Here is a 72,089-nt window from a genome sequence, read left to right as displayed (position 1 = left end):
AACTTAAAAACATCGATTTTTCCGAGTATTTTACTAATTAATTGATTAACTAACTCATAATGAATTTGTAGACCACTTTCAATACAGCGTTTAATACTAAAATAATATATTAATAATAATTAATTAAACAATTAAAAAGATATATATATATAGTTAAATAAATAATTAATTTATATAACTATAGATTAATAAATTAAAATTACGAAACAAAAATATTTACATAAATGTTAATTGTTTGTCAAATTTTGTTTGATTAGTTGAATACATAATTGTAATTACATTTAAAGTTGTCATCAAATTTAAATTAACTGAAATAATATTCAATTTGGGAAATAAATTGCTTAATGTATTAATTGTTTCTGAATCTATTACTGATATTGATTTTTTGTCCATGATCATATTGAACAAGGTCAATTGATCGGAAAATTTTTGTTTATTCAATGGCATTGTTTTCGTATAATTCAAATATTTATCTAGTTTTTCAATTATAATATTCATTTGATTTTTATCAATAATATCAGTGAATATATCTATGTTTGCGATACCGGAAACCATATCAATCCGATCGCCAACAATATCATCCAATGACTGAACAAACGGTACTAATTTGACATTAAAATAGTTGCTTAATATAAAACTTTTAAATACTATAACAAATAGTGTGGAAAATAATATCCACATAACTATTGTCAATATATGAGTCCAATATGTACTGTAATGTTTGTTTAGTATTTTCAAWCATATAAACTGTTTGGGTATTTGACTGACCAATGTTTTAAACATAATCWTAATATTATTACAAACACTATATCGACCATTGCTTACTAAATGCATTATCAGAGCATTGATTACAATCGTTGTCAACGTAAGCGCCCAAAACTATTAGTAAAATTTAATTGTATATTAAGTTATTTTTATCAAATTATTTTTCATAAATTTTGGTTATAAATATGAAAAGTTATATTATATTTTAGAATTAAACAAATATAAAGTTTTATGTTTAATAATTTACCCATTTATCAAACAAACAAATAAATTTGAAATATGAGTTATCAATCTCTACGACATTAGTTGTCATAATTTCAAACATATTTATTTGTTTGACTGGTATTTGATGAAAACGATTAATCAATTGGTAATTATGATATAATTTATAATTTAAATCAATACATGTATGTGTAGTATTAATATAGTTATTGCATGGAAATTCATCCTATTATAACAACACAAAAATAAATTACATATTAATCAATAATTTATTTAATTAATTAAAATTATTTTTTATAAGATATTAGTATAAAAAAATATTATTATAACTATACAAAAATGTTAAATCTAGTAATTTTTTTTGTTTTGTTTGTTAAAATAAATAATTATTAATTAATTGAAATTAAATTAACATGTATAGACAAATTATGTTAATAATTACTTTAAATGATAATTTTTTTAATATAATTTCATAATTCAATTGACAAGATATATATTTGAGTAATGTCTGAAAAAAGCCATAAGTATACTAAAAAAATATATAAATAGTTATATAATATTTATTTTTATATTATTCAAACAAACAAATAAACAAAAAACAAACTTACATTTGGTATTATTATTACAATAATATGATTTATCATAGATTTATTGAATTGTTTTTTACAAATATCAGATTTTTTAAATAATCTTAAAAATCCTTCAATCATATTTATAAAATCTTTTATATCCATTTGTAGTTAATTATTTTTTATACAAAATTTAAGTAATAAAAAATCATAAAAAATTTTAGTAATTACAAAAAAAACAAATATTTTTTTTGCAATAATACTACAATCAGCAAATGTAATATTGAAAATCTGTAATAATATATATTCAATATTAATGATTACAACAAACAAAAAAATCGTTAAAAAATAAAATAATAAAATAATATTACATTATTAAATAAAAATTTTTTACTAAATTATTATTGTTGTTGTTATTATTATCGATTTAATTGAAATAGATTTAATAGACATAATTCAATTGACAATTAAAAATAATTATTTAATTAAATAAAAATACTACATATACAGCAATTTAATGTTTAATAGAAGCAAAATATTTATTACACTAACAATATATTAATGATTAAATTTATAATATAAGTTATTTTATATATATATATATAATGAAATTAGCATTTGAATTATATTATATACAAATGAATAATTATGTTATTATTTAATTAATAATGTTATCATATGTACATAATGTATATGCATATTATAGTTTATGAATTTTATATTTGAAAAAAATTATAGTATTAGGTACTGGTACAAATATTGTATAGTAAAATCTAATATACTTATAATAATTTAATGCTAACAATATATTGATGTTGTAATAATATAGTAATTATATTCATATATGTTAAATTAAATGTAATATAATATAATAGTTTGATGATAACAAAAAAAATGTAATACTATATATTAAATAATATCTTTTTTAAATGGTAATTTAATTGCTTCAACAACAAAAAAATTACCATATAAATGATTAAAAAAAATATATTTAAAAAATTGTTTAAAAAATATTTATAGCATTTTAATTTTGAAATACATAAAAATATCCATCAATTTTAACATTGATTTTGATATTTATAACAACTATTCATTAGAAACAAAAATAGATTGACATATAATAGTATAATAATAATAATAATAATATAATTTAATATTATAGAGATATATAAATTTTTAGATTTATTTTAGCTATTATAATTAGTTTAACTTAATAATTTTTTATTTAAATATACTGTTAACGCATAATTAAGATAAAATTAAAAATTATTATTGATATTGATTAATAGTTTATAAGTTTATAATAAAATATGCAATAATCTTAAATAGATATTTTGTGTTTTTTTAAAACTTTTATAAAACTTTATAAAAATAATACATTAACTTTAATAATATGATAAATAAATACTAAAATACTGATTGCATAACCAATTAATAGTATTAGAAATACTGAATGAAATAAATCATCAATTTTAATGGGATTATCCAATGGATTAATAGTATATTTTTCAAGATCAACATAATTAGCATATTTAAAAAAACCAATTTTTCCAATTATTTTACCCAATAATTGATTGACAAACTCGTAATGAATTTGTAAACCACTTTCAATACAATGTTTGACACTAAAAATAATTATTATGAAAAAAAAACAAATAATCAAATATATAGTTAAATAGTTAAGTAATTCTATAATTTAACTCTAAATAAATAAAATTACTAAAAAAAAATTATGAAAAAAAATATTTACATAAGTATTAATTGTTTGTCAAGTTTTGTTTGATTAGTTGATAACATAATTGTAATTACATTTAAAGTTGTCATCAAATTTAAATTAACTGAAATAATATTCAATTTGGGAAATAAATTGCTTATTAGTTGAGCGCTCTCTGAATCTAATATTGTTATTGCTTTTTTGTCCATGATCACATTGATCATGGTCAATTGATCGGAAAATTTTTGCCTATCAAATCGCAATGTATAATTCATATATTTATCTAGTTTTTCAATTATAATACGATTATTAGTTTTATCAATAATATCAGTGAATATATGTTTGTTTGCGATACCGGAAACCATTTCAATCCGATCGCCAACAATATCATCCAATGATTGAACAAACGGTACTAATTTGACATTAAAATAGTTGCTTAATATAATACTTTTGAATGCCATAACAAATAGCGATGAAAATAATATCCAAATAACTATTTTCAATATATAAATCCAATTAGTACTAAATTTTTTGTTTAGTATTTTCAAATATGTAAACTGTTGTGGGGGTTGACTGACCAATGTTTTAAACATAATCTTAATATTCATACAAACACTATATCGACCATTGCTTACTAAATGCATTAACAGAGCATTGATTATAATAGTTGTCAACGTAAGCGCCCAAAACTAGTATTCAAAATTTAATTGTAACAATATATTAAGTTATTTTTTCAAATTATATAATATTAAATATTTAAAATTCTAATGTTTATAATTTACCCATTTATCAAACAAACAAATAAATTTGAAATATGAGTTATCAATCTCTACAACATTTGTTGTCATAATTTCAAACATATTTATTTGTTTGACTGGTATTTGATGAAAACGATGATTCAATTRGTAATTATGATATATTTTATAATCTAAATCAATACATATATGTGTAGTATTAATATAGTTATTGCATGGAAATTCATCCTATTATAACAACACAAAAATAAATTACATATTAATCAATAATTTATTTAATTAATTAAAATTATTTTTTATAAGATATTAGTATAAAAAAAAATATTATTATAATTATGCAAAAATGTTAAATCTAGTATTTTTTTGTTTTGTTTGTTAAAATAAATAATTATTAATTAATTGAAATTAAATTAACATGTATAGACAAATTATGTTAATAATTACTTTAAATGATAATTTTTTTAATATAATTTCATAATTCAATTGACAAGATATATATTTGAGTAATGTCTGAAAAAAGCCATAAGTATACTAAAAAAATATATAAATAGTTATATAATATTTATTTTTATATTATTCAAACAAACAAATAAACAAAAAACAAACTTACATTTGGTATTATTATTACAATAATATGATTTATCATAGATTTATTGAATTGTTTTTTACAAATATCAGATTTTTTAAATAATCTTAAAAATCCTTCAATCATATTTATAAAATCTTTTATATCCATTTGTAGTTAATTATTTTTTATACAAAATTTAAGTAATAAAAAATCATAAAAAATTTTAGTAATTACAAAAAAAACAAATAATTTTTGTTGCAATAATACTACAATCAGCAAATGTAATATTGAAAATCTGTAATAATATATATTATATATATATATATATATATAACAAACAAAAAAATCGTTAAAAAATAAAATAATAAAATAATATTACATTATTAAATAAAAATTTTTTACTAAATTATTATTGTTGTTATTATTATTATCGATTTAATTGAAATAGATTTAATAGATATAATTCAATTGACAATTAAAAATAATTATTTAATTAAATAAAAATACTACATATACAGCAATTTAATGTTTAATATAAGCAAAATATTTATTACACTAACATATTAATGATTAAATCATTTAAAAAAAATAAAATAATATTACATTATTAAATAAAAAAATTACTAAATTATTGTTATTATTATTATTATTATTATTATAGATTTAATTGAAATAGATTTAATAGGTATAATTCAATTGACAATTAAATTAATTATTTAATTAAATAAAAATACTAAATATACAGCAATCTAATGTGTTATATAAGCAAAATATTTATTACACTAACAATATATTAATGATTAAATCATTTAAAAAATAAAATAATAATACTTATTTTAATATTTCATAATATAGCATAAATAATATATTAGGTACTGGTACTTATTTTTAAAATCTAGTTTACTTTAATTATTTTATATATATATATATATATATATATAATGAAATTAGCATTTGAATTATATTATAAATACAAATGAATAATTATGTTATTATTTAATTATAATGTTATCATATGTATAATGTTTATGCATATTATAGTTTATGACTTAATTATTTTTTGTAACAAAAAAAATTAGTATTAGATACTGGTACAAATATTGTATAGTAAAATCTAATATACTTATAATAATTTAATGCTAACAATATATTGATGTTGTAATAATATAGTAATTATATTCATATATGTTAAATTAAATGTAATATAATATAATAGTTTGATGATAACAAAAAAAATGTAATACTATAATCTTTTTTAAATGGTAATTTAATTGCTTCAACAACAAAAAAAATTACCATATAAATGATTAAAAAAAATATATTTAAAAAATTTTTTTTAAAACAAAAAAAAATATTTATAGCATTTTAATTTTGAAATACATAAAAATATCCTTATATAAAATATATAAAAAAAATTGCTTATTAGTTGAGCTCTCTCTGAATCTAATATTGTTATTGTTTTTTTTGTCCATGATCACATTGATCATGGTCAATTGATCGGAAAATTTTTGTCTATCCAATCGCAATGTATAATTCATATATTTATCTAATTTTTCAATTATAATACGATTTTTAGTTTTATCAATAATATCAGTGAATATATGTTTGTTTGCGATACCGGAAACCATTTCAATCCGATCGCCAACAATATCATCCAATGATTGAACATAAGGTACTAATTAATTATAATTATAATTATAACTAATTAAAATAGTTGGTTAATATAAAACTTTTAAATACCATAACAAATAGTGTGGAAAATAATATCCACATAACTATTGTCAATATATGCGTCCAATAAGTACTGTAATGTTTGTTTGTATTTGAAAATATATAATCTGTTTGGGTATTTGACTGACCAATGTTTTAAACATAATCTTAATATTATTACAAACACTATATCGACCATTGCTTACTAAATGCATTATTATAGCATTGATTATAATAGTTGTCAACGTAAGCGCCCAAAACTAGTATTAAAAATTTAATTGTAACAATATATTAAGTTATTTTTTTAAATTATATAATATTAAATATTTAAAATTCTAATGTTTATAATTTACCCATTTATCAAACAAACAAATAAATTTGAAATACGAGTTATCAATCTCTACAACATTTGTTGTCATAATTTCAAACATATTTATTTGTTTGACTGGTATTTGATGAAAACGATGATTCAATTGGTAATTATGATATATTTTATAATTTAAATCAATACATGTATGTGTAGTATTAATATAGTTATTGCATGGAAATTCATCCTATTATAACAACACAAAAATAAATCACATATTAATCAAATAATAATAATAATTTTTTTAATAAAATATTAGTAAAAAAATATATTATTATACAGTAATTAAGCAAAAATGTAAAAATCTAGTAATTTTTTTAGATTGTTAAAATAAATAAATAAATAATTTATTAATATTATTAATTAACCTGTATAGACAAATTATAATAATATTATATATATATATATATATATTATATATAATTTTTGAATTATGTTATTAAAAAAAATAATTACTTTAAATGATTTTAGTTTAATTTGATAATTCAATTGACACGATATATGTTTGATTAATGTCTGATAAAAACCATAAGTATACTGAAAAAATGATAATAATAATAAAATTGTTATATAATATATTTATTTGATTTTATAATTATGCAAACAAACAAACAAACAAAATAAATAAAACAAAACTTACTGTTGGTATTATTATTACAATAATATGATTTATTGCAGATTTATTGAATTGTTTACAAATGCCTGATTTTTTAAATAACATTTGCAGTGATTTTTGTTAATTGAATAAATAACAAAAATTTAAGTAACAAAAATTATAAAATTTTTAATAATTACAAACAAAATAATTATTATGATTTTTTAATTGCAATAATACTACATTCAGCTAATGTAATATTGAAAATCTGTAATAATATAAAAATATATTCAATATTAATGATTAAAAATAAAAATCATAATATAAAATAATATTACATTATTAAAGAAAATTTTTTTAATAAATTATTGTTATTATTATTATCGATTTAATAGAGATATAATTCAATTGACAATTAAATTAATTATTTAATTAAAATAAAAATACTACATATACAGCAATCTAATGTTTAATATAAGCAAAATGTTTATTACACTAACATATTAATGATTAAATCATTTAAAAAAATAAAATAATATTACATTATTAAATAAAAAATATTTACTAAATTATTGTTATTATTATTATCGATTTAATTGAAATAGATTTAATAGATATAATTCAATTGACAATTAAATTAATTATTTAATTAAAATAAAAAAAACTACATATACAGCAATCTATAATAATACTGAAAACCTGAAATAATGTTTTATATTACATATTAATGATTAAATCATTTAAAAAATAAAATATTAAATTTTTCACTTATTATTGTTATTATAAATGATTAACAAAAAAAATATATTTAATAAATTGTTTTTTTAAAACAACAACAAAAAATACTCATATAATAGCATTTTGATTTTGAAATACCTAAAAAATATCCATCAATTTTAACATTGATTTTTTTTATATTTATAACAACTATTCATTAAATAAAATAAAAAATATTAACATTTAATAATATAATAATAATAATATAAATTAATATTGTATAGATATAAAAATTTTTAGATTTAATTTAAATGATTAGTTTAACTTAATTAAGATAAAATTAAAAATTATTATTGATATTGATTAATAGTTTATAGGTTTATAATAAAATATGCAATAATCTTATAATAGGTATTTTGTGTTTTTTTTAAACTTTTATAAAACATTATAAAAATAGTATATTAACTTTAATAATATGAAAAATCAATACTAAAATACTGATTGCATAACCAATTAATAGTATTACAAATACTGAATGAAATAAGTCATCAATTTTAATGGGATTATCCAATGGATTAATAGTATATTTTTCAAGATTAACATAATTAGCATATTTAGAAAAACCAATATTTCCAAGTATTTTAGTAACTAATTGATTAACAAACTCGTAATGAATTTGTAGACCACTTTCAATACAGTGTTTGACACTAAAAATAATATTAAATAAGAATTAAATAGTAAATTAATTAATATAACTATAGATTAATAAATAAAATTATTTAAAAGTTTTAAAAAGAAAATATTTACATAAGTGTTAATTGTTTGTCAAGTTTTGTTTGATTAGTTGAATACATAATTGTAATTACATTAAAAGTGTTTATCAAATTTAAATTAACTGAAATAATATTTAAATTGGGAAAAAAATTGCTTAATATTTTAGCTGATTCTGAATCTACTATTGATATTGTTTTTTTGTGCATGATCATACTGATCATGGTCAATTGATCGGAAAATTTTTGTTTATTCAATGGCATTGTTTTTGTGTAATTCAAATATTTATCTTGTTTTTCAAGTATAATACGATTTTCATTTTTATCAATAATATCAGTGAATATATCTATGTTTGCGATACCGGAAACCATTTCAATCCGATCGCCAACAATATCATCCATTGATTGAACAAACGGTACTAATTTGACATTAAAATATTGGCTTAATATAAAACTTTTAAACACCATAACAAATAATGTGGAAAATAATATCCACATTACTATTATCATTATATACGTCCAATTAGTACTAAATTGTTTGTTTATTGTTTTCAAATATATAAATTGTTTGGGTATTTGACTGACCAATGTTTTAAACATAATCCTAATATTCATACAAACACTATATTGAGTATTGCTTACTAAATGCATTAGCAATGCATTGATTATAATTGTTGTCAACAAAAGCGCCCAAAACTAYTGGTAACATTTAAATAGTATATTAAGTTATTATGAAAATACTATGATTATAATTACCCATTTATCAAACATATAAATAAATTTGAAATATGAATTATCAATCTCTACAACATTTGTTGTCAATATATTAAACATATCTATTTGTTTGACTGGTATTTGATGAAATCGATGATTCAATTGGTAATTATGATATAATTTATAATTTAAATCAATACATGTATGTGTAGTATTAATATAGTTATTGCATGGTAATTTATCCTTGAACAAATAAAAAAAAATCATATATTAATCAAATAATATTAATTAAGAAAAAAATTGTATATATATATATAAAATAAACAGTCAATATCAAAATACATTTAAAATTAACAGTTAAATCTAGTAATTTAAATTAAATCCAATAATCTAAAACTGTTAAATTAAATAATATATCTTAATTAACTAATTAATTTAAATAACTTGTATAGCAAATTACATAAATACTAAATTTATGTATTATTTTTGAATTATGTTATTTAAAAAAATTAATTACTTTTGAAGTGACTTTTTTTAGTTTAATTTGATAATTCAATTGACACGATATATGTTTGAGTAATGTCTGATAAAAACCATAAGTATACTAAAAAATATATATATATATTATATATAATATTTATTTTATTTTTATAATTAATCAAACAAATAAAATGAAACAAAACTTACAGTTGGTATTATAATTACAATAATATTTGTTATGGTTTTATTGAATTGTTTACAAATACCTGATTTTTTAAATAAACTATAAAAACTTTGAATTATATTTCTAAACTCTTTTAAATCCATTTGTAGTGATTTTTTTTATTAAATAAATAAAATTTAAATTTTTAATAATTTCAAAATATTATTATTAGGATTTTCATTTTTTTGCAATACTACTACATTCAGCAAATATAATATTGAAAATATGTAATAATATATTTTTTTCATATATATAACATTTTAATAACTAAAAATAAAATAGTATTACATAATATTAAATAAAATTTTTTACTTATTATTGTTATTATATTTATATACAATGAAATTAGCATTTGAATTATTTATTATATAAAATGAATAATTATGTTATTATTAATAAATTAATAATATTATCATACATAATGTATATATGCATATTATAGTTTATAAATTATATATTTAGAAAAAAATACTATTAGATACTAGTACATATTGTATAGTAAAATCTATTATTATTAATATCTATTATATATATATATATATATATATATATATATATATTATAAATATATATATTTAATTAAATATAATAATAGTTTGATAACAAAAGTGTAATACTAAATTATCATTTAAATAAAACATTTTGATTTAGAAATAATTAAAAATATAGATTAATTTTTTATATTGATTTAGACAATTATAATAAATTGACATTTAATAAGTTATATTGATGTTGTAATAATATGTTACAATAATATTGTTATTGTATTAATTTTTATATATATTTAATTAAATGTAATATAATAGTTTGATAACAAAAATCTAATACTAAATTATTACATAAAAATTTTTTTTTAAATTTAATTATTTGAATTACCCAATAAATGATTGAAAATAAATTTAATAAAATAGTAATAAATAATTTATATTGTTTTTTATTAATAGTTTATATAATAAAAATATCCATTAATCTTAAAATAGATATTTATTAGTTTTAATTTTAAAAATAATAACTTTAGTAATCTGAAAAATAAATACTAAAATACTTATTAGATAACCAATTAATAGTATTACAAATAGTGAATGAAATAAGTCATCAATTTTAATGGGATTATCCAATGGATTAATAGTATATTTTTTCGAGTTTATCATAATTATCAAACTTATGAAAACCAATGTTTCCAAGTATTTTACTAATCAATTGATTAACAAATTCATAATGAATTTGTAGACCACTTTCAATAGAGTTTTTGACACTAAAATAATATATAATAATAATTAAATAATTATTGAAAAGATATATATATATATAGTTAATTAATTAATATAACTATAGATTAATAAATAAAATTATATAAACAAAAAATATTTACATAAGTGTTAATTGTTTGTCAAGTTTTGTTTGATTAGTTGATAACATAATTGTAATTACATTTAAAGTGGTCATCAAATTTAAATTAACTAAAATAATATTCAATTTGGGTAATGAAATGCTTATTATTTTAGCTTTWTCTGAATCTATTATTGATATTGCTTTTTTGTCCATGATCATATTGATTATATTCAATTGATCGGCAAATTTTTGTTTTAGTATTGTTTTTGTATAATTTATATATTTATCATGTTTTTCAAGTATAATATGATTTTGATTTTTATCAATAATACTACTAAATATAACTTTATTTGCTATATCGGTAACCATTTCAATCCGATCGCCAACAATATCATCCAATGATTGAACAAACGGTACTAATTTGACATTAAAATATTGGCTTAATATAAAACTTTTAAATACCATAACAAATAGTGAGGAAAATAATATCCAAATAACTATTGTCAATATATAAGTCCAATTAGTACTAAATTTTTTGTTTAGTATTTTCAAATATGTAAACTGTTCCGGGGGTTGACTGACCAATGTTTTAAACATAATCTTAATATTATTACAAACACTATATCGACCATTGCTTACTAAATGCATTATTATAGCATTAATTACAATTGTTGTCAACGTAAGCGACCAAAACTATTATTAACATTTAATTTAAAAATATACTTTTTAAAATAATTTATGTAATATTTTGCAATTAAACAAACACTAAATTTCTATATTTATAATTACCCAGTTATCAAACATATCGATAAATTTGAAATATGAGTTATCAATCTCTACAACATTTGTTGTCAATATATTAAACATTTCTATTTGTTTGACTGGTATTTGATGAAAACGATTAATCAATTGGTAATTATGATATGATTTATAATCTAAATCAATACATGTATGTGTAGTATTAATATATTTATTGCATGGTAATTTATCCTATAGCAACAAAAATAAATCACATATTAATCAAATAATATTTATTAAAGTTATTTTTTTTAAAGATATTTTTTTAAAAGATATTAGTATATATATATATATATATATATATAAATATTAATATTATTATAATTATGCAAAAATGAAATAAATATTTTTAATGATTTTTATGAATTATATAAAATAAACATTCAATATCAAAAATACATTAAAAAATTAAATGTTAAATCTAGTAATTTTTTATTTAGTTTTTTATTCTATTTTATTTTTAATTAAAATTAACATGTATATCAAATTATATGAATATATATATATAATTTTTGAATTAATTACTTTAAATCCTAATCCTTTTAATTTAATTTTATAATTCAATTGACACGTTATATGTTTGAGTAATGTTTGAAAAAAGCCATAAGTATACTAAAAATATATATAATAGTTAACATAGTAAACATAGTTATATAATATTTATTTTTATAATATATTTACAAATAAACAAAAAAAAACAACTTACAGTTGGCATTATTATTACAATAATATGATTTATTACAGATTTATTGAATTGTTTACAAATATAGGATTTTTTAAATAATCTAAAAAATCCTTGAATTATATTTTTATACCCTTTTCTATCCATTTGTAGTGATTTTTTTACAAAATTTAAGTATTAAAAAATCATAAAATTTTTTAATAATTACAAAATATATAATTATTAGGATTTTCGTGTTACTTAACCTAAAAAATCTACATTCAGCAAATGTAATATATTTATATATAGATAACATATTAATAATTTTTAAAAAAATATCATAGAATAGTATTAAATTATTAATTAAAAATTTTTCTCATTATTATTATTATACAGTATATATATAATGAAATTAGCATTTGAATTATATTATATAACATATTAATTAAAAAATAAAATAGTATTAAATTATTAATTAAAAAATTTTCTTATTATTGTTATTAATTTATATACTAACAATAATGAGAAAAATTTTTAATTAATAATTTAATACTATTCTATGATATTTTTTTAAAAAAAAATTATTAATATGTTATCTATATATAAATATATTACATTTGCTGAATGTAGATTTATGAAATTAGCATTTGTATTATATCATTATATTATGAATTTTATATTTTTTTTTTAAAAAAAAGTATTAGGTACTGGTACATATTGTATAGTAAAATCTAATATATTATTATAATTTAATGCTAAAAATATATTGATGTTGTAATTGTAATGATAGTAATTATATTCATATATTTTTAATTAAATGTAATATAATAGTATAATTTGATAACAAAATTATAATACTTAATTATGCATTGATATCTTTTTAAATGTTAATTTAATTGTTTCAATAAAAATAATTGCCATATAAATAATTTTAAAAATATAATTAATAAATTGTTTTTTTTAAAACATATTTATATATAATAGCATTTTGATTTTTAAGTACCTAAAAAATATCGATCAATTTTTTACATTGATTTTGACATTTATAACAACTTTTCATTTAGAAAATAAAATAAATTGATAATTAATAATATATTATATTTTAATATTGTAGAGATTTATAAATTTTTTTTGATATATTTTAAAAATTAGTTTAACTTAATAATTTTATTTAAATATATTGTTAATGCATAACTAAAATAAATTTAAAAAAATTTATCTTATTTATGTACAGTATTAACAGTTTATAAGTTTATGCAATAATCTTAAAGTAGATATTTATATATTATTTTTTTTGTAACTTTTATTATGCTTTATAAAAATAATACATTTTTATTATTATTATTATCGATTTAATAGTTATAATTTGATATAAATTCAATTGACAATTAAATTATAATTATTTAATTAAAATAAAAATACTACATATACAGCAATCTAATACTGAAAACCTAAAATAATGTGTTATATAATCAAAATATTTATTACATTAATATATTAATGATCTTTTTAAAAAAATTATATAAAAAATAAAATAGTATTACATTATTATTTATATATATATAATAAAATTAGCATTTAAATTATATTAAATAAACTGAATAATTATGTTATTATTTAATTAATAATGTTATCATACATAATGTACAGAATATTATAGTTTATAAATTTTAATTTTATTTTTGTAACAAAAAAATTAGTATTAGGTACTGGTACAAATATTGTATAGTAAAATCTAGTATACTTGTAATTTAATGCTATAAATATGTTGATGTTGTAATATAGCCATAATATTTTTTTAGTTACCATAATATAGCTATTATATATATCAAATTAAATGTATAAAAATATAATACTAAATTATTAAATGATATCATTTTTATTTGATAATTTCAAAAAATTGTTTCAAATACAAATTATTTAAATTAAAAAAAAAATTATAAGTATTATAATTAGTTTTACTAAACATATTTTATTGAAATATGTATAAATTATAAATAAATACTAAAATACTGATTGCATAACCAATTAATAGTATAACAAATACTGAATGAAATAAGTCATCAATTTTTATGGGATTATCCAATGGATTAATAGTATATTTTTCAAGATTAACATAAAAATTATGTTTATAAAGACCATAGTTTCCAATTATTTTACTAAATAATTGATTAACTAAATCGTAATGATTTTGTAAACCACTTTCAATACAGTGTTTGATACTAAAAATAATTAAAATAACAAAAAACATAATAAGATAGTTAAATAGTAAATTAATTAATACTAACTCTAGATAAATAAATATTAAAAAGTTATAAAAAAAATATATTTACATAAGTGTTAATTGTTTTTCAAGTTTTGTTTGATTACTTGAATACATAATTGTAATTACATTTAAAGTGGTCATCAAATTTAAATTAACTGAAATTAGATTTAAATTGGGAAAATAAATGATTATTATTTTAGCTGACTCTGAATCTATAATTGATATTGCTTTTTTGTCCATGATTACATTGATCATGGTCAATTCATCGGAAAATTTTTGTTCATCCAATTGCAATTTTTTGTGTGTATAATTCACATATTTATCTAGTTTTTTAATTATAATACGATTTTCATTTTTATCAATAATACCATTGAATATATCTATGTTTGCGATACCGGAAACCATTTCAATCCGATCGCCAATAATATCATCCAATGATTGAACAAACGGTACTAATTTGACATTAAAATAGTTGCTTAATATAAAACTTTTGAATACCATAACAAATAGCGATGAAAATAATATCCAAATAACTATTGTCAATATATGCGTCCAATTTGTACTAAATTTTTTGTTTAGTATTTTTAAATATGTAAACTGTTCCGGGGGTTGACTGACCAATGTTTTAAACATAATCTTAATATTATTACAAACACTATATCGACCATTGCTTACTAAATGCATTATCAGAGCATTGATTATAATTGTTGTCAACAAAAGCGCCCAAAACTATTATTAACATTTAAATAGTATATTAAGTTATTATGAATATTTATATTTAATTTTAGTATTAAACAAATTAAAAATACTATGTTTATAATTACCCAGTTATCAAACATATCGATAAATTTGAAATATGACTGATCAATGTCCACAACATTAGTTGTCAATATATTAAACATATCTATTTGTTTGACTGGTATTTGATGAAAACGATGAATCAATTGATAATTATGATATAATTTATAATCTAAATCAATACATGTATGTGTAGTATTAATATAGTCATTGCATGATAAGTCATACTATAACAACACAAAAATAAATCATATATTAATCAAATAATATTTAGTATAAGTTATTTTTTTGTAAGATATTAAAAGATATTAGTTAAAAAAAATATTATTATAATTATGCAATAATTAAAATAAATATTTTTAATAATATTTTATTTTATATAAAATAGACATTCAATATCTAAATACATTTAAAATTAATTCAAAAAAAAAATCTAGTTATTTTTTAGACTGTTAAATAAAAATAATATAGCTAAAATTAATTAATTAAAATTTTAAATAACTTTTATAGCAAATTATATATATATTATTTTTGAGTTATGTTATTTGAAAAAAATTAATTAATTACTTCATATCTTTTTAATTTAATTTCATAATTCAATTGACACGATATATGTTTGAGTAATGTATGATAAAAACCATAAGTATACTAAAATAATATAAATATAAAAATAGTTATATAATATTTATTTTTTTATAATTATTCAAACAAACAAATAAAACAAACTTACTGTTGGTATTATTATTACAATAATATTTGTTACTGTTTTTTGAAATTGTTTACAAATACCTGATTTATTAAATAGTCTATAAAATCCTTCAATTATATTTGTAAACTCATTTAAATCCATTTGTAGTTATTTTTTGTTTATTAAATAAAAAAAAAATTTTAGTAAAAAACATAAAACTTTTTAATAATTAATAATTAAAAAAAAATTTTAGGATTTTATTTTTGTATTTGCTATAATACTACATTCAGCAAATGTAATATTGAATATATATATATATTAGCAAAATATTTTTACATAAACATATTAATAACTAAAAAACAAATCAAATAGTATTACATTATTAAATAAAAAATGTTATTTATTATTGTTATTATATATACAGTATATAATGAAATTAACATTTGAATTATAATATATAAAATGATTAATTATGTTATTATTAATTATAATGTTATCATACATACATGTATAGCATATTATAGTTATAACAAAAAAAAATAATAGTATTAGGTACTGGTACTTATTGTAATAGTAAAATCTAGTATACTTATTATTGATATATATATATATATATATATATATAATGAAATTAGCATTTGAATTATATTATATAAATTGAATAATTATGTTATTATTAAATTATAATGTTATCATATAATAATGTATAACAGATTATAGCTATTATTAAAAAAAAAATATTATTAGATACTGGTACTTATTGTATAGTTTACTTATTATTTAATGCTAATAATATATTGTAATTGTAATATAGTAATTATATTCATATATATATATATATATAATTAAATGTAATATAATATTATAGTTTGATTACAACAACAAAAAATTAATACTAAATTATTAAATGATACCATTTTGATAAATAGTAATTTAATTGTTTTGAAAAAAATTACCATATAAATTATTTTTAAATATATATATATTTAATAAAATATTTTTAAAGCGTTTTTTGATTTTAAATTTAGAAATACCTAAAAATACAATAATTTTGACATATATTAATATAATTTAATATTCTAGTGATTTTTAATTAATTTCTATTGCTATTTTAATTAATAGTTTATACAATAAAATATATTTTAATATTAACTTTTTTATTAATTTTAATTAAAGTTTATTAACTATATATATATATTAAATAGTTTTACTTAATTGAATTTAAATAGTAAGTTTTTTAATTACATATGTTAAAACATAATTAAAATAAATTAACAATTATTATTGATATTGATTGATACTATTATTAGTTTAATTATTAGTTTAATAGTTTATAAGTTTAAAATAAAATATGAATAAATCTATAAGAATATTATTTTATTTTATTTTTTAAATTATATATAATATAAAACAGTAGTACAATATTAAATAAAAAAAATTTACTTATTATTGTTATTATTATAAATAATGAAATTAGCATTTGAATTAAATTATTATTTTTTATTAATTAATAATGTTATCATACATAATGTATATGCATATTATAGTTTATGAATTAATTATTTTTTGTAACAAAAAAAATTAGTATTAGGTACTGGTACATATTTTTATAATAAAATCTAGTATACTTATAATTTAATGCTAAATATATATATAAATATATATATATTGATGTTGTAATAATATGTTAAAATAATATATAGTAATTATATTCATATATTTAATTAAATGTAAAATAATAGTTTGATAACAAACAAAAAAATGTAATACTAAATTGTTGAATGAATTTTTTTTAAATGGTAATTTAATTGTTTGAAAAAAACAAATTTAAAAAATTAACATAAAAATGACATTTATAGCAACATTTCATTAAAATAATTTGTAAATTAATAATATAATATTATTATTTTAATATTGTAATGATTTTTAAATGATTTTAAAATTTTAAAATAATTTCTATTCTTATTTATTAATAGTTTATAAAAAAATTGTAATATTTAGATATATTTTAAAGATTAATTTTAAAGATTAGTTATTAACTATTTTTAAATTAGTTTTATAAAAATAATTTTTATTGAAATATGTATAAATAATAAATAAATACTAAAATACTGATTGCATAACCACTTAATAGTATAACAAATAGTGAATGAAATAAGTCATCAATTTTAATGGGATTATCCAATGGATTAATAGTATATTTTTCAAAATTAAAATAATAATAATCATATTTATATAAACCTATTTTTCCAATTATTTTAGCCAATAGTTGATTAATTAAATCGTAATGATTTTGTAAACCACTTTCAATACAACGATTGACACTAAAGTAATTATTATTGAAAAAGAAAACAAATAATAAGATACATAATAACATATTAAGATACATAAATTAAATTTAAAAAATTAAATTTAATAAGATTTTTAAAACAACAACAAAAAATTATCATAAGATAACATTTTGATTTAGAAATACCTGAAAATATCGATCATTTTTTTACATTGATTTTGACATTAATAGCAACATTTTATTAAAATAATATGTCATTTTATAATATAATATTTTAATTTTAATATTGTAATGATTTATAATTAATATTTATTAATTGTTTATATAAAGAAAATAAATTATGTAATATTTAGATATATTTTAAAGATTAGTTTATTTTTAACTATTTTAATTAGTTATACTAAAAATAATTTTATTGAAATATGTATAAATAATAAATAAATACTAAAATACTGATTGCATAACCACTTAATAGTATTAAAAATACTGAATGAAATAAGTCATCAATTTTAATGGGATTATCCAATGGATTAATAGTATATTTTTCAAAATTAAAATAATAATCATGTTTATAGAGACCTATGTTTCCAATTATTTTAGTCAATAATTGATTAACTAATTCGTAATGATTTTGTAAACCACTTTCAATACAGCGTTTGACACTAAAATAATTATTGAGAAAAAAACAAGTAATAATATATATATATATATATATATACTTAAATAGTTAATAAATTATTTAACATAACTATAGATTAATAAATAAAATTATTTAAACAAAAAAATATATTTACATAAGTGTTAATTGTTTGTCAAGTTTTGTTTGATTAGTTGAATACATAATTGTTATAACATTTAAATTGGTCATCAAATTTAAATTAACTCTAATTATATTTAAATTGGGATAATAAATGTTTATTATATTAGCTGTCTCTGTATCTACTATTGAAATCATTTTTTTGTCCATCATCATATTGTACATGGTCAATTGATCGGAAATAATACTTGTATTCAATTTCAATTGTTTAATATATTTTTCAAATTTTTCTTGTTTTTCTTTTATAATATGATTTTTAGTTTTATCAATAATACCATAAAATATTACGCTGTTTGTTATACCGGAAATCATTTCAATCCGATCGCCAACAATATCATCCATTGATTGAACAAACGGTACTAATTTTATATTAAAATATTGGCTTAATATAAAACTTTTGAATACCATAACAAATAGTGTGGAAAATAATATCCAAATAACTATTATCATTATATACGTCCAATTAGTACTAAATTTTTTGTTTAGTATTTTCAATAATGTAAACTGTTTTGGGGGTTGACTGACCAATGTTTTAAACATAATCTTAATATTCATACAAACACTATATCGACCATTGCTTACTAAATGCATTATTATAGCATTGATTACAATTGTTGTCAACGTAAGCGCCCAAAACTATTGTTAACATTTAATTTTAAAAATATATTTTTAAAATAATTTATAAATATTTTACAATTAAACAAACTAAATTTCTATATTTATAATTTACCCATTTATCAAACATATCGATAAATTTGAAATATGACTGATCAATGTCCACAACATTAGTTGTCAATATATTAAACATATCAGTAGTTACACGCCAGAAAAAGCTTAGACCAATCACAGCGAAGTATACGTTGTCATGGTTTTTTTTAGTATATGGAGTTCAAGGTCAAGCCTCCATACGTAAATAAAATACCACTTCATTTACTACGCTTACTTGTGTTTTGGACTATGCTTTTTCTGGCGTATATTTTATTAAATGTTGAAGTTAGACAATGAGATATGTCTTGCATAATCATAATTAACAAATAATGTTTATAGTTAAACGTTTGCTTATGCGCAAAAAATTTTTACTATAAAAGCCAACTACTTTAAAGTAAAGTTATCATTTCTCTTTAGCTTTCACTGAGGTTGTTTTAAGAGTTTGTTACAATTTTTTGTATAAAGTTAAGATATATAACAACAAAAAGTTTCAAAATATGTTGAAAATAGTGAAAAATGATAATAAACTTACTTTAAGTAATGTGTTGATTTAATTAAATTGAAGACATCGATTATCGTAATCCAAAATATCCAATAGGTGAGTCGATTTATATGTTTATATATTAATAAATTATAGCTTAATAATTAAGAACTTTATAATTAATAACATTATAATTAAAAATTTTATAATTAATAACTTAATATTAATAACTTTATAATTAATAGATTTATAATTAATAACTAATAACTAATAATTAATAACTTGAATATTAATAACTCTATAATTAATAACTTTATAATAAATAACTTTATAATTAATAACTAATAATTAATAGCTTTATAATAAATAACTAATAATTAATTACTGTATAATTAATAACTGGATAATTAATAACTGTATAATTAATAACTGGATAATTAATAACTGGATAATTAATAACTGGATAATTAATAACTTTATAATTAATAACTAATAATTAATTACTGTATAATTAATAAGTGGATAATTAATAACTGTATAATTAATAACTGTATAATTAATAACTGGATAATTAATAACTTGATAATTAATAACTGTATAATTAATAACTTTATAATTAATAACTATATTAAATAACTTTATATTAATAACTAATAATTAATAACTGGATAATTAATAACTAATAATTAATAACTAATATTAATAACTGGAGAATTAATAACTGGATAATTAATAACTGTATAATTAATAACTGGATAATTAATAACTTTATAATTAATAACTATATTAAATAACTATATTAATAACTAATAATTAATAACTGGATAATTAATAACTAATAATTAATAACTAATATTAATAACTGGAGAATTAATAACTGGATAATTAATAACTGTATAATTAATAACTGGATAATTAATAACTATATTAAATAACTATATTAATAACTAATAATTAATAACTGGATAATTAATAACTAATAACTAATAACTAATATTAATAACTGGATAATTAATAACTGGATAATTAATAACTGTATAATTAATAACTGTATAATTAATAACTGTATAATTAATAACTTGATAATTAATAACTGGATAATTAATAACTTTATAATTAATAACTATATTAAATAACTTTATATTAATAACTAATAATTAATAACTGGATAATTAATAACTATATAATTAATAACTTGATAATTAATAACTAATAATTAATAACTTTATAAATAATAACTATAATTAATAACTTTATATATAATATTTACTAATAACTAACTATATAATAAGTATATAATGATTGAAGGACTTAAGCCGGTAGCAGACTCACTACCTAAATAGCTTCTTAACGCTAGCTTTAGTCCTGAAATCAGAATGAAATTAAAATAAAATGAGCAAGCCTTTATATAGCAAATTTTTGTCTAATAAATTTTTCACTTAGCGAAATACCGCTTTTATCTATTATAATAAAAATCATTTACTTTCTTAAAATTCTTAGAATGCAATAAAATTGAAATAAAAACATGTTTTTAAGGAATATATTTATTGAAAACAATAAAGTAAAAAAGTTTTAAAAGCTATAAAAGTTTTTTTTACATTGAGAGTAATAAAAATAAATTTATTTTTGCAAATAGTTTTTGTGAGCAATAAAACCCAGATGTTTATAACACCTGCATTTTATTACCCTGTACATCTGTATTTTATTGTTTTTAACATCTGCATTTTATTGCCTTTTACTAAAAGTGCAGATGTTTTTAAGCAATAAAATACAATATAATACTTTATTTAATTGTTTCAAAATTTTTTAATGTACGCCAGAAAAAGCATAAACTAATTACAGCGAAGTATACTTAGCCATATGTTGTTAACTATATGAAAACATAAACAATTACTATGACTACGTATACTTCGCTGTGATTGGTCTAAGCTTTTTCTGGCGTGTAACTACTCATATCTATTTGATTGACTGGTATTTGATGAAAACGATGAATCAATTGATAATTATTATATATTTTATAATCTAAATCAATACATGTATGTATAGTATTAATATTATTACACGAAAATTTAGGCTACAATTAAAAAAAATCATATTAATAAAATAATAATCAAAATATTTTTTTATTTAAATTATATATTCTAATTTTTTTTCTTAGATTGTAAAAATAAAATAAGATTTATTTTTATTAAAAATTAAAATAACTTTTTTTTTAGCAAACTATATACCAGTTTATGACACTTAAAAATTTAAATATTATAAACTTAAACTTTTTTCATTAATAATATTATCTGTATATATAAATAAATTATTTTTGAATTATGTTATTAAAATAAAAAATTAATTAATTACTTACTTTATATAAGACTTTTTTGAATCTAATGCGATAATTCAATTGACACGATATATGGCTGAATAATGTATAATAAAAACCATAATGTTTATACTAAAAAAAATATATATATATTTAATATATTAATGGATATATATATAATAGTAATTTTTTTTATATATAATTTTCATTTATAATTATACAAACAAACAAACAACAACAACAACAACAAAAAACTTACTTTTGGTATTAGTATTACAATGATATTTGTTACGGATTTATTTAATTGTTCACAAATAACCGGATATTTAAATATATTATAAAATAAATCAGTTATATTATCTATTTCTTTTAAATTCATTTGTAGTGATTTTATTTTATTTTTTTGAAAAAAAATTATAATAAAAATAACGTAAAATTTTTAATAATTACAGACAAAAATAATTATTAGGTTTATTTTGATGTTGCAATAAAACTACATTCAAGTAATTTAATAATGAAATACTTGTAATTAAGTACAATATATATATATATATAATATATATAAGTACAAATATTTTACATTTATATATTGACAATTGAAAAATAATTTTTTAAAAATAAAATACTTTTATATTATTAAATGATATTTTTTATTAGCTATTATTATATTTAATTTCATATAATTCAATTGACATTTAAATTTAAATTATTTAATTATTATTTAAAAAAAACAAATACTACATATACAGCAATCTAATACTGAAAAACTTGAAATAATATGTTTTATAAGCAAAATAGTTATTACACTAACATATTAATGATTAAAATATAAATATATATATATATATATATAATAATAATAATAAATTAGTAATACATTATTAAAAATAGATTTTTTTTGTTTATTATTGTTATTATATATATATATAATGAAATTTGCATTTGAATTATATTATTAGAAAAATAAATAATTATGTTATTATTAATTATAATGTTTATGACTTAATTATTTTTTTGTAACAAAAAAAATTAGTATTACATACTGGTACATATTGTATAAAATAAAATAGCATTACATTATTAAATAGAAATTTTACTTATTTTTGTTATTATATATATAATGAAATTTGCATTTGAATTATATTATTAAAAAAAATAAAATAAATATTGTTGTTATTAATAATGTTATCATACATAATGTATATGAATATTATAGTTTATGTGACTAATTATTGTATGTAACAAAAAAAATAGTATTAGATACTGGTACATATTGTATAGTAAAATCTAGTATACTTAAATTATTTACTACTAAAATTATATTTTGATATTGTAATTGTAATATAGTAATTAAAATTCATATAATTAATAAAATATTTTTAAAAACAACAACAAAATTTATTTATATATATATAAAAGCATTTTGATTTAGTAATACCTTTAAAATACATTGATTTTAACACATTTATAGCAATTTTTCATTAAAAACTAAAATAGATCTAATAATACAAAAACATTTAATAAAATAATAATAATAATAATTTAATATTGTAGATTTTTTTAATTAATTACTATTGCTATTTATTTATAATAGTTTATATAATAATAATATATTTAATAATTAGATATATTTTAAAATTAGTTTAACTGTATGTTAATTAGTTTTGCTTACAAATTTTATTTAAAATTTAAAAAAAACATAATTAAGATAAATTAACAATTAATATTGATATTTATTAATACTATTATTAGTTTATTATTAATTTAATAGTTTCTAAGTTTATAATAAAAATATGCATTAATCTTAAAATGGATATTTAATTATTTATTTTGCTTTTATAAATTTTTTATAAAAATAATGTATTAACTTTAATAATATACACTAACATATTAATAACTAATAAAAAATCATATAAAAAATAAAATAGTAATAAATTGATATTTTTTACTTTTTTTTATTATATTAAAAAATTAACATAAAAATAATTTTTTAAAAATATATTAATAATATATATAAAAAAATATTTTTAAAACTACAACAAATATTCATATAATAACATTTTGATTTAGAAATAATTGAAAGTATCGATCAATTTTATACATTGATTTTGACATTTATAGCAACTTTTCATTAAAAATAATTTGACATTTAATAATATAATATTTTTATTATAATATTGTAGTTATTTTTAAATTATGAAAATAATTTGTATTGCTATTTATTAATAGTTTATATACTAAACTATAATAAATATTTAGATATACTTTAAGATTAGTTAAATCATGTTAAAACATAATTAAAGATAAATTAACAATTGTTATTTAAATTAATTAATAGTTTATATATTTATAATCAAAATATGCATTAATCTTAGAATAGAAATTCATTTATTTATTAACTTTTACAAAAAAAAAACTTTATAAAAATAATACATTAACTTTAATAATATGATAAATAAATACTAAAATACTAATAACATAACCAACTAATAGTATAACAAATACTGAATGAAATAAGTCATCAATTTTAATGGGATTATCCAATGAATTAATAGTATATTTTTCAAAATTAAAATTATAATAATCATATTTATATAAACCTATTTTTCCAATTATTTTAGTCAATAATTGATTAACTAAATCGTAATGATTTTGTAGACGACTTTCAATACAGTGTTTGACACTAAAATAATTATTGAAAAAAAAAACAAATAATAAGATGTATATATATAGTTAAATAGTTAAGTAATTAATATAAATCTAAATAAATAAAATTATTAAAAAAAAAATATTTACATAAGTGTTAATTGTTTGTCAAGTTTTGTTTGTTGAGTTGAATACATAATTGTTATAACATTTAAAGTGGTCATCAAATTTAAATTAACTGATATTACATTAAAATTGGGAAAATAAATGTTAAACATTTTGGTTGTCTCTGAATCTATTATTGTTATTGCTTACTAAATGCATTAGCAGTGCATTAATTATAATTATTGTCAACATAAGCGCCCAAAACTATTGTTAACATTTAAATAGTATATTAAGTTATTAAGAATATTTATATATTATATTTTACAATTAAACAAATAAAAAAAATACTATGTTTATAATTACCCATTTATCAAACATATAAATAAATTTGAAATATGAGTTATCAATCTCTACAACATTAGATGTCAATATATTAAACATATCTATTTGATTGACTGGTATTTGATGAAAACAATGATTCAATTGGTAATTATGATATTGTTTATAATCTAAATCAATACATGTATGTGTAGTATTAATAAAGTTATTGCATGGTAATTTATCCTATATTAACAACACAAAAAATAAATCACATATTAATCAAATAAAATATTAATAAAAGTTATTTTTTATAAAATATATTAGTATATATTATTATAATTATGCAAAAATATTAAATATATAAAAAAATTTTTATAGATTGCTAAAATAAATAATTAATAAGTAATAAAAATTAAATTAACATGTATAGACAAATTATATATATATATATATATATATTATTTTTAAAATTATGTTATTAATTATTTTAAATTTTTTTAGTTTAATTTGATAATTCAATTGACACGATATATGTTTGATTAATGTCTGGTAAAAACCATAAGTATACTAAAAGTATATATAAATAGTTATATAATATCTATTTTTATATTATTCAAACAAACAAATAAACAAAAAACAACTTACAGTTGGTATTATAATTACAATATAATGATTTATTACAGATTTATTATTGAATTGTTTACAAAAATCCGATTTTATAAATAATCTATAAAATACTACAAATATTTTTGTTAAATCTTTTTTATCCATTTGTAGTGATTTTTATTGTTTATTAAATAAAAATTTTTTTTTAATAATTTAAAAAAAATAATTATTAGGATTTTTTTTTGTTTTTTTACAATACAGCAAATTTAATATTGAAAATCTGTAATAATATATAAATAATACTAATTTTACATTGCTATTTTTATTGTTATTATTATTATTATCGATTTAATTGAAACTGATTTTTTAATAGATATAATTCAATTGACAATTTAATTAATTATTTAATTAAAATAAATACTATAATATATATACAGTAATCTAATTATTGAAAATCTAAAATATTGTGTTTTATATTTAAGCAAAATATTTATTACACCTAACATATTAATGATTAAATCATATATAAAATAAAAAGTGTATTTAATATTTCATTATTAAATAATATTTTTTCATATTATTGTTATTATTTATAATATATAATGAAATTAGCATTTGAATTATATTATTAAATAAAATATAATAATTATGTTATTGTTTAATTAATAATATTATCATATATAATGTACAACATAATATAGTTTATGAATCTTATATTTTTTTAAAAAATTAGTTTTAGGTACTGGTACATATTATATAAAGTAAAATCTAAATATACTTATAATTTAATGCTATTTAACACATTGATGTTGTAATAATATTTAGTAATTATATTCATATATTTAATTAAATGTAATATAATAGCAATAGTTTAATAACAAAAATGTAATAATAAATTATTAAATGTTATCTTTTTCAAATGGTAATATCAGAAAAAAAATTATTTCAAAAATTTAATTACCATATAAATGATTAATAAAAAAAATATATAATTAATATATATGTAAAATATATGTAATACTCAAAAAACTTGAAATAATATATAAATATAAATAAGCAAAATATTTTGCATTAAGATATTAAAAGTTTAAAAATAATTTTAAATATTAAAATAATTTTTAGTTTATTAAATGGATTTTTTTGTGCATATTATTGTTATAATTATTATCGATTTAATTTTTTATTATTTAATAGATAAAAAATTCAATTGACATTTAAATTATATATAATAAAATATATATTAATAATTATGTTATTTATTGAGTTTGATGTTATCATACAGAATGTATAGTTTATAATATAATAATTAAATTGATTTTATTTTTATTTATTTTATTAAAAAAATTAATGTTAGTACATTGGTACATTGTATAGTAAAATTAAATATATTAATATTTAATAATATATAGATAGGTTAGTATCTGATATAGCTTTATATATACTGATATTATATAACATCAGTATATATAAATATTAGAGATAATTATAGATTTTAATTTTTTTAAGGTTATATATAGGATGGCATAAATTATTTAGTAATAGTTTATATAATAAAATATTTATTAATAGTTTATATAATAAAATATTTATTATAATTTATATAATAAAAATGAATTAATCGTTAAAATAGGTATTTATTAGTTTTAATTTTTAAAATAATAACTTTAATAATCTGTAAAATAAATGTTAAAATACTTATTAGATAACCAATTAATAGTATTATAAATACTGAATGAAATAAGTCATCAATTTTTATGGGATTATCCAATGGATTAATAGTATATTTTTCGAGATTATCATAATTATCAAACTTTAAAATACCAATTTTTCCAAGTAATTTACTAATTAATTGATTAACTAAATCGTAATGATTTTGTAAACCACTTTCAATACAGCGTTTGACACTAAAGTAATTAAAATAACAAATAATATAATTTATTATATTTTTTAATTAATATTTCTATAGTTAAATAAATAAAGTTAATAAAAAAAATTTACATAAATGTTAATTGTTTGTCAAGTTTTGTTTGATTAGTTGAATACATAATTGTAATTACATTTAAAGTGGTCATCAAATTTAAATTAACTGTAATTATATTTAAATTGGGAAAATAAATGCTTATTAATTTGGCTGTATCTGAATCTAATATTGATATTGTTTTTTTGTCCATGATCATATTGACCATGTTGAATTGATCGGAAAATTTTTGTTTATCCAATTTCAATGTTTCAGTATATTTCACATATTTATCATGTTTTTCAAGTATAATACGATATTGATTTTTATCGATAATACCAGTGAATATAACAGTGTTTGCGATACCGGAAACAAATTCAAGTCTATCGCCAACAATATCATCCAATGATTGAACAAACGGTACTAATTTGACATTAAAATAGTTGCTTAATATAAAACTTTTAAATACCATAACAAATAATGTGGAAAATAATATCCACATAACTATTGTCAATATATGTGTCCAATAAGTACTGTATTGTTTGTTTAGTATTTTCAAATATGTAAACTGTTGTGGGGGTTGACTGACCAATGTTTTAAACATAATCTTAATATTATTACAAACATCATATCGACCATTGCTTACTAAATGCATTAGCAATGCATTGATTATAATAGTTGTCAACATAAGCGCCCAAAACTATTATTTTAACATTTAATTGTATAGTAAATTAGTTTTATGTATTTTTTTATTAAATAAATATGAAAATTTATATTGTATTTTAGTATTAAACAAATAAGAAAATTTCTATGTTTATATACAATTACCCATTTATCAAACAAACAAATAAATTTCAAATATGAGTTATCAATCTCTACAACATTTGTTGTCAATATATTAAACATATCTATTTGTTTGACTGGTATTTGATGAAATCGATGATTCAATTGGTAATTATGATTTAATTTATAATCTAAATCAATACATGTATGTGTAGTATTAATATAATCATTGCATGGTAATTTATCCTATAATAACAAAATATTATTGATTAAAGTTTTTATTTTTAAAAAAAACATATGTGTTATTAGTCAAAAAATAATATTATATTTAAGCAACAACAAAAAATTAAATAAGTATTTTTAATGCTATTTTTATATATAATAAAATAAAAACATTAACTTCAAACTAATTAACTAGTGTTAAATCTAGTGTTAATTTTTGTTATAGATTATTAAAATAAATAATATATCTAAATTAACTAATTAATTATTTTAAATATTTAAAATAACTTGTATATATATATATAGTATATATTATTTTTGAATTATGTTATTTAACAAATAAATTTTAATTACTTCAATAGTGTCTCTTTTTAATTTGATTTCATAATCCATATTACATGATATATATTTGAGTAACATATGATAAAAACCATAAGTATACTAAAATAAATAATTAAATATATATATATATATAAATGGGTATATAATATTAATTTTATAATTATGAAACAATATAATAAAAACTACTTACAATTGGTTTTATTATTACAATAATATTTTCAATTGATTTATTGAATTGTTTACAAATAACCTCTTTTTTAAATAATTTATTTAATCTTTCAAATATATTTGTAATCTCTTTTATATCCATTTGTAGTGATTTTTTTATTATTGAATAAAATTAACTAACAAAAATTTTATTTAAAAATAATTATTAGGATTATGTTTTTTTTTGGTAGTAATACAATACAATCAGTAATGTAATACTGAAAACCTGAAATATTGTATTTATATTTATATATAAGCAAAATATTTTACATTAATATATTGACGATTAAAAAATTATCTTAAAAAATAAATTAAAAATACTATTACATTATTAAATGGAACTATAATGTAGTAATAATTGTTGTTATTATTATTATTATTATTATTATTATTATTATTATTATTATTATTATTATTATTATTATTATTATTATTATTATTATTATTATTATTATTATTATTATTATTATTATTATTATTATTATTATTATCTTTGTATATCACGGTTGTTCCGGTGTGATCACAGTTGTGTCGGCCACTTTTGGTGGCAGAGACACGACTGGTTAGACTCAACTCAAGTCTAGTACTTTTCTGACTGTTCTACAACTCTGAAGTATCACTGCTTTTTGCATTTCATAGATCTTAGTTTTTCTTATTTGAAGTGATTCCATACTTAGGGCCAGATTTTTCGGTATTACGGCCATTGATGACAGTATTATAGGTATTATTTCAACTTTCTTAATGCGCCACATCTTATTGATCTCATAGGCCAAGTCTGTATATTTTCGGCGTTTCTCACTATGCGTGTCCTGTAGTTTGTGTGTTAGTGGGACCGCTATGTCTATTATGTACGCCTTATCTTGATGTTTGTCTACTAGTACTATATCTGGACGGTTGTGGGCCACAGTCTTATCTGTTCTTATTTCTTTATCCCAGTAGAGCTTGGCTCTGTTGCTTTCCATTACACTTTGTGGCTCGTATCTATAGTATGGTAATGGTTCTTTGATTAGTCCGAATCTTATTGCCAATTCCTGATGTATGATTTTGGCTACTTGGTTGTGACGGCTTAGGTACTCGGTGTTTGTGAGTACTTTACACCCATTTAGTATATGTTCTATTGTTTCGGACTCCATATGACACATCCTGCACTTGTCTGTTGGTATATTTAGCTTTTGGATGTATTTCTGATGGTTTCGTGTCGGAATCACTCGATCTTGTATTGCCATCATGAACCCCTCTGTCTCTCCATGAAGACCGGCGTACTTCAACCATTTTGTAGACATTTCTTCGTCTACGTGTGTTTGGTTGAGTTCTGCCCGGTATCTTCCGTGAAGTTCTTTTGAGGCCCATGTGTTAATCCTCTCTTTTTCATTTTGTATTTCTATTTGATGTTCATTATTGCTGAGATTTAGAGGTGTGTAGTTGTAATCGAGTGTTGATGTTATTTTGTGGAGCTCTGAGACATTGCATTTTTGTTGATGGTATTTTCTCAGCAATTCTCGCTGTTGTGCTTCAAGGCTTACAATGTTTAGTAACCCTCTACCCCCATGTTTTCTACTAACACATAGACGTGCTACAGAACTTCTAGGGTGGTGTAGTCCAAACATTGTAAGTTGTCGCCTTATATGTCTTTCAATTGTCTCAAGTTCTGTTTTACTCCATTTTATTATTCCGAACGAGTATGTCAGTACAGGTATAGCCCAAGTGTTTATTGCTTTGAATTTGTTGTTTGAGTTTAGTTGAGATTTTAGTATTTTTATTATTCTTTGGTTTAATGTTTTCTTTATTTCTTCTTTAACTTCTGTCATTTTAGATTTATGCATTTGCTTAATTCCTAAGTACTTATATATATCTCCATTTTCTAGTGCCTTTATATATCCATTTTCAGTTTCGTATTGATTTCTTTCAGAATAGACTCCTCTTTTCAGTTTCATTATAGCACATTTATCTAATCCAAATTCCATATTTATATCATTGGAGAAAGTTTCTGTTGTTTTTAGCATTGCATTTAAATCAGATTCTTTTTCGGCGTATAGTTTTAAGTCGTCCATATATAGTAGATGTGTTAGATTATATTTTGTATCACTTGATTTTAGATTTACGCCTTTTAGCTTTTTAAGTAGTGATGATAGTGGGTTTATGGCTAAGCAGAACCACAGAGGACTGAGTGAATCTCCTTGAAATATTCCTCTATTTATTTTGATTTCTGTACTTATTTTTGTTCCATTATTTGTATTGACACACAATTTAGTTTTCCATTTTTTCATCATATTTTCTAATGTGTTTATCAGTGTGTTGTCAATTTTATATAGTTTTAACACTCTTAATAACCATTTATGTGGGACTGAATCGAATGCTTTCTTATAGTCTATGTATGCCATTTCAAGATTTCTATGTTTTTGACGAGCTCTTATTGTTATAATATTGTCTATTGTTAATTGCTCTTTACAGCCCATTGAGTGTTTTATACAGCCTTTTTGTTCTTCAGCTATTATGTTGTTGTTACTTAAATGATTATATATTTTTGTTGATATTATGGATGTTAGGATTTTATACATTGTTGTTAGGCAAGTGATGGGTCTATATTTGCTGGGATCTGATGTATTTTCTGTTTTTGGGAGTAGATATGTTATTCCGGAAGTGAGGAAGTCATCGGTTTGTCCTGTTTGTATTATTTTATCCATTGCTATTGCCATTGGTTGATGTACTGTTGTAAAGTGTTTGTACCAGAAGTTTTGTATTTTGTCTTGTCCTGGGCTTTTCCAATTGTGGGATTTCTTGAGGGCTTCGGTTAAGTCATCTTTAATTATATTTACTGAAGTCATATGTGGTATTTCTTTATTTTCATCTTCAATATCATTTATCCAATTAGATTCTTTATATTCCTTTGGGTTACTCCAGATTTCTTTCCAGTAGTTTTCTATTTCATCTATTTGTGGTGTATGGTTAATATTGCTTGAATTTATTTTGTTTTGATTTCTATAGAACATTTTTTCGTTATTATAGAACATTGTATTTTGTTTTCGTCTTTCGCTTTGATGTTTATATCTTCTGATTCTTTGTGATAGTGCTTGAACTGTTTGTTTTAATGTGTCGTTGTAATTCCGGATAATAGCTTCAAATTCAGGTTTTCCAGGTTTTGTCTGTAATAATCGGTATATATCTTTTAATGATTGGTTAAGTCTTTTTGATTTGTTTCCATTTAACACTTGCGTTATTCTTCCTATTACTTGTCTTTTCCCTTCTATACGTGTCTCTATTCGCTTTTGCCATTTAGGTATTATATTTTCTTGATTTGGTTTTGTAGTTGACATGTGTTGTATTTTGTAGCCTAAGAGTCTAGATACTGCTACTGCTGCACAGTATGTTATTGTATTAATTGTGCTCAACGACATGTTATCTTCGATGTAATCTTTAAGTATATCATTAATTGTTATTATTGTAGATCTTGTTTTTACGCCACTTTTTATTTTTGGTAACTTAGGTCTGAGTTCTATTTCAAAGTCTTTATATTGTTCTAAAGAAGTTTTTAGTTCATTTTCTGCTGTTATTTTATTTATTTCATCATTTGTATTGATTCTGTTATCTGTTGTTGTAGGTGTCTCTTCCATTTCTGGCACTACTTCTACTGTGGTATTTAATTCAGTTGTTTCATTTAATGATAGTTCATGTGCCACTTGCTGTTTGATTTCTTGTAATTCTATTGGGGATATTTTATTATTCTTTGCTAAGAATCGCCGCTGGTCTGCAATCCTTTGTTCCGTTACATTTAGTTCTGGATATTTCTGTTTGAATGCTAAGTAAATTTGGTTTCTGTAATCAGTCATATTTGTTTCGAGTCGAGTTGATCTGTAGTATTCGCGCATTATCAAGGTATTCATCTCATGTGTCCATTTCATGCGCTTTTGCGATTTTTCAACCAAATTGGTCAGTTGTCGCTGAGAACCAGCTTGAACTGAAACATTTTGGAGGTTAGTCTGATTTTGTTGACTAGTCTGCGGTCGCATTACATCACAGCTTTGCCCGCATAGCACATCACTGCGTGGGATATGATGCATACTTAACGAACTGCAGTCAATGCCTACCTGCTGAACGCGGGATTTATTTGAGAGGGTACCTCCCGAACACCCCCGTTATTCCTTCGACTACGTGTAATCATAATTATATATATATTTGTTTTTGGCCTTTTTACGGGGTCCCAGTCCCTAGAATAAGCTCAACACTAACATGTGTCTATTGCCACCCATTTCTCACCACTAACATGTGTTTGTTGAAATAGGATTTTTATTTTTGAAACAAAAGTGGCCATTGCGTGTGAGGACGAGTAACTACTCGAAGGGTGAAGAGACATCCTTGTGGACGTCTCTTCGGGGTGGGGGCACCTTTTTACAGGCACCCCCGGGTGGGGGCACCCTTGCGGGTACCCCCAGGTGGGTACCGATACCGAAGTACCGATACCCGGGGTCGGGCAGAAACTCGTCCTCACTTAGCACCCCGCTTTCCCCATACTACTTAAGTTGGCCGTCCTAAACAGCGTTGGTTGGGCAGGGACGGGAAGCACAGTTAAAACAATTTTTTTTTCTCAGAAAAATTGCTTTACCACATCGGGGCTCGAACTATAGATCTTACTCTCCATTACACTACATAGCCCTACACACTAACCACTACACCACTGTGCCTCCTTTTTTTATTATTATTATTATTATTATTATTATTATTATTATTATTATTATTATTATTATTATTATTATTATTATTATTATTATTATTATTATTATTATTATTATTATTATTATTATTATTATTATTATTATTATTATTATTATTATTATTATTATTATTATTATTATTATTATTATTATTATTATTATTATTATTATTATTATTATTATTATTATTATTATTATTATTATTATTATTATTATTATTATTATTATTATTATTATTATTATTATTATTATTATTATTATTATTATTATTATTATTATTATTATTATTATTATTATTATTATTATTATTATTATTATTATTATTATTATTATTATTATTATTATTATTATTATTATTATTATTATTATTATTATTATTATTATTATTATTATTATTATTATTATTATTATTATTATTATTATTATTATTATTATTATTATTATTTTTATTTTTATTTTTATTATTTTTATTATTATTATTATTATTATTATTATCGATTTAATATCTATATTTAATTAATATATAATAAATTGATATATTAAAATAATATTTTATATATATAATACTGAAACCTGAAATAATCTGTTATATACAAGAAAAATATTTTAAACTAATAAATTTTTAATGATTTTTTCAAAAAAATCATATTAAAAAATAAAATAAAATATTACAATAGTATACAATAGTATACAATAGTATACAATAGTTTATAATAGTATTACAATATTAAATAGAAATTTTACTTATTATTGTTATTTTATATATATATATATATATTATAAAATTAGCATTTGAGTTAGATATTATATAATATGAATAATTATGTTAGTATTAATTAATAATGTTATCATACATAATGTACAGAATATTATAGTTTATGAATTTAATATTTTTTTAAAAAAAATAGTATTAGGTACTAGTACAAATATTGTATAGTAAAATCTATTAGTACTTATAATTTAATGCTAACAATATATTGATGTTGTAATTGTAATATAGCTATTATATTAATATATGTTTAATTAAATGTAATATAATAGTTTAATAACAACAAAAAAATGTAATACTAAATTATTAGATGAAAACTTTTTTATATAGTAATATCAAAAAAAATATTTCAAAAATAAATTACCATATAAATGATTAACAAAAATTTATATTTAATTAAATATTTTTAAAACAACAAAAAATTTATAATTTAATAGCATTTTGATTTAGAAATACCTTAAAAATATCGATCAATTTTTCTACAATTGATTTTGACATTTATAGCAACTTTTATATTAGCAAAAAAAATTTAATAATTATAATATTTTAATATTGTAGAAATTTTTAAAATAATTTCTATTGCTATTTATTAATAGATTATAACAATTAATAAAATATATAATATTTAGATATAGTTTAATGATTAGTTATTGACGATTAAAAAAATTATCTTAAAAAATAAATTTAAAATACTATTACATTATTAAATGGAATTTTATAGTTATAATTGATATTATTATTATTATTATTATTATCGATTTAATATCTATATTTTATAGATATAATTCAATTGATATATTAAAATAATATATTATATATATAATACTGAAACCTGAAATAATCTGTTATATACAAGAAAAATATTTTACACTAATATATTTTTAATGATTTTTATTCAAAAAAAATTATATTAAGAAATAAAATAAAGTATTACAATAGTATACAATAGTTTACAATTGTATTAAAATATTAAATTGAATTTTTATTTATTATTGTTATTATTATTATTATCGATTTAATTGACATATTTAATAGATATTGTAATTCAATTGTTAATTAAATTAATTATTTAATTAAAATAAAAATACTACATATACAGCAATCTAATACTGAAATAATTTGTTATATAACTTATAAAATATTTATTACATATTATTTAATACATATAAATAAGTAAGGTTAAATAGTATTTAATATTTCATTATTAAATAAAAATTTTTACTTATTATTGTAATTATTTATATATATACAATAATATTTAATGAAATTAGAATTTGAATTATATTATTAAAAAAACATGAATAATTATGTTATTATTAATTAAAATTTTATCATAAATAATGTACAGCATATTATAGTTTATGAATATTATATTTTTAAAAAATGTTAGTATTAGGTACTGGTATATATATATAGTATAGTAAAATCTATTATTATTAATAGCTATTATATTTATATATATTTAATTAAATGTAAAATAATAATAGTTTGATAAAAAAAAACTATAATACTAAATTACTATATGAGATATTTTTGAAAAAAATGGTAATTTAATTTTAAAAATATATTTAATAAAATATTTTAAAACAACAATTAAAAAAATATTCAAAAAAAATAACATTTTGATTTAGAAATACCTGAGAATATCGATCAATATTTTAATTTAATTTTGACATTTATAGCAACTTTTCATTTAAAAAAATAAATTGTCATTTAATAATATATTAATTATATTTTAATATTATAGGAATATTTAAAATAATTTCTAATGCAATAAATTAGCTATAGATATATCTATAGCTTATATATATATATATAAAATATAATATTTAAGTATATTTTGAGAATTGCTTAATTATTTTTAATTTAAAAAAAAATATTATTTAAATATGTTATTAATACACAATTAATATAAATAAACATTTGAAAAATTTGAAAACTAAATACTAAAATACTGATTGCATAACCAGTTAATAGTATAACAAATACTGAATGAAATAAGTCATCAATTTTAATGGGATTATCCAATGGATTAATAGTATATTTTTCGAGATTAACATAATTATCATATTTATGAAAACAAATATTTCCAATTCTTTTACCAATTAATTGATTAACTAAATCGTAATGATTTTGTAAACCACTTTCAATACAATGTTTGACACTAAAAATGATATTAAATAACAAATAATATGATTTAAGAGTTAAATAGTTAATTAATTAATATATTATATAACTATAGATAAATAAATAAATAAAATTATTAAAAATGTTTTTTTAGAAAAAAATATTTACATTAGAGTTAATTGTTTGTCAAGTTTTGTTTGATTAGTTGAATACATAATTGTAATAACATTTAAAGTGGTCATCAAATTTAAATTAACTGATATTAGATTAAAATTGGGAAAATAACTGTTAACTAATTTGGTTGTCTTTGAATCAACTATTGAAATTGTTTTTTTCTCCATGATCATATTGACCATGTTCAATTGATCGTTAAAATTATATTTATTCAATCGCATTGTTTTTGTATAATTCAAAAATTTATTTAGTTTTTCAAATATAATACGATTTATATTTTTATCAATAATATCAGTGAATATATCTTTGTTTTGCAAACTGGAAACCAATTCAATCCGATCGCCAACAATATATTGTAGTACTAATAATTTTATGCTAACAATATATTGATGTTGCAATAATATAGCTATTATATTCATATATGTTGTAATTGTAAAATGTAATATATATATTATAGTTTGATAACAACAAAAAAATTATTATCTATTTTAAATGGTAATATCAACAACAACAAAAATTATTTCAAAAATATAAAAATTACCATATAAATGATTTTAAAAAATATATATATTTAATAATTAAATATTTTTAAAAGCAATTACAAAAAATTATCATTTAATAGCATTATGATTATAGAAATACCTACAAAATATCGATCAATTTTTCTACAATTGATTTTGACATTTATAGCAACTTTTATATTAGCAAAAAAAAATAAATAAATTGACATTTAATAATATAATATTTATATTTTAAAATTATAGAAACATTTAATAATTATAATAATTATAATATTGTAGAAATTTTTCTAAATAATTTCTATTGTTATTTATTAATAGTTTATAACAATTAATAAAAATATGTAATATTTAGATATAGTTTAAAAAGATTAGTTTTTCATTAAAAAAAAATAGATTAACTTTTAATCAATATAATAATTATAATATATTTTAATATTGTAAAGTATAATAATAATAAATATTGATAGATAGATAATAATAAAAAATAATAATTATTGCTATTTATAGTTTATAAATAAAAAAAGATATGTCATATTTAGATTTATTTTTAATATTAGTTTTAATTATTATAATTAGTTTTACTTAATAATGTTATTAATATATATGATGATTTTTTTGATTGATATTGATTAATAGTTTATAAGTTTATAATTTAAATATGAATTAATCATAAAATAGATATTTATTAGTTTTAATTTTAAAAATAATTACTTTAATAATTTGATAAATAAATGTTAAAATACTAATAACATAACCAACTAATAGTATAACAAATACTGATTGAAATAAGTCATCAATTTTAATGGGATTATCCAATGGATTAATAGTATATTTTTCGAGATTAACATAATTTTCATACTTATAAAAACCAATGTTTCCAAGTATTTTACCAATTAATTGATTAACTAAATAGTAATGATTTTGTAAACCACTTTCAATACAGTGTTTGACACTAAAATAATAAATAATAAAAATTAAATAACAAATAATAAGATATATAGTTTAAATATATATATATAATTTAAAAGTTTTAAAAAAATTATTCACATAAATGTTAATTGTTTGTCAAGTTTTGTTTGATTAATTGAATACATAATTGTAATTACATTTAAAGTTGTAATCAAATTTAAATTAACTGAAATTATATTTAATTTCGGGAATAAAATGCTTATTGTTTTAGCTTTTTCTGAATCTACTATTGAAATTGTTTTTTTGTCCATGATCATATTGAACATGGTCAATTGATTGTTAAAATTAAATATATCCAATCGGTTTGTTTTTGTATAATTTATATATTTATCGTTTTTTTCAAGTATAATATGATTTTTACTTTTATCAGTAATACCAGTGAATATATCTTTGTTTACAAAACCGGAAACCATTTCAAGCCTATCGTCAACAATATCATCCAATGATTGAACAAACGGTACTAATTTGACATTAAAATAGTTGCTTAATATAAAACTATTAAATAGCATAACAAATAGTGTCGAAAATAATATCCACATAACTATTGACAATATATACGTCCAATTAGTACTAAATTGTTTGATTAGTACTTTAAAACAAGTAAACTGTTTGGGTGTTTGACTGACCATTGCTTGAAACATAATCATAATATTATTACAAACACTATATCGACCATTGCTTACTAAATACATTATCATAGCATTGATCATAATTGTTGTCAACGTAAGCGCCCAAAACTATTGTTAACATTTAATTTATTTTTTAAATATATTTTTTAATAATTTATAAAGTATTTTAATATTAAACAAACAATAATTTTCTATATTTATAATTTACCCATTTATCAAACAAACAAATAAATTTGAAATATGAGTTATCAATCTCTACAAYATTAGTTGTCATAATTTCAAACATATTTATCTGATTGACTGGTATTTGATGAAAACGATGATTCAATTGGTAATTATGATATAATTTATAATCTAAATCAATACATGTATGTGTAGTATTAATATAGTTATTGCATGATAATCTATCCTATTTACAACAAAAAATATTATTTAAATATTATTCAATTATGTTTTTTTTAAAAATAAAAATAAATAATAAATTACTTTTAAAGTGACTCTTTTTAATTTAATTTGATAACTCAATTGACACGATATATGTTTGAGTAATGTCTGATAAAAACCATAAGTATACTAAAAATATATATATCATATATATTTAGGTATTTTTCAATTTATAATTATATTACTTAATATTATTACTTACCACTGGTATTAATATTACTATAAAATTTGTTACAGTTTTATTAAATTGTTTTCTACAAATAATCGTTGTTTTATAAATTTTATAAAAAGCCTTAATTACAATTGTAATCTCTTTTATATCCATTTGTAGTGATTTTTTGTTATTTATAAAAATTTAATAATTTAATTAACAAAAATCATTCAAATTTTAAAAAATTTTTAATAATTACAAAAATACTGTAATAACTAAATATTACAACTAAATACAGCAATCTAATACTGAAATAATGTGTTATATAAGAAAAAAAATATTTTACACTAACATATTAATGATTAAAAAAAACATATAAAAAATAAAATATTATTACATTATTAAATAAAATTTTTACTTATTTTTTTATTATATATATAATGAAATTTGAATTATTATTATTAATTATAATGTTATTATACATAATGTATAGCATATTTTAGTTTATAAATTTTTTTTAAAAAAATTAGTAATATGTACAGGTACATATTGTATAGTAAAATCTAGTATACTTATAATTTAATGCTAACAATATATTGATGTTGTAATAATATGTTTAAAATAATATAGTTTTCATATATTCATATATATATATATTTAATTAAATGTAATATAATAATAGTTTGATAACAAAAAATGTAATACTAAAAAATTATTAAAATTTAATTAAAAAAAATTACAATATAAATGATTGAAAATATATATTAATTAAAACATATTTTTAAAACAACGAAAAAAATATGCATATTATATAGTATTTTGATTTAGAAATACCTGAAAATATCGATCAATTTTTTTACAATGATTTTGACATTTAAAGCAATATTTCATAAAAAAAATTGACATATAATAATTAAATATTTTAATATTAATATTGTAGAGGTTTTTTAATTTCAATTAATATTTATTAATAGTTTATAACAAAAAATAAGTTATAAAATAAATAAGATATATTTTAAAAATTAGTCTAACTGTATATTAATTAGGTTTATTTAATTATTTTATTGAAAAATATTTTTAATACATAATTAAGATGAATAAACATAATTTTTTATCGATATTTAGTAGTGGTTTATAAGTTTATAATAAAATATGAATTAATCATAAAATAAATATATTTATGCTTTTTTAACTATTATAAAACTTTATAAAAATAATACATTTACTTTAATAATATGAAAAATCAATACTAAAATACTGATTGCATAACCAATTAATAGTATTACAAATACTGAATAAAATAAGTCATCAATTTTAATGGGATTATCCAATGGATTAATAGTATATTTTTCTAGATTAACATAATTATCATATTTAAAAATACCTATTTTTCCAATTATTTTACTAATTAATTGATTAACTAAATCGTAATGATTTTGTAAACCACTTTCAATACAGCGTTCGACACTAAAAAAAATTATAAAAACAATTAATAAATTAGCGGTAATTAATTAATACAATTATAGATTAATAAATAAAATTATTAAAAAAAGTATTTACTTAAGTGTTAATAGTTTGTCAAGTTTTGTTTGATTAGTTGAATACATAATTGTAATTATATTTAAAGTGGTCATCAAATTTAAATTAACTGAAATTATATTTAATTTGGGGAAAAAATGCTTATAGTTTTGGTTGTCTCTGAATCTACTATTGAAATTGTCTTTTTRTCCATGATCATATTGAACATGGTCAATTGATCGTTAAAATCATATTTATCCAATTGCATTGTTTTTGTATAATTCAAATATTTATATTGTTTTTCATTTATAATAAGATTTTTAGTTTTATCAATAATACCATTGAATATATCAATGTTTGCGATACCGGAAACCATTTCAATCCGATCGCCAACAATATCATCCATTGATTGAACAAACGGTACTAATTTGATATTAAAATAGTTGCTTAATATAAAACTATTAAATAGCATAACAAATAGTGTGGAAAATAATATCCACATAACTATTGTCAATATATACGACCAATAAGTACTAAATTGTTTGATTAGTACTTTAAAACTAGTAAACTGTTTGGGTGTTTGACTGACCAATGTTTTAAACATAATCTTAATATTATTACAAACACTATATCGACCATTGCTTACTAAATGCATTATTATAGCATTGATCATAATTGTTGTCAACATAAGCGCCCAAAACTATTGTTAACATTTAAATAGTATATTAAGTTATTATGAATATTTATATATATTTTATTTTGCACTTAAATAAATTAAATTTCTATGTTTATATATAATTACCCATTTATCAAACAAACAAATAAATTTGAAATATGAGTTATCAATCTTTACAACATTAGTTGTCATTATATTAAACATATCTATTTGTTTGACTGGTATTTGATGAAAACGATTAATCAATTGGTAATTATGATATAATTTATAATCTAAATCAATACATGTATGTGTTGTATTAATATAGTCATTGCATGAAAATCTATCCTATTTACAACACACAAATAAAAATCATATTAATTAAAGTTTATTTAATTATGTTATTTAAAAAAATAATAATAATTAATTACTTTAAAAGTGACTCTTTTTACTGTAATTTCATAATTCAATTGACACGATATATGTTTGAGTATTGTCTGATAAAAACCATACAAATACTAAAAAAATTATATATAAATTGTTTTTTTATTTATTCAATAATTATGTACAAAAAAATACTTACAATTGGTATTAATATTACAATAAAATTTGTTATTGTATTATTAAATTGTTTACAAATAACCGATAGTTTAAATATTTTTAAAAATTCACCAATTACAATTTTAAACTCTTTTATATCCATTTGTAATGATTTTTTTAAAAAAATATTTAGTAATATAAATCATAAAATTTTTCAATTTTTAATAATTAATAAAAAATATTACAATTAGCAAATCTGTAATAATATATATATATATTAGCAAAAATATTTTACATTAACATATTCATGATTTAAAATTAATTAAAAAATAAAATACTATTATATTATTTAAATAGAAATTTTTAATTATTAATGTTATTATATATATATATATATATATATATTATATGAAATTAGCATTTGAATTATATTATAAAATATACTAATTATTTTATTATTTAATTAATAATGTCAATCATAGATAATTTACTAAATATTATAGTTTATGCAATTTATTTTATTTTTTAAAAAGTTTAGTATTTAGTATTGGCAATAAAGAAAAATTTCTAAAATTATAGGGAAATTTCTAGAAAGTTTCTATAAAATAAATTTCTATCTAATGGGGTTAATTTTGTATTTTCTAATTATTTGTTAACTTTTTTTTAATTTTTTTAACAAGTTATTACTAAATACTTAATATATTTTATAAGTTATAAGTAATTAAAAGAAAAAAAATATTTATTTAATTTTATTAAACTATAATATATACTGTATATATATACTGTATTTTAGTATGAATTATTTAATTTTTTTAAAAATTACCATATAAATAATTTTAAAATATAAATTAGTTTAACTGTATATTAATTAGTTTTACTTAATAATTTTATTTAAAATTTTAAAAAAATAATTAAGATAAATTAACAATTAATATTTATTAATATACTATTATTAGTTTATTATTAATTTAATAATTTAATTTATATATATGTATACAGTATATCAAATTAAATGTATAAAAATATAATAGTATAATAACAAAAATATTTTGAAATCTTTGTTTCAAATAAAAATTATTTAATTTTTTAAAAAAATTACCAAATAATTAATTAAAAAATATATTTAATAAGATTTTTAAAACAACAACAAAAAATTATCATATAATAACATTTTGATTTAGAAATACCTGAAAATATCAATCAATTATTTACACTGATTTTGACATTAATAGCAACATTTTATTAAAATAATATGTCATTTTATAATATAATATTTTTATTTTAATATTGTAATGAATTTTAAATTAAAATTTTTTATTAATTGTTTATATAAAGAAAATAAATTATGTAATATTTAGATATATTTTAAAGATTTTTAACTATTTTAATTAGTTATACTAAAAATAATTTTATTGAAATATGTATAAATAATAAATAAATACTAAAATACTGATTGCATAACCACTTAATAGTATTAAAAATACTGAATGAAATAAGTCATCAATTTTTATGGGATTATCCAATGGATTAATAGTATATTTTTCAAAATTAAAATAATAATCATGTTTATAGAGACCTATGTTTCCAATTATTTTAGTCAATAATTGATTAACTAATTCGTAATGATTTTGTAAACCACTTTCAATACAGCGTTTGACACTAAAATAATTATTGAGAAAAAAAACAAGTAATAATATATATATATATACTTAAATAGTTAATAAATTATTTAATATAACTATAGATTAATAAATAAAATTATTTAAACAAAAAAAATATATTTACATAAGTGTTAATTGTTTGTCAAGTTTTGTTTGATTAGTTGAATACATAATTGTTATAACATTTAAAGTGGTCATCAAATTTAAATTAACTGTAATTAAATTTAAATTGGGATAATAAACACTTATTATATTAGCTGTCTCTGAATCTATTATTGAAACTATCTTTTTGTCCATGATCATATTGAGCAAGGTCAATTGATCAGAAACATTATTCATATCCAAATTCAATTGTTTTTCAAATTTCAAAAATTTTTCTTGTTTTTCTTTTATAATATGATTTTTAGTTTTATCAATAATACCATAAAATATTACTTTGTTTGCGATACCGGAAACCATTTCAATCCGATCGCCAACAATATCATCCAATGATTGAACAAACGGTACTAATTTGATATTAAAATATTGGCTTAATATAAAACTTTTAAATACCATAACAAATAGTGTGGAAAATAATATCCACATTACTATTATCATTATATACGTCCAATTAGTACTTAATTGTTTGTTTAGTATTTTCAAATATGTAAACTGTTTTGGGGGTTGACTGACCAATGTTTTAAACATAATCATAATATTATTGCAAACACCATATCGACCATTGCTTACTAAATGCATTATTATAGCATTGATTACAATTGTTGTTAACATAAGCACCCAAAACTATAATAATATTAACATTTAATTATTTTTTTTAAATATATATATATATATATTTAATAATTTATATTGTATTTTATAATTAAACAAATCAAAATTCAATGTTTATAATTACCCAGTTATCAAACATATAGATAAATTTGAAATATGACTGATCAATGTCCACAACCATAGTTGTCATTAATTCAAACATATTTATTTGATTGACTGGTATTTGATGAAAACGTTGATTCAATTGGTAATTATGATATATTTTATAATCTAAATCAATACATGTATGTGTAGTACTAATATTATTACACGAAAATTTAGGCTACAATAAAATAAAAAAATCATATTAATAAAATAATAATTAAAATATTTTTTAGAAAAAATAATTTATATGTGCTATAAAAAAACATATACAGTTAGATTTAGCAACAAAAATAAGATAAAATAATTATAATTATAATTTATTTAAATTTTTTTCATAGATTGTGAAAATAAAATAAAATTTTTTATTAAAAAACTAAAATTACTTATATAGCAAACTATATGATCTGTTTATGCCACTAAAAAAAAGTTTAAATTATTTGTAATATTATATAATGATTTTAATTAATGATTTTAACTGTAGTATATATATATAATTATATCTAATATTACATAACTATATACTAAGTTACCTTGCTTAACTGTTAAAGATAACCATGTTATTACTCAAAACTTAAACTTTTAATTAAAATATTAATTTAAATATACTTAATATATAAATATTATCTGTATATATATATATAAATTATTTTTTTCAATTATGTTATTAAATAAAAAAATTAATTAATTAATTAATTACTTTATATAAGACTTCTTTGTATTTAATGCGATAATTCAATTGACACGATRTATGGCTGAATAATGTATCATATAATCCATAATATTTATTCTAAAAAAAATTATATATATATATATAATATATAAAATTAATTTTAATAATTTTCATTTTATAATTATTCAAAAACAACAAAAAACTTACTTTTGGTATTAGTATTACAATGATATTTCTTAGCGATTTATTTAATTGTTTACAATTAGCTGGATATTTATATATTTTATAAAATACACTAATTATATTATTTATCCCTTTTAAATCCATTTGTAGTGATTTTAAAAAAAAAAATTATAATAAAAATAATTATTAGGATTATTTTGATGTTGCAATAAAACTACTATCAGTAATGTAATAATGAAATACTTGTAATTAAGTACAATATTTATATATATATATATATATATATATACAGTATAAGTAAAAAAATTTTACATAAATATATTGACAATTGAAAAATAATTTTTTTTTAAATAAAATACTTTTATATTATTAAATGATATTTTTTTATAAGTTATTAGTATTATTATTATCGATTTATAATAGTTATATATAATTTCATATATAATTCAATTGACATTTAAATTTAAATTATTTATTTATTTAAAAAAAAACAAATACTATATATACAGCAATCTAATACTGAAAAACATGAAATAATATGTTTTATAAGCAAAATAGTTATTACACTAACATATTAATGATTAAAATATAAAATATATATATATATATATATAATAAATTAGTAATACATTATTAAAAATAGATTTTTTTTTGTTTATTATTGTTATTATATATATATATAATGAAATTTGCATTTGAATTATATTATTAAAAAAATAAATAATTATGTTATTATTAATTATAATGTTTATGACTTAATTAGTTTTTTGTAACAAAAAAAATTAGTATTACATACTGGTACATATTGTATAAAATAAAATAGTATTACATTATTAAATAGAAATTTTACTTATTTTTGTTATTATATATATATATATATATAATGAAATTAGCATTTGAATTAGCATTTTATTAAAATAAAATGAATAATTATGTTATTATTAATTATAATGTTAGCATACATAATGTTTATGCATATTATAGTTTATGACTTAATTATTTTTTGTAACAAAAAAAATTAGTATTAGATACTGGTACATATTGTATAGTCAAATCTAGTATATACTTATAATTTAATAACAATAACAATATATTGATATTGTAATAGTAATATAGTAATATAGTAATTATATTCATATTTTAATTAAATGTAATATAATATGATAGTTTGATTACAAAAATGTAATACTAAATAATTAAATGATATATATATATATAAAAATATATTTAATAAAATATTTTTAAAAACAACAACAAAATATATTCATATATAAAATCATTTTGATCTAGAAATACTTGTAAAATACATTAATTTTAACACATTTATAAAAATTTTTCATTAAAAACTAAAATAGATGTAATAATAAAAAAAACATTTAATAATATTATAATAATAATATAACTGTAATAATAATAATAATATATAATTGTTGAGATTTTTTAATTAATTTCTATTGCTATTTATTAATAGTTTATATAATATATATATATTTAATATTTAGATTTATTTTAAGATTTGTTTAACTATATATATATATATTAATTAGTTTTACTTAATAATTTTATTTAAAATTTAAAAAAACATAATTAAGATAAATTAACAACTAAAATTGATATTTATTAATATAATTTACTAGTTTATTATTAATTTAATAGTTTCTAAGTTTATAATAAAATATGCATTAATCTTAAAATAGATATTTATTTAATAAATATACTAAAAATAACAATAAAATAATATTCCTATAATATAACATTTTGAATTAGAAATACCTGAAAATATCGATCAATTTTTTACATTGATTTTGACATTAATAGCTATTTTTCATTAATAAAAAAATAGATTGACATTTAATAATATACTGTAATTATAATAATATATTTTAATAGTATAGAAATTTTTAATTAATTTCTATTGCTATTTTTTAATAGTTTAAATATTTAATAATTAGATATATTTTTTATGATTAGTTTAACTGTATATTAATTAATTTTACTTAATATAATTTTATTTAAATATGTTAAAACATAATTAAGATAACTTAACAATTTTAATATTTAGTAATACTATTATAAGTTTATTATTAATTTAATAGTTTCTAAGTTTATAATAAAATATGCACTAAACTTAAAACAGATATTAAATGTTTTTTTTAACTTTTATAAAGCTTTATAAAAATAATACATTAACTTTAATAATATGAAAAATAACAACTAAAATACTGATTTCATAACCAATTAATAGTATTATAAATACTGAATGAAATAAGTCATCAATTTTTATGGGATTATCCAATGGATTAATAGTATATTTTTCAAGATTAACATAATTATCATATTTATAAAAACCAATGTTTCCAAGTATTTTACCCAATAATTGATTAACTAAATCGTAATGACTTTGTAAACCACTTTCAATACAGAGTTTGACACTAAAATAATAAATAATAAGATATATAGTTTAAATATATGTATAATTTAAAAATTTAAAAAAATTATTTACATAAGTGTTAATTGTTTGTCAAGTTTTTTTTTATTAGTTGAATACATAATTGTAATTACATTTAAAGTGGTCATCAAATTTAAATTAACTGAAATTATATTTAAATTTGGAAAATAAATGCTTAATATTTTGGCTAACTCTGAATCTACTATTGCTATTGCTTTTTTGTCCATGATCATTTTGACCATGGTAAATTGATCAGAAAATTTTTGTTTATCCAATTTCAATGGTTCAATATATTTCACAAAATTTTCTTGTTTTTCAATTATAATACTTTTTTGATTTTTATCAATAATATCAATGAATATATCATTGTGTGCTATATTGGAAATCATTTCAAACCTATCGCCAATAGTATCATCCAATGATTGAACAAACGGTACAAATTTTATATTAAAATAGTTGCTTAATATAAAACTTTTAAATACTATAACAAATAGTGTGGAAAATAATATCCATATAACTATTGTCAATATATGTGTCCAATAAGTACTGTATTGTTTGTTTAGTATTTTCAAATATGTAAACTGTTTTGGGGTTTGACTGACCAATGTTTTAAACATAATCATAATATTATTACAAACACTATATCGACTATTGCTTACTAAATGTATTAGCAGTGCATTGATTATAATAGTTGTCAACGTAAGCGCCCAAAACTATTGTTAACATTTAAATAGTATATTAAGTTATTATGAATATTTATATATATTTTATTTTGCAATTAAACAAATTAATTTTCTATGTTTATATATAATTACCCATTTATCAAACAAACAAATAAATTTGAAATATGAGTTATCAATCTCAACTATTTGATAACATTTAATTGTATATTAAGTTATTTTTTTTAAATTTCATATATTTTATTTTAATAAATATGAAAAAATTATATTGTATTTAATTATTAAACAAATAAATTTCTATGTCTATAATTTACCCATTTATCAAATAAACAAATAAATTTGAAATATGAGTTATCAATCTCTACGACATTGGTTGTCATTATATTAAACATATCTATTTGTTTGACTGGTATTTGATGAAAACGATTAATCAATTGGTAATTATGATATAWTTTATAATCTAAATCAATACATGTATGTGTAGTTTTGATATATTCATTGCATGATACTTTATCCTACAATAACAACAACAACAAAAAAAACATATTAATTAAATAATAGATATATTTTATTTAAATATCTAGAGGTATATTTACTAACAAAAAAATTATATTATAATATTAATATTATTTGATGAATAGTATATGATTTTATATATAATAATTATACAAAAAATAAAATAACTATTTTTAAAGATTATTTTTTTAATATAAAATAAACATTAATATCTAAATATATTAGTAATTTAAATCAAGTAATTTTTTATAGATTGTTAAACTAAAATATAAATAAATTTTATTTATTAAATTCAAAAATTTAAATAATTTATATAGTAAATTATATATATATATATATATTAATTTATTATTTTTGTATTATGTTATTAAAAAATTAATATTAATTACTTTAAAAGTGTCTCTTTTTAATTTAATTTGATAATTCAATTGACACGATATATGTTTGAGTAATGTCTGATAAAAACCATAAGTATACTAAAAATAAATATATATATATATAAATAGATATATATATATATAATATTAATTTATTATTTTATAATTATATTTATAATAAAAAAAATTACTTACATTTGGTATTATTATTACAATAATATTTGTTAGTGTTTTGTTAAATTGTTTACAAATAACCGAATTTTTAAATATTTTATAAAATCCTTTAATTACATTTGTTAACTCTTTTAAATCCATTTGTAGTGATTTTTTTATAATTAAAATTTAAGTAACAAAAATTGTAAAATTTACAAAAAAATAATACATTCAACAATTTAATAGTGAAAATCTGTAATATATATATTAGAAAAATATTTCCACATTAACTTATTAATAATTAAAAAAAATTATATATAAAATAAAATAGTATTATATTATTAAATAGATTTTTTCTACTTAATTGTAATTATTATATATACAATAATATAATAATGAAATTAGCATTTGAATTATATAATTAAAAAAGTTGAATATTATGTTATTATTAATTATAGTTTTTTTTAATACATAATGTATATGCATATTATAGTTTATGAATTTTATATATTTAAAAAAAATTAGTATTAGGTACTGGTACATATTGTATAGTAAAATCTATTAATATTAATAGCTATTATATATATATATATTTAATTAAATGTAATATAATAATAGTTTAATAAAAAAATATAATACTAAATTACTAAATGAAATATTTTTGAAAATTTAATTGTTCTAAAAAACATATTATTTAATTTTTAAAAAAAATTATCATATAAGTGATTTTAAAAATATATTTAATAAAATTTTTAAAACAACAATAAAAAAATATCATATGATAACATTTTAATTTAGAAATACCTAGAAAATATCGATCAATTATTTACATTGATTTTGACATTTATAGGAATATTTCAGTAAAATAATTTGTATTGCATTAAAACATAATTAAAATAAATTAACAATTATTATTTATATTAATTAATAGTTTATTATTTTTTTAAAAAAATATATATGGTATTATTACAAATGGTATTATTATTACAATAATATTTGTTACTGTTTTGTTGAATTGATTACAAATAACAGTGTTTTTATATAGTTTATCAAAAGCTGTTAATACATTTGTAATTTCTTTTAAATCCATTTTTTTAAAAAATATTAAAGTAACAAAAATCATAAAATTTAATAATAATTATTGAAATAATTATTAAAATAATTATTAGGATTTTATTGATTGTAAAAATGCAATATATATATATATAGATATTAAAATATTAATGATTACTATTTCATTATTAAATTACTTTATAGTTATATTATTATCGATTTAATTTTTATATATTAAATAGATATAATTCATTTGACAATTAAATAAATTATTTAATTATAATTAAATACTTGAAAAAAATACTACAAACAGCAATGTAAAGCTGAAAATTAAAAATGAAAACATAATATACATATAATATATTACATTAACATATTAATGATTTAGAAATTATTTTATTTTAAAAAATATTAAAAAATAAATTAGTATTACATTATTAAATGGAAATTAATAGTTAGTATTGTTAATATTATTCTCGATTTAATGACTATATATTTTTTAAAAAAAAACTATAATTCAATTGATATTTAAATTATATATGTATTATAATAAAATTATTTCATAAAGTTTTCATACATAATATATGATAATAATTAAATTTATTTTATTAAAAACAAAATATAAATAGAACTGGTACATCTTTTAGTAAAATCTAGAAAAACTAATTTTTTAGGTATTTTATTAATTTTTATTTTACTATTTATAGTATGAGTATAAATAACAGGGTCAAGCATGTTTTTGGATTTTAGGGGGGGGGTATAGTGTGGTGTAAAATCTGGAAAATAAATATTTTATTAATTATTTTAATAGTAAACTAATTAAAAGTTAATATATAATATAATATGTATTAATCATAACAAAAAAAATGTGTTTATGTTTTATGATTTTATAGAAAAAAGTTTACAATAAAAATAATAGTTTTTTTTATTTTTGACAAATAAATGCTAAAATACTAATAGCATAACCACCTAATAGTATTACAAATACTGAATGAAATAAGTCATCAAATTTAATGGGATTATCCAATGGATTAATAGTATATTTTTCGAGATTAACATAATTATCAAACTTATAAAAACCAATGTTTCCAAGTATTTTACCCAATAATAGATTAACTAAATCGTAATGATTTTGTAAACCACTTTCAAAACAACGTTTAACACTAAAATAATGAGACAAAAAAAACAAATAATAAGATATATAGTAAATTAATTAATATAACTCTAGATATATATATATATACATTAAAAGTTTTTAAAAAAAAAAAATATTTACATAAATGTTAATTGTTTGTCAAGTTTTATTTGATTTGTTGATAACATAATTGTAATTACATTTAAAGTGGTCATCAAATTTAAATTAACTGAAATTACATTTATATTAGGAAAATAAATGCTTATTAGTTTAGCAAACTCTGAATCTACTATTGATATTGCTTTTTTGTCCATGATCATATTGACCATGTTCAATTGATCCGAAAATTTTTGTTTATTCAATCGCAATGTTTCAGTATATTTCACACATTTTTCTTGTTTTTCAATTATTATACGTTTTTGATTTTTATCGATAATATCAATGAATATATCTTTGTTTGCGATACCGGAAATCATATCAAACCGATCGCCAACAATATCATCCAATGATTGAACAAACGGTACTAATTTGATATTAAAATATTGGCTTAATATAAAACTTTTAAATACTATAACAAATAGTGTTGAAAATAATATCCACATAACTATTGTCAATATATGCGTCCAATAAGTACTGTATTGTTTGTTTAGTATTTTCAAATTAGTAAACTGTTTGGGTATTTGACTGACCAATGTTTTAAACATAATCATAATATTATTACAAACATTATATCGACCATTGCTTACTAAATGCATTATTATAGCATTTATCATAATTGTTGTCAACATAAGCGCCCAAAACTATTGTTTAACATTTAAATAGTATATAAAGTTATTATGAATATAAATATTGTATTTTACAATTAAACCAAATAAAATATTTCTATATTTATACAATTACCCATTTATCAAACAAACAAATAAATTTGAAATACGAGTTATCAATCTCTACAACATTTGTTGTCAATATATTAAACATATTTAGTTGTTTGACTGGTATTTGATGAAAACGATGATTCAATTGATAATTATTATTAATTTTATACACTAAATTTATACATGTATTTGTAGTATTAATATAATCATTACATGATAATTTATCCTAAAACAAAAAAAAACATATTTATTTATTAATTTAGTATTTATTTATTTTTATATAGTTATGTGCTATTTAAAAAAGTATACTGATAAAATTAGTAAAAAATATAATTTTTATAATTTTATTAATTTCTAAAATGGCTATTTTTTAAAGTAATGATTTGTTAATTAATTTTATTTAAATTTACTAATTAATTAAATTTAGATAAAATATATGTTATTAACAATTTTAATTTATTTACCATAAAATTRATTTTCTTTATTTTAATTTCATAATTCAATTGACACGATATATGTTTGATTAATGTCTGAAAAAAACCATAAGTATACTAAAAATAAATAAATAAAATAAATGGATATATAATTATYTATTTTTTTTATTAATTTATAATTATTCAACAAAAAAATTACTTACCAATGGTATTATTATTACAATAATATTTGTTATATTTTTATTGTTGAATTGATTGCACATAACATTTGGTTTATATAGTTTATAAAATGTTGTTAAAAYATTTCTAATCTCATTKAAATCCATTTATTTGAAAGATTTTTGTTAGWTTTATTTTAATTAAATATATTAAAAATAACAAATTTTAWTTTTWAATAATATATTTAAATAATTATTGGGATTTTTTACAACAATAAACATCAATGTAATACTGAAAAACCCGGAATAATTTACTAATTTATATATATATAAGCAAAATATTTTTTYATTWAAATATTAATGATTKAAAAATTATCTAAAAATAAAATACTTTWTTATATTATTAAATGGGAATYWAATAGTTATTATTATGTTATTATTATTATTATCGATTTAATTGCTATATTTCAATAGATATAATTAAAWTTGACAATTAAATTAATTATTTAWTTWAAAATTAAAATATTTTTTAAATATATTATATACAGMAATAAAATACTGAAAAYCTGGAATAATATATGTTATATATAAGGAAAATATTTTTGCATTAAAATRTTAACGATTGAATAATTATMTAAAAAAAAATAAAATACTATTAAATTATTATTGTTATTATTATTATCGWTTTAATTTTTTTATATTTAATAGATAAAATACAATTAAAATTTCAATTATTATTAWTAGAAAAAATAATTATATAGTTATTATACATAAWGTAYATTATATTATAGTATATTATATTGATTTAATAATTWTATTTAAAAAAAACATTTTAGTAATACTTGTACTTTAWATTGTATAATATTTTTATAAGTTTTTATAATTATGTTAATCTCTAAAATATTTTACTATTAATCCATTGGATAATCCATTTAAAATTTTTTATGACTTATTTCATTCAGTATTTATTATACTATTAGTTGATTATGTTATTAGTATTTTAGTATTTATTTGTCAAATTATTAAAGTTAATAAATAAATAAATATTTATTTTAAGTTTAATGCATATATTTTATTATAAACAATTAAATAATAATAAACTAATAATAGTAGTAATAATTGTCAATATTAATTGTTAATTTATTTTAATTATGTTTTAACATAATTACAAATAAAATWATTAAGTTAAACTAATTAATATATAGTTATACTAATCTTAAAATATATCTAAATATTTATTATATATTTTATTATATAAACTRTTAATAAATAGAAATTAATTAAAAATCTCTAMAATATTAAATTATATTAAAACATTGAAACATAAATMTCMATTAAAATCCAATAWTTTGCATAACTATGATATTTTTATATATACTAATAGTTTATATAACAAAATTAGATATACTAATCTATTTATTTTATCTTAWTTATRTATTAATAATATAWTTAAATATAATATTTAAACCAATAAAATTAATTAATTTCSTWAAACTAATCTTCAAAATAWATCTAATTAWTACATAATTTTTTTTACTAAACTATTAATAAATTAAAAAATTAAAAAAGTTRTTATAAATRTCAAAATCAATTGTTAAAAAAATTGATAGATATTTTCAKGTATTTCTAAATCAAAATGCTATTATATGATTAAAAATTTTATTAAATATAATTTTTAATCATTTATATGGGAATTTATTTTYTTTRAAAATTTAATAATTTATGTTTTTAAAACATTTTCTAAATTACTATTTTAAAAAATATTTCATTTAATAATTTTWTATTAAATTKTTTGTTTTTGTATATATGTTTTTATAKCTATTTCATACAATATTACATTTAGTAGAAATATATTAATGTRTAATAGATATATATATATATATATATATATATATATTTATTATTACAACATAAATATATTTTTACTTAAATTATATATATATATATATATATTTCAAATAAAAATTAAATTGAATTGAATTTCTATTATAGTATATAACGATAGTTTATATTATATATTAATAAAGTATAGAAAATAATTTTAAATTATTTGTAATAAAATTATTTTATCATTTAAAATAATATTACAAAAAWWTTTTCAAATTAATCTGTAATCTTATGGATAATTATTATTTGATTAATGAATATTTCGTTACATTGGATAACATTGTTAATTGTAATGAATCTAATAAAACATTGACTAATATTATTGCAATTAAACCTAAAGTAAGTGTTTTTTTTTTGTTAAATGATTCAAAAAGTTTAAAAACAAAAAACCTATTTTATGATTAATTAATATTTTATTATAAACTTATATACTATTAATCAATATCATTAAAATGTATTATTTTTTATAAACTTTTATAAAATCAGAAAACATAAATACATTATTATTATTATTATTATTACAGATTAATGTTATTATATTATATAAATTATTAAGTAATTACTAGTAAAATAGTTAAAATWAMCTTAATAATTTATAATAAATAWATTTTCMTTATATATCATATGTAAATTTATCCAGGTTTTTTTTAACTATTAAATTAGTATTTTTTGTGTATTTAATTATAATTAAACAAAAATTTATTTTAATTGTCAAATTAATTATATTTATTAAATATATATAATATAAATATCGATAATAGTATAACTTMATAATATAATTTAATAATATAAWAATAATTTATTTTTTAATTTGTAAAATATTTATCTTATATATATATATATTATTTTTGCAACAACAAAAAAATAATAATAATTATTTTAGTAATACTTTTATGATTTATAATTATTATTTTTAATTGTTACTTAATTTTTTTTAAGTAACAAATATCTACAAATGGATTTAAATGAGATTAAAAAAGTTTTAACAGCTTTTACTAAACTATATAAAAACACTGATATGTGTAATCAATTCAACAAYAAWAATSTAACAAATATTATTGTAATACAAATGSSATTTGTAAGTAATTTTTTTTTTAATTTGATTAAWTAMTCAATATTTAAATAAATKAAAATAACAAATTAATATATATATATATATATATATATATATATATATATATATATATATATATATATATATATATATATTTAGTATATTTATGGTTTTTATCTRATATTACTCAAACATATATCGTGTMAATTGAATTATTATATAAAAATTAAAAGAGCCGCTTTAATGGTAAATAATTTATTTAATTATTTTAATTTTAATATAGCATATTTCAAAAAWAAATATTTAYTAAAATTGATYTTATAAATTAAGTTWAWMATTTTRAATAATTAAATTAATTTAGTKTTACAATTTTACTTATTTTAATAAATATATATATATATATAATTATATWTATAMAAATAAACATTGAGATWATATTGCTWATTTAATAGTAATAACAATTAATTGTTTTGCATAATTAAAAAAATCWGTAAAATTTATATAATTAATAAATCTACTATAATATTTTCTATATAATAATTTTCAAAAAAAAAAAAATTAAATTAATGATAATTATTATATTAATACWATTTTGTTTATATTTTTATTTTAATTATAGGATGAATTTCCATGYATTAARTATCTAAACAGTGGAYATACATGTATTGATTTAGATTATAAAATATATCATAATTACCAATTGATTAATCGTTTTCATCAAATACCAGTCAATCAGATAAATATGTTTGAAATTATGACAACTAATGTTGTRGACATTGATAACTCATATTTCAAATTTATTAGTTTGTTTGATAAATCGGTAAATTATATAAACATAGAATTTTAGTTATTTTTAAATATAAAATACATAAAAAAATTGAAAAAAATAACTTAATATGATTATAATTATATATAACTAACTATATATAWAATTAAATTTTAATAGTTTTGGGCRCTTATGTTGACAACAATTATAATCAATGCACTGCTAATGCATTTAGTAAGCAATGGTCGGTATAGTGTTAATAATAATATTAAGATTATGTTTAAAACATTGGTCAGTCAAATACCCAAACAGTTTACTAATTTGAAAATACTAAACAAACAATACAGTACTTATTGGACGCATATATTGACAATAGTTATGTGGATATTATTTTCAACACTATTTGTTATAGTATTTAAAAGTTTTATATTAAGCCAATATTTTAATATCAAATTAGTACCGTTTGTTCAATCATTGGATGATATTGTTGGCGATCGGTTTGATATGATTTCCGGTATCGCAAACAAAGATATATTCATTGATATTATCGATAAAAATCAAAWGWKTATTATAATTGAAAAATACRATAAATTTGTGAAATATRYTGAAACATTGAAATTTGATAACAAAAAATTTTCCRGTCAATTGACCATGTTCAATATGATCATGGACAAAAARACAATAGCAATAATAGATTCAGAGACARCMAAAATAATAAACACTTATTTTCCWAATTTRAATATAATTTCAGTTAATTTAAATTTGATGACCACTTTAAATGTAATTACAATTATGTWWTCAACTAATCAAACWAWACTTGACAAACAATTAACATTTATGTAAATAKTTTTKTTTAAAAACTTTTTAATAAYTATTTATCCARAGTTATAKTAATTAWTTTACTATTTAACTATATATCTTATTATTTGTTTTTTTTAWTATAAATTATTTTAGTGTCAAACGCTGTATTGAAAATGGTTTACAAAATTATTACGATTTARTTAATCAATTARTTGGKAAAATACTTGGAAATATAGGTCTTTATAAAWMTGATAATTATATTARTCTYGAAAAATATACTATTAATMCATTGGATAATCCCATAAAAATTGATGACTTATTTCATTCAGTATTTGTTATACTATTAATTGGTTATGTAATCAGTATTTTAGTATTTATTTTTCAGATTATGAAAGTTATTATTTTTAAAATTAATAATAATGAATACCTATTTTAACGATTAATGCTTATATTTTTCATTTTATACAATACTATATATATATATATCTCTATACTTATAATTTATATTTATATATACTGATGCTATTATATATATATATATAAAGCAATATCTGATACTAACCTATTTATTTATAATTAAATATTATATATTAGTATACTAGATTTTACTTTACAATATACCAGTAATAAAACCTAATTTTTTATTTTTAAAAATAAATTTCAAAAATAATAATTTGCTATATACTGTATATATATACCATGTATGATACCATTATAATTAATAATAGTAAAATAATAAATTGTATCTAAATATTACATTTTTATAAAGTTTTAGAAAATATAAATATCCATGTTAAGATTAATGTATATTTAATTTTAATATATATATATATATATATAATATAAACTTATATAAAATAATCTTAAATTACATCTATATATTGCATTTTATTATTAAAAAATATTTTATATTAGCACCAATTGTATTAATATTATTTTTTAAGTAATTAAAATTAATTATGTATGTTAACATTATAATTAATAATAATAACATAATTATAAATTTTATTATATATATATATATATAATTTAAATGTTAATTGAATTAATGTCTCTTAAATATTTAATTTAAATCGATAATAATGACAATAACAATAATTTGTAATAAAAATTCAATTTAATAACTTAAGAGAATTTTTATTTTATTTTTTAATTATTTTTGAACTTTTAATATTTTAATGCAAAGTTTTATTATTATATATAAACATTATTTCTTGTTTTTTTTGTTGAGTATTACATTGAGGTTTACTAGAAATTATAACAAAAAATAAAATTTAAAAATTGAATTTGAATTATATTATATTACAATAACAATAATATGTGAAATTTAACAACGTAAATGTATTTTTATTTTATTTTTTAATTATTTCTAAAGTTTTAATATTTTAATGCAAAATATTATGCTTATATATACATAAACATTATTTCAGGTTTTTTTTTGTTGTTGAGTATTACATTATTTTCCTAGTAATTATAATTTGTTTTTTTTGTAATTTAAATATAATAATCAGGGTACAATAACATTAACAATAATATGTGAAATTTACTAAACGTAAAAGTATTTTTATTTTATTTTTTTTAAGATAATTTTTTAAAAACTTTTAATATCTTAATACAAAATATTTATGTTTATTTATATAAACATTATTTCAGGATTTTTTTTGTTGAGTATTAAATTGTTGATACAGTACTAGTGATTACAAAAAAAATTTCAACAATTTCAATAATTTATTGATAAAATAATCAGGGTACTATAAATGGATTATAAAGAGCTTGGAATTGTAATTTTAGCATTTTATAAAAATTATAAAAACAATGTTATTTGTAAACAATTAAACAATAAAACAATAACAAATATTATTGTAATAATAATACCAACTGTAAGTTATTTTTTTTTTTTAAACATAATTATACAATAATTTTTTATGTATTAATAATATAAACGATTAATATTATTTTATTTTATTTTTTTTTAATAGTATATGTATGGTTTTTATCAAATATTACTCAAACATATATCGTGTCAATTGAATTATTTAATTAAATTAAAAAGAGCCATTTTATTGGTAAATAATTTTATTTATTTATTTTTATAATTATTATTGAATATTTCAAAAATTATATCAACAACAAAAAAATTGATCTTAAAATTTTAAGTTAACACTATTTTAAATAATTATATAAATTTAGTATTATAATGTCTATATTTTAATCATAATATATATATATATATATTTATATATTTGATTGATTTGATTGAACACTTATTAATAAACAATTAGATAATATTGCATATTTAATAATAATAATAATAATAATAATAATAATAATAATAATAATAATAATAATAATAATAATAATAATAATAATAATAATAATAATAATAATAATAATAATAATAATAATAATAATAATAATAATAAAAAGGAGGCACAGTGGTGTAGTGGTTAGTGTGTAGGGCTATGTAGTGTAATGGAGAGTAAGATCTATAGTTCGAGCCCCGATGTGGTAAAGCAATTTTTCTGAGAAAAAAAATTGTTTTAACTGTGCTTCCCGTCCCTGCCCAACCAACGCTGTTTAGGACGGCCAACTTAAGTAGTATGGGGAAAGCGGGGTGCTAAGTGAGGACGAGTTTCTGCCCGACCCCGGGTATCGGTACTTCGGTATCGGTACCCACCTGGGGGTACCCGCAAGGGTGCCCCCACCCGGGGGTGCCTGTAAAAAGGTGCCCCCACCCCGAAGAGACGTCCGCAAGGATGTCTCTTCACCCTTCGAGTAGTTACTCGTCCTCACACGCAATGGCCACTTTTGTTTCAAAAATAAAAATCCTATTTCAACAAACACATGTTAGTGGTGAGAAATGGGTGGCAATAGACACATGTTAGTGTTGAGCTTATTCTAGGGACTGGGACCCCGTAAAAAGGCCAAAAACAAATATATATATAATTATGATTACACGTAGTCGAAGGAATAACGGGGGGTGTTCGGGAGGTACCCTCTCAAATAAATCCCGCGTTCAGCAGGTAGGCATTGACTGCAGTTCGTTAAGTATGCATCATATCCCACGCAGTGATGTGCTATGCGGGCAAAGCTGTGATGTAATGCGACCGCAGACTAGTCAACAAAATCAGACTAACCTCCAAAATGTTTCAGTTCAAGCTGGTTCTCAGCGACAACTGACCAATTTGGTTGAAAAATCGCAAAAGCGCATGAAATGGACACATGAGATGAATACCTTGATAATGCGCGAATACTACAGATCAACTCGACTCGAAACAAATATGACTGATTACAGAAACCAAATTTACTTAGCATTCAAACAGAAATATCCAGAACTAAATGTAACGGAACAAAGGATTGCAGACCAGCGGCGATTCTTAGCAAAGAATAATAAAATATCCCCAATAGAATTACAAGAAATCAAACAGCAAGTGGCACATGAACTATCATTAAATGAAACAACTGAATTAAATACCACAGTAGAAGTAGTGCCAGAAATGGAAGAGACACCTACAACAACAGATAACAGAATCAATACAAATGATGAAATAAATAGAATAACAGCAGAAAATGAACTAAAAACTTCTTTAGAACAATATAAAGACTTTGAAATAGAACTCAGACCTAAGTTACCAAAAATAAAAAGTGGCGTAAAAACAAGATCTACAATAATAACAATTAATGATATACTTAAAGATTACATCGAAGATAACATGTCGTTGAGCACAATTAATACAATAACATACTGTGCAGCAGTAGCAGTATCGAGACTCTTAGGCTACAAAATACAACACATGTCAACTACAAAACCAAATCAAGAAAATATAATACCTAAATGGCAAAAGCGAATAGAGACACGTATAGAAGGGAAAAGACAAGTAATAGGAAGAATAACGCAAGTGTTAAATGGAAACAAATCAAAAAGACTTAACCAATCATTAAAAGATATATACCGATTATTACAGACAAAACCTGGAAAACCTGAATTTGAAGCTATTATCCGGAATTACAACGACACATTAAAACAAACAGTTCAAGCACTATCACAAAGAATCAGAAGATATAAACAACAAAGCGAAAGACGAAAACAAAATACAATGTTCTATAATAACGAAAAAATGTTCTATAGAAATCAAAACAAAATAAATTCAAGCAATATTAACCATACTCCACAAATAGATGAAATAGAAAACTACTGGAAAGAAATCTGGAGTAACCCAAAGGAATATAAAGAATCTAATTGGATAAATGATATTGAAGATGAAAATAAAGAAATACCACATATGACTTCAGTAAATATAATTAAAGATGACTTAACCGAAGCTCTCAAGAAATCCCACAATTGGAAAAGCCCAGGACAAGACAAAATACAAAACTTCTGGTACAAACACTTTACAACAGTACATCAACCAATGGCAATAGCAATGGATAAAATAATACAAACAGGACAAACCGATGACTTCCTCACTTCCGGAATAACATATCTACTCCCAAAAACAGAAAATACATCAGATCCCAGCAAATATAGACCCATCACTTGCCTAACAACAATGTATAAAATCCTAACATCCATAATATCAACAAAAATATATAATCATTTAAGTAACAACAACATAATAGCTGAAGAACAAAAAGGCTGTATAAAACACTCAATGGGCTGTAAAGAGCAATTAACAATAGACAATATTATAACAATAAGAGCTCGTCAAAAACATAGAAATCTTGAAATGGCATACATAGACTATAAGAAAGCATTCGATTCAGTCCCACATAAATGGTTATTAAGAGTGTTAAAACTATATAAAATTGACAACACACTGATAAACACATTAGAAAATATGATGAAAAAATGGAAAACTAAATTGTGTGTCAATACAAATAATGGAACAAAAATAAGTACAGAAATCAAAATAAATAGAGGAATATTTCAAGGAGATTCACTCAGTCCTCTGTGGTTCTGCTTAGCCATAAACCCACTGTCATCACTACTTAAAAAGCTAAAAGGCGTAAATCTAAAATCAAGTGATACAAAATATAATCTAACACATCTACTATATATGGACGACTTAAAACTATACGCCGAAAAAGAATCTGATTTAAATGCAATGCTAAAAACAACAGAAACTTTCTCCAATGATATAAATATGGAATTTGGATTAGATAAATGTGCTATAATGAAACTGAAAAGAGGAGTCTATTCTGAAAGAAATCAATACGAAACTGAAAATGGATATATAAAGGCACTAGAAAATGGAGATATATATAAGTACTTAGGAATTAAGCAAATGCATAAATCTAAAATGACAGAAGTTAAAGAAGAAATAAAGAAAACATTAAACCAAAGAATAACAAAAATACTAAAATCTCAACTAAACTCAAACAACAAATTCAAAGCAATAAACACATGGCTATACCTGTACTGACATACTCGTTCGGAATAATAAAATGGAGTAAAACAGAACTTGAGACAATTGAAAGACATATAAGGCGACAACTTACAATGTTTGGACTACACCACCCTAGAAGTTCTGTAGCACGACTATGTGTTAGTAGAAAACATGGGGGTAGAGGGTTACTAAACATTGTAAGCCTTGAAGCCAAACAGCGAGAATTGCTGAGAAAATACCATCAACAAAAATGCAATGTCTCAGAGCTCCACAAAATAACATCAACACTCGATTACAACTACACACCTCTAAATCTCAGCAATAATGAACATCAAATAGAAATACAAAATGAAAAAGAGAGGATTAACACATGGGCCTCAAAAGAACTTCACGGAAGATACCGGGCAGAACTCAACCAAACACACGTAGACGAAGAAATGTCTACAAAATGGTTGAAGTACGCTGGTCTTCATGGAGAGACAGAGGGGTTCATGATGGCAATACAAGATCGAGTGATTCCGACACGAAACCATCAGAAATACATCCAAAAGCTAAATATACCAACAGACAAGTGCAGGATGTGTCATATGGAGTCCGAAACAATAGAACATATACTAAATGGGTGTAAAGTACTCACAAACACCGAGTACCTAAGCCGTCACAACCAAGTAGCCAAAATCATACATCAGGAATTGGCAATAAGATTCGGACTAATTAAAGAACCATTACCATACTATAGATACGAGCCACAAAGTGTAATGGAAAGCAACAGAGCCAAGCTCTACTGGGATAAAGAAATAAGAACAGATAAGACTGTGGCCCACAACCGCCCAGATATAGTACTAGTAGACAAACATCAAGATAAGGCGTACATAATAGACATAGCGGTCCCACTAACACACAAACTACAGGACACGCATAGTGAGAAACGTCGAAAATATACAGACTTGGCCTATGAGATCAATAAGATGTGGCGCATTAAGAAAGTTGAAATCATACCTATAATCTTGTCATCAATGGCCGTAATACCGAAAAATCTGGCCCTAAGTTTGGAATCACTGGAAATCAGAAAAACTAAGATCTATGAAATGCAAAAAGCAGTGATACTTCAGAGTTGTAGAACAGTCAGAAAAGTACTAGACTTGAGTTGAGTCTAACCAGTCGTGTCTCTGCCACCAAAAAGTGGCCGACACAACTGTGATCACACCGGAACAACCGTGATATACAAAGATAATAATAATAATAATAATAATAATAATAATAATAATAATAATAATAATAATAATAATAATAATAATAATAATAATAATAATAATAATAATAATAATAATAATAATAATAATAATAATAATAATAATAATAATAATAATAATAATAATAATAAACTAGCATTTACAAACAAGCAACATATTTCCAAAATTATATATTGATACTAAATAAATAAATTAATTTTTGTGTTTATCATAATAATCAATAATTTTAATTTTAATAAAAACTTATATATATATATTTATATAATTATATTTTTAACAAATTGCATATTTATAATAAAAAAAAATCAGAAAAACTCATATTGTTATAAAAATCTACTAGTATATTTTCTATATAATAATTTACATTATTTTTTTTTTAAAAATAAAATTAAAACTGTAGATTAAATGTATTTTGTTAATAAAAAATTTTTTTTTAAAGGATGAATTTCCATGCATTGACTATATAAATACTGGACATACATGTATTGATTTAGTGTATAAAACTATACATAATTATCAATTGAATCAACGTTTTCATCAAATACCAGTCAATCAGATAAATATGTTTGAAATTATAACAACTAATGTTGTAGACATCGATCAGTCATATTTCAAATTTATTTATTTGTTTGATAAATGGGTAAATTGTAGTTTGATTATTGTAAATAACATGAAATATTTGTTTTTTTTTAATAATATATTTTATACATAATTATATTTTAATAATAGTTTTGGGCGCTTATGTTGACAACAATTATAATCAATGCACTGCTAATGCATTTAGTAAGCAATGGTCGATATAGTGTTTATAATAATATTATTAATATGTTTAAAACATTGGTCAGTCAAATACCCAAACAGTTTATATGTTTGAAAATACTAATCAAAAAATTTAGTATTCAATATTGGACTTATATAATGATAATAGTTATGTGGATATTATTATCCACTCTATATGTTATGGTATTTAATAGTTTTATATTAAGCCAATATTTTAATGTCAATTTAGTACCGTTTGTTCAATCATTGGATGATATAGTAGTTGGCGATCGGATTGAAATGATTACCAGTATAGCACACAATGACATATTCATTGATATTATCGATAAAAATCAAAAACGTATTATAAATGAAAAACATGATAAATATTTGAATTATTCAAAAACAATGAGATTGTATAAACAAAAATTTTCCTATCAATTTAACATGGTCAGTATGATCATGGACAAAAAAGCAATATCAATAGTGGATTCAGAGTCAGCAAAAATATTAAGCATTTATTTTCCCAATTTAAATATAATTTCAGTTAATTTAAATTTGATGACAACTTTAAATGTAATTACAATTATGTATTCAACTAATCAAACAAAACTTGACAAACAATTAGCACTTATGTAAATATTTTTTTAAAAACTTTTAATATATATATATCTAGAGTTATATTAATTAATTTACTATTTTACTATAAATCTTATTATTTGTTTTTTTTTATAATTATTTTAGTGTCAAACGCTGTATTGAAAGTGGTCTACAAAATCATTACGATTTAGTTAATCAATTAATTAGTAAAATAGTTGGAAAAATAGGTTTTTTAAAACTTAATAATTATGTTAATCTTGAAAAATATACTATTAATCCATTGGATAATCCCATAAAATTTGTTGACTTATTTCATTCAGTATTTGTTATACTATTAACTGGTTATGCAATCAGTATTTTAGTATTTATTTTTCAGATTATTAAAGTTATTATTTTTAAAATTACTAATAATGAATACCTATTTTAAGATTAATTTACATATTTTATTATATAAATTATTAATAAATATTTATTATTATTTTATACCATTTTATATATATATATATATATATCCCTAATATATATAYATATATATATATATTATATATATATATATATATGTTTTGTATATATATATACAATACCATATACTAACCTATCTATATATATATAATTAAATATTATATATTAGTATACTATATTTTACTATATGTATTAATATTATTTTTTTTTTAAATAAAATTAAAATTTATGTAAACTATACATTATGTATGATAACATTATAATTAATAAATAAAATAATTATACATTTTATTATATATATATATATATATAATTTTTAATATCAATAAAATTAATATCTATTAAATATTAAAAATTAAATTGATAACAATAACAATAATTTGTAAAATTTAATAACGTAAATGTATTTTTATTTTTTAATTATTTCTAAACTTTTTTTATATTTTAATGCAAAATATTATGCTTATATATATAAACATTATTTTAGGTTTTTTTTTGTTGAGTATTACATTATTTTCCTAGTAATTATAATTTTTTTGTAATTTAAATATAATAATCAGGGAACAATAACAATAATATTTTTATTTAAAAAATCCATTTTATAACGTAAATGTATTTTTATTTTTTAATTATTTCTAAACTTTTTAATATTTTAACGCAAAAATATTATGCTTATATATAAACATTATTTCAGATATTTTTTTGTGTATTAAATTGTTTTACTATTAATTTTTAAAAAATTTACAAAAAATAATATTTACAAAAAATCTATTTAATAAAGTAAAAGTATTTTTATTTTATTTTTTAATATTTTCAAGCATTTAATATTCTAATGTAAAATATTATGTTTATATATAAAAAAAGGTTTTTATATGAGTATTACATTGAGTTTTAATAGTAATTATAAAAAATAAATAAATTTACATATATTATTTTAATGTAATAATCAGGGAACAATAACAATAATAWTTTTATTTAAAAAATTYATTTAATAACGTAAATGTATTTTTATTTTWTTTTTTAATTATTTCTAAACTTTTTAAWATTTTAATGCAAAATATTATGCTTATATATATATAAACATTATTTCAGGTTTTTTGTTGTTGAYTATTAAATTGARTTWTACTAGTAATTATATTAAAAAAAAAATTTTATAATCTATTGATAAATAATCAGGGTAAGATTATGGATTATAAAGAGCTTACAATTRTAATTGAAGCATTTTTTAAAAAATATAAAACCAATGTTATTTGTAAACAATTAAACAATAAAACAAATATTATTGTAATAATAATACCAACTGTAAGTTATTATTATTTTTTTTATTTTTATAATTTTAAATTAAAACTAAAAAATTTAATATTATAAACCCATTTATATTTATATATTTGTTTAGTATATCTATGGTTTTTATCAGACAATACTCAAWCATATATCGTGTCAATTGAATTATCAAATTAAATTAATAAGAGCCACWTCWATGGTAAATAATTTTATTTATTTATTTATTTTTATAATTATWGCATATTTCAAAAAATTATATCAACAAAAAAATTGATCTTAAAATTTTAAGTTAACAATTATTTTTAAGTAATTAAATTAATTTAGTATTATAGTGTCTATATTTTAATGATAATATATATATATATATATATATATATATATATTTGATAGATTTGATTTAAAAATTATTAATAAACATTTAGATAATATTGCATATTTAATAATAATAATAATAAACTAGCATTAAAAATATTAAATTTAATTGTTTTGCATATTTAAAAAATAGTAATATTCATATATTTTAAAAAATCAACTAGTATATTTTAATACTAATATTGCATATTTAAAAAATTTTAAATTTTTAAGTTAACATTTTTTTTAAATAATAATTATATTAATTTAGTATTATAGTGTCTTATTTTAATCAAATATATATATATATTTGATAGATTTGATTTAAAACTTATTAATAAACATTTAGATAATATTGCATATTTAATAATAATAATAATAATAATAGACTAGCATTAAAAATATTAAATTTAATTGTTTTGCATATTTAAAAAAATAGTAATATTCATATATTTATTAAAAAAATCTTCTAGTATATTTTCTATATATTTTTAAAAACATAAAATTAAATTAAAACTATTAGTTTAATACAATTTTTTAATATATATATTTTATTTGTAGTATGAATTTCAGTGCATTAACTTTACAAACACTGGACATACATGTATTGATTTAGATTATAAAATATATCATAATTACCAATTGATTAATCGTTTTCATCAAATACCAGTCAATCAGATAAATATGTTTGAAATTATGACAACTAATGTTGTGGACATTGATCGCTCATATTTYAAATTTATTTATTTGTTTGATAAATGGGTAATTATTAGTTTTGATTATTGTAAACTACATGAAATATTATATTTTTTAAAAAAATAATATATTTAATATACAATTAAATGTTATCAAATAGTTTTGGGCGCTTATGTTGACAACAATTATAATCAATGCTATAATAATGCATTTAGTAAGCAATAGTCGATATAGTGTTTGTAATAATATTATTAATATGTTTGAAACATTGGTCAGTCAAATACCCAAACAGTTTATATATTTAAAAATAATAAACAAACAATTTAGTACTAATTGGACTTATATAATGATAATAGTAATGTGGATATTATTTTCYACACTATTTGTTATGSTATTTAATAGTTTTATATTAAGCAACTATTTTAATATAAAATTAGTACCGTTTGTYCAATCATTGGATGATATAGTAGTTGGYGATCGGATTGAAATGATTACCAGTATATCACACWTAGATATATTMAWYGATATTATCGATRAAAATCAAATGAGTATTATWATTGAAAAACAAGAAAAATCTGATAAATATATTGAAAYAWTKAAATTGGATAAAAATAATCAATTCAACWTGGTCAATTTGATYATGGACAAAAAAGCAATATCAATAGTAGATTCAGATATAACCAAAATATTTAACATTTATTTTCCCAATTTAAATGTAATTKCAGTTAATTTAAATTTGATGACCACTTTAAATGTAATTACAATTATGTTATCAACTAATCAAACAAAATTTGACAAACAATTAACACTTATGTAAATATTTTTTAAACTTTTTAATATTTATTTATCTAGAAATATATTAATTACTATTTAACTATATATCTTATTATTTGTTTTTTTTAATAATTATTTTAGTGTCAAACACTGTATTGAAAATGGTTTACAAAATCATTACGATTTAATTAATCAATTGTTGGGTAAAATACTTGGAAATATAGGTCTTTATAAATATGATAATTATGTTAATCTTGAAAAATATACTATTAATCCATTGGATAATCCYATTAAAAATGATGACTTATTTCATTCAGTATTTGTTATACTATTATTTGGTTATTTAATAAGTATTTTTCTATTTATTTTTCAAATTATTAAAGTTATTATTTATAAAATTAAAAATAATGAATACCTATTTTAAGATTAATGAATTTGTTTTATTATATAAACTATTATTTTATGTCATCCTATATATCCCTTATGTTAATCAATGATATATATATATATATATATATATATATATATATATATATATATATTTATGCTATTATATATATACAGTAAATAGTAATATAAGATACTAATCTATCTATTTATAATTTAATATTATATATATTATTATACTAGATTTTACTATACAATGTACCAGTACTAAAACTATTTATTTATTTATTTTTTTAAAAATAAGTTTCACAATCAATAATTTGCTGTTATTATAATTAATAAATAATATAATTATATTATTTTATAATATAATTAAAAATACAAATTTCATTATATATATAATAACAATAATATGTAAAAATTTCCATTAAATAATATAATATTATTTTATTTTTTTAGATTGTTTTTTATAAATCGTTAATATGTTAATGTAAAATATTTAGCTAATATATATATATACAGTATATGTAATATATTATTACACATTTGCTGAGTGTAATATTTTTGTAATTATTAAAAATTTTACGATTACTCAAATATTTTTTTTTAAAAAATTGTTTTTAATACTAATGGATTTAAAAGAGATTAGAAA

This window comes from Oppia nitens, unplaced genomic scaffold, assembly GCF_028296485.1.
Source record: "Oppia nitens isolate AA-2021 unplaced genomic scaffold, nextdenovo-longstitch-racon4-pilon3 scaffold12_pilon_pilon_pilon, whole genome shotgun sequence".
NCBI classification, from domain to species: domain Eukaryota; kingdom Metazoa; phylum Arthropoda; class Arachnida; order Sarcoptiformes; family Oppiidae; genus Oppia; species Oppia nitens.
This window is presented reverse-complemented; position numbering follows the sequence as displayed.